Here is a 71,764-nt window from a genome sequence, read left to right as displayed (position 1 = left end):
AAGGAACGGGCGGCGGCTATTAATAAACGGCCGCCTCGTAAAAAACCTATTACCCGGCCGAGAATAATTGCCACAATAAAGATTGTCGTTTCAATTATAACGCGGGACCATTAACGGCGGCGTTAATACCCGCCTTTTTTCCTCTCTTTTCAATTGATTGACCTCTGAACCGATGTGAACGTCCAAGATAGCGCGGCCCGTTCTCTCTCTCTCTCTCTCCCCCCCGCCTCTCTTTCTCTCTTCGGCGGCGCATCTCGCCGCGATGTGTCATGCACCTTATTGAATATCTCTCGTGTTTGTCCGAGATGGCCACCGGATACTTTTACACACGAATATGTGTACCACATAACTGTAACGACGATGTTAACAACTTCGCATAGGGCACGGGGGTAAAGGTTCCGCTGAGTATAGGGTAATAATGATTAGAGTCTAGCCTGCAGTGTAATATTCCGAATATTTAGTTGAGGGAAAGTCGTTCGATTAGCTCGGAATGCAGAGTTAATATCTTCCATCTAATTAGCCTTTGATTTCATTTTTCTTCTAATATCGTTCGCCTCTGTTCTCCCTTTTAAGAAAAGTTCTCTTTCCGTTGTCTTTGAAGAAACTTGGACAAAATGTCATGTTCAGACATGACCATGATTATAAATCTTCAGAATAGAAACTAGACAATAAACTAAATATTAGGAATGAAAGAATGAAAGCTATTACTTCCTTGCATTAGGTGCTCCGTCGAATCGCACAGATTTCAGTAGCAACCGATGTACAATCGAGAATCTCGGACTCGCAGTCGAATATGCGCAATGAAATCACAATCGTCGACGTATAATCGAGTGAAATTTTCGGTGAAATCTGTCGTGGCCGATATTCGTCGATCTCTATCGTCGTGTTTTCCACGAGGCGCGTTTACTGCACGCAGAACGCGCATGTTCCGGGGAGCAACGTTCAGGGTGTGTTGTCCATGAACAGTTACAGCAATTGTGTAACCGGTTGTTTGCCGCCACGGCCCCGTGTTTGGGTTCACCAACGACTGTTTACAATGATACCGTGAGCGAATCCCCGGGTCGTCCTTCCTTTCGCGGCATTGAATTCCGCGGGAAACGTGCTCCCGGCTCGTGACTTACTCCCCGAATCTAGCGTTTGATACATTATCGCTCCCTATTGAAATAGCGGCAAGGTTAACGGTATTTTAAAGTTAAACGGACGATACTCGAGAGAGATAACCGAGCGACACGTTCCTCGTTACTGGTCTGATGACCTGTAGGTACGGAATCTTCAAGAAGATGACCTCCTCGGCCCTTTCTGTGTAATGTCCCACGTTATTATTCATTTGATCCTCTAAGATATACATTAATTACAAGATAAATGCAAAACAAATTTAGGTCTAATCGAATCTTCCGATACTAGAGTAGATCTAAAGATCTACGAAGACTCAATCGGACCGCAATCAGATTCTATATACTCACACTATGTTGAGATTTATACATTTTAGCTACAGATTGAAGCGTACGTTCTGATTACACTATATCAAGCTCCATACTATAGCTACATTATAATTATACATTTCAGCTATATTTACACATTACTGGATTCTATTGAAATTTACCTATCGCTGAATACTGAATGTACACGTTCTGATTACACTATATCAAAGTTCCATGCTATAGCTACATTATAATTATACATTGCAGCTATATTTACACATTAATAGATTCTATCGGAATTTATTTATTCCAGTCACGCTTAATACTGAATGTACACGTTACGCGTACACTGTTACACACACTGCAATCACATACGAAATTTCGTGCAAATTGCGCGGTCTATTTCTACAGAGGAAGAAGCGCATTAACATCGGCGGAAAGTAAAAATAACATTTCAGTTACCCCGCAGGGGTGACGTAACTGAAACGCAGTTGAAGCATAATTGAATTCGAGATAGCAGAAGCCAGTCAACACGCGTCCAGTGCAGTGGCACGGACAGGGACTCGGCTGAGGAATCGATGTAAGGTCGTTTTCCCCGTGCGCCTCGTATCGGCTCGTTCGAGGCTCCGGTTGATTGATCCACGCAACAAAATGCAACGGTTTACTTACCTAGAGGAGTCATCGTCTGCGCAACGCTGTCAACAACAGGCCGGCAAACTGCAACGTGGATGTTTGCTGACCGGTATTAACGATAAGGGAGTCGTCGACACCACTGTCTCAGTCCATTCCACCGACACAGGCAGGTCGATCGTGGCGTCTGAACTTGGACCTCGCCGGCATTAAATCAGCAAAACAACCGTCTCCAGAGATTGCAACTATAATTGGATTTTTATACTCGCGGCGTGGCGCGCGTTCCCCTAGGCAATTTGTATCGGGCCCCTATCAAGAAATTCCGCTGCCCTAGGACTCGCTGCGCATCGGAAAAAGGAAGACAACAGACGTGAACGCCGATCGATGTATAATCAATCTTTCATACGAGCTGGTCACCTTCCGCTTACCATACTGGAATATTTTTCCTCGGTTCTTTGAACTTGAAATTTTCTTCCTTCGAGAGTTGCTCAATGTTACACGCGTCGTTGATTAATCATTTGCAAGGTGACCAGTTGGTTTGACGCGGTGAAAGTATAGAATCTGATATTTAATGTTGATCGGGTAACGCGTCGATATGAAATATTGGAATATTTTATATTTTCTATAAAGAAAATTAAATTAACTCTTTGCAATTGGAAGGTGAAAAACACATGAAAACTATAAAATTTGATATTTAATATTGAACTTCGGATAATGCGTCGATATGAAATATTGGAAAACAGCCTTGTTCCTCAATGTACTTGCGATTTCTGTTCGAGTTGGTTTCAAAGAAATCGTCTTTGTCTCGTCAAAAAATGTTCGATATTTCTAGTGAGAAACTTCCGAGTGTAAAGGGTTAACACGTTCCGTGCCACGGAAACTTCGGTTATATTTTGCTTATGAACTGTATTGAGGTTTTCAATGAAATAATAAGTTATATTCAAGTTTCTGGTCATTTTTATATTTTGATATTGTTTCTTTATGCTTTCACTGTTTTGTAACGTATACCTCCGACCGTGACCATTAAAAATATTTTCTTACAAACATTGGCGTGTATCACATGTGGTACACGTGACAAGGAACGTGTTAATGTTTCAGATACTGGATACGATTATTTTCTATTTAATAATATTTTCTCTGCATCGACTCGTTATCGCTAAACATTCCTCTCAACATCGAATTCTGCAAAATCTAGAATACTTGTTGATTCAGTGTATATGGTTCAAGGACTAGTTCTTATAAACACATTGCGTACCAGCTAATTTTCAGAAAACTGAATTGTGCGGATGACAATTTTCACTGAGGTCAATATCACTATATATAGAAAAACTCAGATATCGTATTGTTATGTAATATATTTTAAATAGATAATCAATTCAAATTAAATTTTATATTTTCTTCAATGCTGCGGTAATTAGGGAAGTTGGAAGTGTCTTTATATAAAACCGAGATTTCTCGTTACCGGTACGCAATGTGTTAAGATTGGTGGTAGGGGAATTATACAGTGGTTTGTAGTCTCGAAACTTAGGTTTCTTGGCTGAGGAATTTTGGACGGAGGATTTTTCTAGGGAATTTAGAGATAAAGAAAGGGATTGTAAAGGGTTTTGTTCTTGATACTTGTTACGGTCTCGTTTAGATATTCTTAGATACTAGTTTTAGTTTACAACCTACAGGGTTTCGAAATGTTTCTAGCTGAAGGGATGTTCGGCTTCAAGTCACAAGAGACTGATTCGTTAAATTACGAAGAAATAATATTCGCGTCTTTATAAATTATGAATAATAAGTGTCTTCATATAAAACCGAGATTCCTCGTTACCGGTACGCAATGCGTTAATATGGCGTGTATACTCGTGGAACACAGTTAACCAGTTAAAAACCGAACCCATCTAATTAGTCTCCAATTCAGTCCGCGACGGTCGGGCTGCGACAGGGTGCAGCCAGAGGTATTGACCCCGGCCAGGATAATGTGTCCGACCGTTCAAGGCCCGGCCTACAATCGTGTGCCGCACAAATGTATAATTTATAGCGGCCGGCCACTGCCCAAAAAGGAGTTAACAGGTCAGTGACGGTCCGTCTTCCCGCTGGGTTTGCGTGTCTGGCAATTATTGCCGGTAATCACGGCGATGTCGTGTGTGTCAATCGGCCAGAGGAGCACACCGTGAGGCCGCGACGGCCGATCCGATGCAAAGCAGAGGTCAGTCGGCGTGCGTTAACGCGTTAACGCCGCGCTGCCGAGAAGAGGTGGGCGATGTTGGCTGGCGGGGAAATAGGGGGGGGGGAGGAGGACGGGCAGGCCGATGTGCATGAGCAAGGTGCATGATCAGTCAACGACAATGAGGTAAGTACGGGTAACATAGATTAGGATGATCCTCGACGGACGCTGCGAGACCTAGTTCTTCTACACGTGTTGCGGCCGATCTTGTCGCCGCGCATCCCGGGCATCACGGCCTCCGTACCCCTTCCCCACGCGCCGCTCTCTTCAATTCAGGAAGTCGAGGCAATTCCGTCGCGTGCACTTGCACCCGGGTTCACCAATCGGCTTTCTAAAAACGGATCGCCGAGCGACGCTGCGAGCTACTCCGGAGGAGGTTTAACCCTTTGCACTCGAAAGTTTTTCAATGGAAATGTAAGACACTTTTTGACGAGATATAGGTGATACTGTTTGAAACTGATTTAACGGTGATTCGTAGATGAATTAAGCGATAAAGGTGTTTTATATCAATGTTTCACGTAACTATGCGAAGTTTAATTTGAAATATTAACCCTTTGCACTCCGTAGGCGCCTCTCAGTTGCCAGTTAATATCACAGCGGAATTATAAAGTTTGATATTCAATATTAATCTTTGCGCAACGTATCCATATGTGGCGTATTGAAAGAAATCAGTTTCGTTCAATTTACGTGTGATTTCTCCGTCAAGTCAGTTTGACAGAATGTCGTTGGTATCTTCTTAGAAAATGTTGAGCAGTTCTAATGAGGAAATTGTGGAGTGCAAAGGGTTAAATATTCAACTTTGTAGTTTTGTTGCATCGAATCAAGTGGTGACTGAGAGTCACCTCAAAGTGCAAAGGGTTAACCCTTCGCGGACGAAGATTCTTTGATATATACGAAACTTTTGGCAGACGAAGCAAAATTATATACCAACTGTTTAACACTAAACCTACCAGACGGGTCAAAACGACCCATTCTTGATTTCTTCTTTTTGCAATTATTAAAAGGATAACAGATGCTTCTCTGAGAAATTATTCAAGAAATTGACTTAACCCTTTGCTCGAAAGTTTTTTGCTAGAAATATTCAATATTCTTCAACGATATACAGACGATGTTCTTTGAAACTAATTAACGAGGAAACATATATAAATTAAGAAGGAAAGTTATTTTATTTCAATATCGCATATATTGATGCATCATACAAAGCTTAATATTATATATAAGACTTTATTATTTTGCGAATCAAATCAAGGGGTGACTGAGAGTCACCTCTCGAGTGTAAAGGGTTAAAAATATGCAAACTGAATTGTAAATCGATTAAAGTCTCGATAGATCCACTCGTGAAGTTGCTATAGAGGAATTTCGAAAAGTCAATTTAACTGCTCGGTAGGTTTAGTGTTAAATAATAGAAAAACCAGAAAGTACGTGCTGATCTCTTACTGTTTGAATAATTGAATCATTTGTTGGCGACTTAGTCTTTGAAACATCATTTCATTTCGCCGGAATGTCGATATTCATCCGCGAAAGATTAACCCTTTGCAATTGAATATATTCTTTGTGATAGATATTCATTACTTTTCGAATGAAATTGAGTGTTGCAACTAACGCGAAGAGATATTTTGTGTAAATGAACTCTGTAATATGAGTCGTTTATTTTGAAAGTGGATTAAGTCGATTTCTTGAGAAAAGGTAATCGTTATAATGGTTAGAATTCTGAATAAGATTTTTTTGAATGGTTTTGTAATCTTTTTTAAGTGGACTTGAGCCACTTTCGAAAGAAACGGTTCGTATGTTCAACCGTGAACGATAGGATTAGTTTGTTGTTAATTGTTTATTGATCAGAGGGAGGTATTCTACGGATATTCTATGTCCCTGTTTAGTTTAAGGAATGATCATTGATAACAGACGAATGATACTTCATTTGACTTTATCGAGTAATATTCATGCTTGTCGAGTTCTATTCGAAATCTTCACGAGTCTGACACGTTGTTACAGGATTTAAGGAACAAAGCTATTTTATATTTCATATGTCGTTATATTAGACGAAGTTATATATAAATTTTATAATCTCACTGCGTCGAATCGAACGGCGACTGCCCGGATCGTGCGGAGTTCTTTTCTCCCTCGAAATCTTGAAATGACGCTGCGGTTTCATTAAAATTCCGTCAGCTTCGGTTCAATCATCGCCTGCCGGGGGAGTCCCCTCTAATAAATTCGAACAGCCCGCCCCGAATGGTTTCCAATTAGAGACGTTAATGGCCGTGCAATGACCGGGGCCCGGTCATCCCGGAGCTGTCCATTGGACGCCGCTTATGACCGCCAATTGTGATTCGACCTGGTGTCAGAGAAGCGTCGCTTCATCGCCTACATTAAGACTAATGATCCCGCTGAATTAGATAGAGCTACATTGTGATCGCCGGGAATTATGTTAACGGAGACTGAACCCGGCGAAATGTCGCGGGTCAATGAAGTAACGAGAACCAAGGATTTTCGTTTAAGCCACAGACAACAAAGGTTTCACATTTTTATCTTCGGCCTGGTACACGCGGGGATCGCAGCGGGTTCAATTGTATCGTTGATAGATGATATATTCATTTAACGCGGAGGTGGCCAAACCGTGGCGCATGCGCCAAACGTAGCACATTGGATGATTACGAATATCCACAATTCAAGATTTACCAAATAATCAAAGAGAAAACTGAACAAAATAAACGACACTGCGTTGATAAAGGAAAAGTGTTGAAAGAAACGAAGTGTACTTCAGTTGACAATGTTAAACACTTCGTTAATCAGGTGTATTCGTGATTAGCAAAGAATGGGTTAACCCAGAGGCGGCCAAACCGTGGCGCATTGCATCCTTGCGCCTACTTATTCTTTTCAAGTGCTTCGATAAACGTGTGCCTTTTGAATTCGCGTAAATTAATTTAATTGCAAGATTGAATTATTTCTTTTCCTCCCCGAAGCGGAACCTACTTCTATTCCTATTTTTCTACCACAGTGGACGTAAGAAGATTGAAGGTGTTCGAGTTGTATGGCGCATTTGAACTCGTCTGTGAACAAAATTTCCGTGTCCTATGCAAAGGTTGGCCAACTCTGATTTAACGTATACAATTAACCAGTTAACGGTGTTTGACGAGTATACGCGTCATCGTAAAGCTTGACATGATACCAATTCTTTCAGCGATGAATTCTTTATTTTTTCACATGAACATGTAGTTCTCCTTTGTTTCCCTTTGATCTTTCATTAGAATATATTCTACGCGCATTCGTCTTGTGTTCGACGAGTACACGCTCCATTTTTCGATTTTGCGCGCAGAACGAGAGGTTTTTCCAACTGAATTCCACAGTTAACCGGTTAATGTAATTAACAGAATTCGACACAGCCGTGGAACAATTATGTGCGGCCGTGTTAGCCTGAACCGCAGCTCTCAATCGTGTCTGATCATTTAACCGGGACCGAACGAGGCAATAGGTGAATTAGATCACTAAGCAGAATTATTTTCGCCAATCATCCCTCTCGGCCCACTCGAGGTGCCGTCCCATTCGATTAGTGTAAACTCCACTATTAACCTGTTGAGTCTGGCCTGCGGTGAATACCGTGTTGCTACACTCGCCCCGGTTCACCGTGATTGCGGCACCGAATGCAGAAGCGACATACGGTGTAGCGGAGCCTCTGACTGTCTTAGACGAACGCAGCGTGTTGGTAGATCATTCTTGAATATTGTAGATTTCATGTCGACTAACGTTCGTTCAATCTTTCACGAGTGAAAGTAATTAACTCTTTACCATACAATGACGAACGAGACTCGTGATGAAGATTTCTCGACTAGTTTAACACTAGGTTTACGGAACGCGTCAAATTGACGCATATTGAATTTTAGAGATATTATTTTGTAAATGTTTACGCCGATTTTGATTGACGCGATCACACTGACATGTACCCCAATTACCTACTATCAAATCTCCAGTTTCCACAATCTAAATAAACGAGCATCAATTCTTTTAGGAATAATAGAGTGAAGTGTACAATAAATGCCCGTAAACCTAGTGTTAATAAACATCAGTGTTGTTCTGTTGAATATTTATTTGTAGAAATAAACAACACAGTTTGAAGAGCTAAGTGTATATTTATTAAAGTACGTAGTACGGTGCTTTACAAAACCTGTAAAACGGAACGCCGTTCAACGATTGAGCGTTTGCAACAAAAAGATGGCTGTCCTCGGGAAAAACAACTGATCGCGAAACAGGGGACTGCACCAGTGGATACCTTGCAGTCTTTAAAAATATACTTCATGCTCATTCTCAACATGTTCAATGCGCATGGATCCAAGAAAACTATTTTGCTATTACCAATATACTGAAAGTAAATTTGTGCTTAAGTGGAATGGACAATTTCTTTGCGATTCTTCTAAACTGATAGAAACATTTGCCGCGAGCTTAGTAGCAGAAATAAATAGTATAACAAGGTTAACTCTTACTTTTGAGCGTTCCAAATTGAAGGTCGAAACGTTCGATTGCTTCGTTATTTGTGTAATTTCATTGAATTCTTTTAGCTTTCTTTTTGTTGGTTACTTTGACGAAGGAATCATTCGTTTGAAACATCAGTGTTAAGTGATTAGCAGTATAAAGAAATATAAATTAAAGACAGAATTGTGGAATCGAGATCTTTAACGCGTTTACTTTATTTATTTACTTCGCACAGTTATTATTGCAATTTTAACCAGTTAACTGTGTTCGACGAGTATAGTCATTGTAAAGCTTGACATGATACCAATTCCTTCAGCGATGAATTCTTTATTTTTTCACATAAGCATGTAATTCTTTGTTTCGCTTTGATCTTTGATTAACCCTTTGCACTCCAAAGGTGAAATTTCGTATTTAACATTAAAATGGAAATAAAATACCATTGTTCCCCTTATTTTTTGAATAGATTGCTCGTTAAGTTACTTTAAAAGAATGTCATTTATATTTCATAAAAATAAATTGGATGTTTCTAGTGACAAATTTTTGGAGTGCAAAGGGTTAAAATATACTCTACGCGCATTCGTCCTGCGTTCGACGAGTACGCTCTATTTTTCGATTTTGCGCGCAGAACGAGAGGTTTTTCCAACTAAATTCCATAGTTAACTGGTTAATGTATTGCTGGCTATAATATGAAAGGAATCATGTTCTTGCTGTTAGAGATGTTTGAGTCGTGATTCTCGTGCGTCGAAATTTACTCGAATAATTCGCAGACTTAATTGCACCGGCAGACAACGAGACCTCTCGCTCCCCCACGAACGCGGCGTTGCAATAAAATCGTAGCGCATGCAATAACCGTGCACGACGTGTTCCTCCAGCGACAACTAACCGTCTAAATTGAATATGTAGGGTAAACTTCGAATAAACGTTCCGGCGATTGCCTTTGTTAACTGCGGGACACGGATTGGTGGCGGCTGGATCTCTGGCGCGCCGTCTTTGCGCTGCAACAATGGCGAACTGGAATTTTGGTAGCGTCGTACCAATACGACCGGACATTCTCCTCCGATTATCTTCGGAATTTCCGTAATAACTTAGAATTTAGTCTATTTCTTCAAAACGTTAAAGAAGCATTGTTGAACATGCCAATAATTGAAGAATTCAAACATCTTAACACTAGAACTACCGAGCATTTAATACGATTAATATGCAATTCCTATAAAAATTATAACAATAGATTATTTCCAGGTTCTTCAGGCATTCATTATAGTACTCAAATGAAACTATTCGTTTTCAAAATCATTTCGAACATTCAATGTTTCGAAGATATCAATAATTGCTAAACAAGAAAGTCGAAACCAGTCATTTTGACTGATACGGTAGTTCTAGTGTTAAATTAAATTACGACAGAACTATTTGAAGTTATTTTAAAGATTATTACTTTAAAAATTGTTCTATATCTTTGAACTTCTGCTCCTGGGGACCGTGTTCGAAAAAAATTGCCGTCTCGAATGGGCTAACTGGTTAAGAATCCCTTTTTCCGGTTGGATTTCGAAGTGCAAGATGACGGAATGCTACTACAGATTAATTATTACGGCGTCAGAGTGAAATGTTTTTATTAGGGAAGGACACGGCTCGGCTCGTGCCGTGGTAAATGTATTGGCCGCCTCCGCGGTATTGCTTCCCGATAGAGAATGAGCGATCGTGACGCGGGAAACGACGCGTGGCTCGTTGCCGCTCGACGCGTCTGTTTTTGTCATAGGATTCAGACGTGTGATATCATTCGACGACGATGCCGAGGTAGTACGTCAGTGAACGCTCCACGTGCCACGATCAGTGACGTTCATCGATGCCGTATCATGGCACGTGTACAGAAAATCTATAAGTGTCTGCCTACGCGAATTATTCGAACATTTTTCCAGAAATTACTCTGCGAACAGAAATGTTTTAGAAATCACGCACCGGCGTGTATGGTAAAAAGATATTCAACTACTTGTCCTACAATGTGTTAGACTCGTGGAGATTTCAAATGGGATTTAACACTATTCCTACCACGAGCTGTCAAATGACTGTTTTTAAAATTTCAATTAGAATTTCCTGTAGACAACACAATTGAATCGCCTTTATACTTCACGACTTTTCCTAAAATATATGTATAAAACATTTTTCTATATTCACGCCTTTTTTTATTGTTTATTTTCTGAGAAAAATTTGTAGTCTGTCTTACCTACCAGGACCGATCGTTTGACCGGTAGAACGATTTATATCTTTTTGTAATAGTATTCTCTCAAAGACTCAATTCCGAAGCTATAAAGTCGTTAGAAATGAAAGGTAATGCAGTTGTGGCTCGATTTTAGCCAAAAAGTGCCTTTCAGGGACTGTTTTACGGTACTTCCAAGTGTTTACAGTTCTCGCTCGCCTATCGGCCTCGGTAAAATCGGTAAAATCTAAATGTCGGAGATGGCCTTTACAGGTATTTTTCAATGTCCTAGATTTAGCCGGGATGAATGCATAGATTTTATATAAAGAATCCACGGGAGAAGAAATTTCGAGGCAAGAATTTTTCCTTCAATTGGCAGAAGAACTTGCCGTTGAATATCAAAAAGGACTAGAGTTAGGCAAAGAAAATGAAGCAACACCCGTCACAAATACAAGTACAGGTTCACGCGAACGGAAACCATGCGAAATAAGATATTGCACAAACAATAAGACTACCAAAATCTGTCTAAAATGTAAAAAGTACTCGTGTGGGAAATGTACAATCGACAAACCTATTTGTAAAACATGCGGTGAAAACGAATAAAATGTAAATTATATACTTCTAAATAAAAGAAACTATATTTGTATACTGTCACATTGGCTATTATCTTCATTCTATATTAAAAAATATAAGTTGTGCTAAAGACCAGTCATTTGACTGGTCGCGGTAGGAATAGTGTTAATAAACACAAATATTATTCAGTCATTAAATCGTCGTGTTATCGTTACGTAAATACTTTCCTTTACTAATCGTGTGCAACACGAAAATGACGAACATTTCTCCACGATATTGTTGTGACGTTTACAAAAACTGCTCCACGTGTCTTTAGATACGCAAAGTTTATCTAAATTTTCGCATCGAGGAATGGAAAATTTTTAGTACAGATCCTTTTCTCCGAATTACACACGCGCTACTTTAAATTCTTCGTTACATGACTCCGTCGTATCATTTTAAGAGATATTTTAAGTATTTATTAATTATCGACGAAAGAAATATTTCAAAGTCATTTGAAGAATCACTTTATTAATGAAACCTCGAATAATTCTCAATTGACGCTCTCCTCCATTATATTTCCTTCAGTCCAATAAATGATAATTATATGTAACGTAACCGATGTCGAATGAATGTGTTTAACACTAGGCTTACGGAACCCGTCAATTTGACGGATATTGAATTTTTTAAACATTATTTAGTAATAGTTTAAGTCGATCTTGATTAAAATCAAGTTAAAATTTAAGATAAAATTTTCGCGATTTATATAAACGAACACGTAGTTCTCTAGGAACAATAGAATAAAGTATAGAATAAATGTCCGTAAATCTAGTGTTAATAACGTAAGCTGACAACAGTGTAATGTAAGAATTATGATGCCGAACAATTAACCCTCTATGCGATTATAACAAAATCTACGCAATACGAAATTAATAAATACCCACATATGAATACGAGTTAACAATGTGTTCAATAGCTTCAATAATTTTATCACACGAATATATTTTGTAACTTTCAAGTTACAATGACAATGACGGTCTCCTCAAATATGTTTCCTTCGATCCAATAAATTTAAAGAAAATAGAGGAAAGAAACTGAAACAAGTCACTGAACCAAATATAATGTAGTTTATAATTTCTAATAATAATATCCAGGATTAATTTCATTTTTATTACGTAAAACATAGGATTACAAGCTAGAAACATATGACGCTGGTAGCGAACGTGTTAATCTATTATTATCGAATTATTTCTATGAAATCTTCAATTTCAACCACGAAGTAATTATAAAAAAATCTATGTAATACGAAATTAATGAATACTCACATATGAATACGAGTTAACAGTGTGTTGAATAGCTTCAATAATTTCATCAAACATCGGTGGAGGCAATAAATCATCGTTGATTGAGATATTCGAAAAATCCGCGCGGTTCATTATTCTGAAGTCGACGCCATTTTCCTATCTTACCGTTACGGGTGCGAGTGTTCCTCGCGTCTGGCTGCGAATGGGCGTATATAAACTCGAATGCCTACAGCGTTCGCCGATGATAAACGATAATCCCTTGCACCGTGTGGTTATGGACCTTTTCGAGTTATTTATATCAAAGTTACGCGCGTATATTGTATCTTTAACTGCATCGCGATAATTGCCTTGCGCGGGCGCGCCATTGAATATCAGCGCGCCTTTCACACACCGGGCGTTCGGCGCGGTCGGATCCGTCCGTGCGGCGGACAAAAGCGCATCGCGGGACGGTGAATAGCTTCCTTAACCCTTTGCACTCGAGAGATGACTCAGTCATCACTTGATTTGATGCAGTAAGACTGTAAAATTTGATATTTAATATTGAACTATGTATAATGCATCGGTGTGCGAAATATTGGGATAAAAAGGCTTTGTTTCTCGATTCACTTGTGATTTCTCTTCGAGTTTATTTGAAAAACATCGTCTTTGCCTAGTTAGAAAATGTTAAGTATTTCGCTAGATATATTTAACATTTTCTAACTCGACAAAGACGACGTTTTTGGGGATAAAAAAGCTCTGTTTCTCGATTTACCTGAGGTTTCTCTTTGAGTTCATTTAAAAAAATATTGTCTTTGCCTAGTTAAAAAATGTTAAGTATTTAACTAGATATATTTAACATTTTTTAACTGGGCAAAGACGATGGTTAAGTATTTCGCTAGATGTATTTAACATTTTTTAACTAGGCAAAGACGATGGTTTTTCTTAAATGAATTCAATGGGAAATCTCAGGTAAATTGAGAAACAAAGCTTTTATATCCTAATATTTCACGCACCGATGCATTATACATAGTTCAATATTAAATATTAAATTTTCTAATTTTACTCAAATCAAATGGTGACTGAGAGTCACCTCTCGAGTGCAAAGGGTTAACCCTTAGCAGTCCTATGTCGAGTCAGACTCGACATTCTATTCTATTGCGACTTCTACCTGTTTCAATAATTTTTTCTATATTTATTTGTGATATCACTACTGTCCCATTTAAAGGTAACATTTCAGTGACTTCCAAATATTCTTGAATGAATAAATAGAACGTCGTATTAAGCTGTAATTTAATGAACTAACGTGAACCTCAAAGTGAGAAACCAAGAGCACTTCGGACCGCAAAGGGTTAACTCTGACCGCCACGGTCACCGATGGGAGCTTCCAAATTACAAGAAAATGATTATGATTTGGAAGATCATTGATTTCGAATACAAATTTTCCGTAATGTAAATACCTAGACAATAGGACAATACAAGAATTTTCATATCAGAGAATTAATAATTCTTGCTTTGCATCTTTGCCATAGAAAGGATAAATGACACATAAAACGCTGATGCTTTTCACGGCAGTCAACGTAAATCGCGATTCTTCGAAATCAGCGAAACTTCTGCCGCGCGTAGGACGTGCTGAGACTCAAAATGGCGACCTGCGTTGAAATACGGAAAAAGCAACTCCTCGTGTTGCTGTACGAAAATTGAATTGATTGATTTTTAACACGTTGAGTGCTGCGCAATTTCACCAAGTGAAATACGCGAACTGGAAAAAGATATTGAATTATTGAATTGAATTGTGTCATTGTTATTGCACGTTTAATTGAGAATACACAAAAGTTTTCAAATAGTCACCGTTTAATTTAGTGAATCATAATAATTCGATTTGATTGGTCACCGGTGACCACCGTGGCATTCGTGTTAAGAATGTGAAGATTGTTTGATAGAAATGAAAGAAGTTGTCACGAGGAATTGAGCGTATTGAGAATGCTTAAAAATGATCATTTGGAATCATGTGAAATAAGAGAAATCGATGTCGTGGCGGATTGATCAGTAAAATTGACGATGTTTGAACGATATCGTCGAACAGTTTCGTTCTCCTTGTACCACCCGGTAGATACCAGATACCATGAACTTTCCGACTCTTCTGCGAAGCAGAAGTTCCATTCTAATAAACTTTAAAGGTTAAATCTGGCTATGTAAATTAATGAAGCGTGTCATCGTTATGGACGTTTGTATGGGTAGCTGCAATTCCGAATGTCAAATGATTCACGACGGCAAATTTGAATGATGTTTCTGGAAAAAAGAGTTGCTCAAAGCTGCATGATCGTTCCTGTCTCGGAACAATACGAAACCATTAATAATGTAGATGATCAAGTCATCCCATGTACGGTATTCCTTATTTTAACTCGCAAGGTATTTTTCAATGCCACTTTATAAATGGCATGAGATGACGGATTGTGAAATCAAAATGGCCGACATCTCTCACAGACGTTTCCAAGCGATAAAGTTGATCTCAGAGATCTGAATATTGCAAAGGTTCAAAACAAAACAAACTAGATTCCTTTCAGTTGTTCTCTGAAGAACTTCGAAAATCCCATTAGAAAATTAATCGAAAAATAGGAAAATCTTACGACCTTTGACGATGGTCAATACCTCGATGATTAATCAATCATCTTTCCATTGTACTTTCTATTTCTATTTCTACTTTCAATATAAGCTTATTTATTTGGCCATAAAAATGTAATATCGTAAAGTAAGATGAATACAATGATATTTTGCTCGAAACGTCAGAATGTTTGCTGTCAACCGAATAAATTATATTCTGGAACACCCTGTGGATACAGAAGTGTGTCCAGTCGTCCTCTGGGAGCGCGTTATTGAATGCGGCGTGATCGTTTCATCCGAAAAAAGAGGACGCGACGCGCACAAAGGTTTCTGTAATAGGATTGCTCCAATATTTTCGGGCAGAGGAAACGACAGGATCTTAATTATCAGGGGAATCGCCGAAGGCTGCGACGGCCTTTTCGATTCGCGCTCTCGGCCGGCTTCGATAATTGCCCCCTTTGATCGAATTCCGCGTTTTTATCTACCTTTTTCTTACATAACGACGATAAAGCAGTTGAACGCAGGGTGTGCGGTCGTTAAAAATTACGACGGCGAATCCACGGCCGCTCGAGGGCCCGGTTATATTGTCCGGCGAACCTTGTACTTGTTTACAGGTCTTATAATCGTGGTGCGCTCCATTTTCCGACGATATTTCCCGCATCCTCTGGATCGAGGTCTCGGATCGGAAAGAGAGAAGACAAAGATTCACGTACGACGGAATGGATAAATGACAAAAGATCGTGACGAATGTCTTTAATCATTTTTATTTTCTTTTAATACCTATTACTTGAATATTCGCATTGTTTAGCTCGAAACGACGAGCAAGACAGAAGCGGTAGAATTGAATGGATAGACAAGATGGCGGACTAGGTGATCAAAATGGCCGACATCTTTCATAGATGTTTCTAAGTGATAAAGTTGGTCTTAGAGATTTGAATGTTTGAATTATTCGAAAAATGATTTCTTGAATCGGTTCTATGATTAATTAGATTTCGGTTAATTGTATTTGGTGCATTTGAAGTGGAAATTTTGTAAGGATGTTTCATTAATAAGAAAATATCATTAGTATTTTTATCATGTTTATACGTTAATTCAAAGAACAATGGAGTAGATGGAATATTTATTTAATGTACAGTAAGTTTAAGCTTCGAAATTGTTAAAGTGTATTCATTGATGAAGGGTTAAATCCTTATCAAGCATAATAGAAATGGAGTAGAATGAGGTGATAATAGTGTGAGTATTAATGTAACCGCACGATCAACCGAGGAATCTAAACGAGTCAAATTATCTCTATCCTCCTTCCGGGAATCGGAAATGCAACAAACAGAAGTGTAATCTCGTATCATAGGTGTGTTCTTTGTTCACGTGTCCTAGTCCTATATTTCACGTAAACAATGTCCGCGATGCGGACTAATCTGGGTTAGGATTGTCGAAGAATCGCCTCACTGAAAAATAGGATTTCCAGAATGAGGCTCGGATGAAACACGACCTCTGGCCGGCTATTAATAGACAATAAATAAACAGCCGGCGAGATTATAAATCATCACCAAACCGTCATTTTTCCGGAACGCGTAAAATGCTTATGTTACACATGTCTGTCAATTTAAACTCAGATAAGCGAATCTGTGGCATCGAACTCGATCATCCTTGTAACGAAATCCACGAAATTGTAACAATTGGCTATTTAACCCTTTGAAATGTTCATATTTGGAAGACTAAGTTGCGGACAAATGATTTAATTACTCGAACAGCAAGAGATCAGCACGTGGTAACCTTTTTTCCTGTTAATTAAGCAATTGATATATAATTTATCTTTATATCTTGAAGGTTTTGTACATTTCAAAGAATCTTCGTCCGCAAAGGGTTGATACCTTTCAGATCGCATACAATGCAACCTGATTCATTTAATAATGGAAACATCATCACGACAGATATACTTCGGATAAATTAGTTACGTCAGATAAACTAATTCGATTAATTGTTTACTCACGTTTATTTTATAATCATAGAAACTTCTTGAATTCTTCAAAATATTCTTTGTTTTTAAGAAAACCGTCGATACGGTCGCGGTATATTTACTCGCGAGACATGAAATGAGTCGTGTCGCAATTTCAGTGAGCAGTAGTATAGCCCCGTCCCCGGTCAGACCGAAATTCTGAGGACACACGGTGCGTCGAATAAAGATAGACGAACAGAAATGAAATGTTAACGTCCTGGTGATCTATACACGTTTATTTCAACAGACTGTGACTTAAATACGAAGGTGCTTTTTTAAAATTCACTGTTATTATTGTTACAGTAACAATTATAATGTGTTTTTCCCAATTCAAGAACAACTATGTACAAGCACAAAAATGATGGTTACATAGAAAGCGCCTCGTGAGATTCATAAATTCCAAACATCTCATCTCCACAGATGAATTAGTATGATAATTACAACACTTATATAATAATTGCTCTGATAATAATCATATTATCTTTTTTCCAATTCAAGAACAACTATCTACAAGCACAAATATGATGGTTACATAGAAAGCGTCTCGTGAGATTCATAAATTCCAAGCTTCTCATCTCCACAGATGAATTAGTATAATAATTACAATACTTTTATAATAATTATTCTGATAACAATTATATTATTTTTTTCCCAATTCAAGAACAACTACCTGTGTTACTGAGCGTTTTATATATATGCAATTTTTGGCCACGCGGTACGTACGCCCGTCGTCTACCAGAGATCCCGAGTGCACTGATGACTTTACTTACCGAAGTGCTCCTCGGTGAATATTTGCCTCTCATTTGCGATGATTGTAGCTCGTCTGAGCGCAGGGGATTATTTCCGATGGTGAAAGACACGAGACGCGCACAGCCGGTATAACGTGAGTAAGTAAATAAACGAGGTTAAAGTATGAATGAAGATGTATTATAGGATATGTAATAGAACGTGACAATTTATAATATATATTTACAAATTTATTACGAAATTGTAATATATAATATTACAATGTCAGCCGCCTGGCTCTCATTTTCGCCTTTATCAAAGAAGAATTGTAAAATGTACCGAATTTTCTCTTCGTTGACTTCCAGTTTTGACACTCTGTAACTCACAACTGAATGGACCGAACAGAAAACAGCAAAAGAATTTTTTTAGTGCGAAATGTCACCTTTCCAACCAGCATAAACCTGAAATTGTGGATGGATACTTTACGAGATATCGATCACTACAACCATCTACCGAAAAAATAATGGATTTCTTTTTCCCCAACCTAATAGTTAACTTAAAAATAGTAAAATACAAGGGCGAGGGGATCGAACCCTGCGACTAGTAGTGACGCGTGAAAAGAGTGAGACGGAAGGAGACGTATGAGCCGACTGGGCACGGAATGAGACTAAGCTCGGAATGAGTCTAAGCGCGGATTGAGTTCTGGGTAGTTGGTGCGAGAGATTTTTATACTGATGGAGTTGTGGGAATTGTGATTGGTATTTGGCGGATGTTTGGGTGATGGCGATAGGATGATCAGGAGACTGATCGAGATACGAAGAGTCATCATATGAAAAGCATCAGCGTTTTATGCGTCATTTATCCTTTCTATGGCAAAGGTACAAAGCAAGAATTATTAATTCTCTGATATGAAAATTCATATATTTTCCTATTATCTAGTTATTTACGCTACGGAAAATTTGTATTCGAAATCAATTATCTTCCAAGTTATAATTATTTTCTTGTAACTCGGAAGCTCCGGTCATCGGTGACCGTGGCAGTCAGAGTTAACCCTTTGCGGTCCGAAGTGCTCTTGGTTTCTCACTTTGAGGTTCACGTCGACGTTAGTTCATTCAATTACAGCTTAATCTGACGCTCTATATATTTCTTATGTTTTCCAAGAAATAAATCAGAGTAAATTTATTTGAGTAAATGTTATTTTTTGATTTTTTTTTGTAATAACACAATATTTGTGATCTCATTAGATAACTACTCTTATAAACGCCTCGTGAGATTTATAAATTCCAAGCTTCTCATCTCTACAGATGAATTATTATATAATTACAAAATTTATATACTAATTATTCTAATCAAAATTATAATATGTTTCTCCCAATTCAAGAACAACTACCTGCAAGCACAAAAATGTTGGTTACATAGAAAACGCCTTTTCAGATTCACAGACTCCGAGCTTCTCATGTTGTCGGGCGTAATCAATGGGGATTCCCGATTAGCCTAAAGGTCCCTGTATCGACTGGCTCCGCTCCATCTTCTACTCGGCCTGTCAAACTTATGCAGATATCGCCCCCCGCAGATATATCGCTCCCAATTTCAAAGTGCAATCAACATAGCGGCGCGTGATATCCTGGACGCCTAGATTCGGCCAGCTGCACGACCGCGTTTCCGTTGCGTTGCTTTCGGCTCGCCGACCGAAAAATCCGCCGGCGGAAAACTCGCCGAGATAGAGGATGATCGACAGCAGACGATACCGAGCCCGCTCGAACTTAACCCCGTTTGCGCGGCTCCCGGGGGGCGCTCGACACTTTTTTTTGGGTCGAAGTCTAATTCCTTTCAGATCTCGCCGTGATGTACAGGGTGAGTCGTTTCGTTCTCAGTTTTCGTCAATGCTATTGGAACTTTGGATTATTTAAATTTATAATAATAATATAATCATAATGTAATTATAATAAAATAGTAATAACAACAATAATAATAATAGTAATAGTAATAGTAATAATATAATCATAATGTAATTATAATAAAATAGTAATAACAACAATAATAATAATAGTAATAGTAATAGTAATAATATAATCATAATGCAATTATAATAAAATAACAACGACAATAATAATAACAATAGTAATAATAATAATATAATCATAATATAGTCATCATATAATAATGTAGTGCAATGTTCTAATCCAAATCGTGACATTTCATTTTATAAATTGTAACATTTAAGATTTTATTGTTATAGCAGTGTTCTGAATAGCTGAAAATGGTGACCTTTGCCACCGGTTTCACCTAGCCATCATCGACTTCAATATCACATTCAACATTAACAGTTAGATTAATTTTATCCTTATTTTATTCTGATTATCTAGATGCCTATTATTGCTGAAATATCATTATCTCCGAAAATACGACCGTTCAGCGTTCATCTCGTCTAACAGAAGATGCTCGGACGACACATTCGACCCGCGGCGACACGCGATCTCAGATATTTCGAGCGGAGCAATTAGCCTGACACCGGGATCCGAAATTACGGTGCCCAGCTGCGTTGATGGGTAAGCGTAAGCGAGATTTTCTGCGACACCAGCAATTATTCTGCTCCTACCCCTGTCAGCAGCCTCTTGCAATAGTCTCACGTAGCACGCGGTCAGCGAATTCCAGTTTAATCGTATTATTAACCCATATCTTCGAGATTTCTTTGGAAACGAAGCTCATCAGAATGATTTATCTGGCTCGGATATTCCCAACACGAATCACAATAATGAAAATAATATCCAATAAATTACTCTGATAGTTCGCATCCATTTGCACTTATCTGCATCCATTCATCTCAAAGATTCAAGCAGAGATATTTCAAACTGAATATAATAAACACAACATCACAAACATTATTAATTCACGAATCAATCATGAAGCATAAAAAGCTTTGCAGAAATCGAAATTTCCAGTTATCCTTAACAAAAATGATGATTACATAGAAAACACCTCGTGAGATTCATAAATTCCAAGCTTCTCATCTCTACAGATGAATTAGTATAATAATTATCCTAATTATCCTTAGTTATCCTAATCGTACCATGTGTTTTCATAACGAATCATACCACATCTCTCAGTCACTTATGAGAACAAAATGAACGATTAAAATGTTGTTGTTTTTGTCGCAATACGAAACAACGAAAGAATTTAAATAAAAAGTTCAAACGTGAATCAAAGTCGCATCATGATCCGATTAGGGTTAATGAAACATTCAATTCCATTGAATCGCGAGCTGAGCGAAGACTCTAATTTCCTATCTCACAATTCCTTTGATAAATCATTCAGTTAATTACGTATCAACGGGTATAAACGGGAATGTACGCAAACGGCCGCCATTTTACCTGGCGCAACGTGACCAGCGTACCATCAATGGCTACACGTGGAGCTGGTGCAGCGTTCTTCGCGAAGTTCCGCGAAAAATCCGTGGAATTTCCCCCTCTAGATCGCGATCACGTGCCGCCGGATTTACTATCGATCCACACGTGGCGGTGATCCCTGACGGCCGAACGTGATGCTCGGCCGCGAATCGTCGGCCCGACGCACGACGCGTCGCGACGGTAGCACGTGGCCAGCCCGATGTCTGCGTGTCGCGCATGTCCGACGACGATAACACCGCCAGCCCCATGCATGGAGTGCTGGCTATCGAAATTTCGCACATTCTCTGGAAGCCTCTTTCCTTGCTTCGCGTGCGTGCGTGCGCGTCTCACGCTTGTAACGGATCGCGAACACGGCTGACGTTCTTAACGCATTGCGTGCCGGTAACGAGAAATCTCGTTCTTCTATAAAGACACTTAGCTATGCAACTTCGCTAATTACCGCGGCATTAAAAAAATATAAAATTTAATTCGAATCGATTATCTATTTAAAATATATTACATAACAGTATGATATCTGAGTTTTTTTAGCTATGCAACTTTGCCAATTACCATTGCAGCATTGGAAAAAATATAAAATTTAATTCTCTGTTAAGAGAACGTTAATAAGACTCTGTTTTCATTAGAAGCCATTCTATATCCTTACAATTATGAAACTAAGTCACATATTCGTTTTGTTTCAATATAGTTTAAAATATACGAAACAACTCATGTCTCTCAATTTTGGCTTCCACCACGTTCATAATATAGTGTTACTACAGTATAGATAATGAAAAGGTGGATCTTGAGTAATCGAGAACTAGGAATAAATATACGTATTTAATAAAATATGGAAACTCGTTGATCTTCGAATATTTTGTTGCATTAACTTCGACGTTAAGTCTCTAATTCGCTATTGTTAATAGATACTCGTCTTTCGTTCGAATATATCGAATCGTTATTTTTCTAAAATGACTAACTCCTCGACAGCCCGGGGATCGAAACCAGTAAAAAAATCCGTTTCTTCGTTCGAACCACTCAATTACTGTCCCGAGCCACCCAGGCGTTCAGAGGTTCCACCGGTTCGGTTTAAAAGCCGGGGTGAAAATAAAAATTCCAGCGGGGCAATCGCAATCAACGAAAAGAGACCATCAGCGGAACGATCGCCCCCGGGCCGCATTAAAGCCAGCCAAGTGGGAATTGGCCGCTGACGACTCGCGAGCCGATCCGGCCTCGGAAACGGCGGCAATCTCGGCGGGATCTTAACCCCCGCGGAGGCAGCTCGAAACCGCGATCGCCGCGCGATGATATTCAAGATCAAAGCTCGGTGAAAATGCATCGGCCTGAAAACGGCGTCGTAAACAGAATTTATCGGGGTCGTTTAACTGGCGCGCGCGGTGCGGTGCCAATCGCGAGATAGGGGTGGCGGGAACGGATAATCGAGCATTACCTGCGAACCATTCCGCGTTTCAGTGAAAGAGAAACAGGGAAAGATAGATAGAAAAAGAGAGAGAGAGGCAGAGAGAGAGAGAGAGAGAGAGAGAGAGTGAGAGAGAAAGAGAAAGAGTAGTGGAAAACTCGCTAATCTAATCGCGTCGTGTAAAATGCGGTAATCGGTTGCGGCGCGTCACCCGACGATGAACTCTAGGAGGGAACGCGAAAGGACGAGCTCTGCGGGACACGTGGGTGGGGGACCTGGGACAGAGGAGCAAAACAGAGGAGAAAGGAAACACGGCTCGTCCGTCTTGTCGGGTTTAACGATATCGTCGTGGAATTGGTACGATCGGCGGAAAGAAACGAGGGTAGGAGGTCGAACGAACGTCTCCCGGACGGTATCTGTTCAAAAATACGCGGAATTTATCGGGCCGCGGCCAAACGGCTATGATCAATCGCTGATCCCCATTAGCGGCTGTCCTTTCCGCTGGGGATCCGATCATCTTCCCAGTCTCGAGTGTTTTCTCACTAGGCTCGGCGATCGGAGGATGATCGGATGATAGGACGATAGGTTCCAGCGGAAGGAAGTGGTTTCAAGGAATAGGGGATAGCTTCGATAGAATTAGGGTATCCAGCGATGATCGATCGGAGAGTGAACTCTGCGAGAGTGAAGTAAAATGATAAAATCGATGATGTTCGAAGTAGATACTCCTGTTCGAAATAGAGGACAGTCCATCGAACAGACGTAATTTTGATACTGCGTACTCTGCAGGATACGCAGTGTCCATAAAACAGGGCGCACGTGTGAAAACCGAATTGCGAGTTGCCTCTTTTCAGATTCGAACGGGACGAGGTTTTCGAATAGGAAGCTCTCAGAGCAACACGGTCACTGTTTCTAATAAACTGAGTAATGTCACGCAGATGTACTGTCGGGCGACCATCCTGACCTCCGCGACCTCCCTTACACGCAGGATCGGTTGAACGGCGAACACACAAGGGTGCACTGGTGAAGAGGATCGCGAGGAATTCCGTTTCGCCTTCAACTTCGTTGTACGGGCTGAACGCGCGGTCGGATTCGGTTCCTCCGCACCGAGGGAATGAGAAAGAGACCGAGCGATCTCGCTCCCGTCGACCCCTACTCCCGGTGCCGTCTGGTGTGCCGCCGCCGCCGCCGCCGCTGGCCGACACACGAGATCGGCCGTCTAGTACCACCAGCAGTCAGCTCGGCTGGGGCTGACCCCTCTCTTTCTCTCTCTCTCTCCCTCACGCTCTGTTCTTCGTTCGCTCCCCCTCGACTTCGCGTCTTCCCCGTCCGGCCAATCTCTGCTCCGGGCGGTCGCGTCTTTCCCTCTCCTCGATCTGTCGTCTTATCGTTGCCTCTCCTCTTAATCCGTGAAATCTGGAACAAGAACCGCGTGGCGAAGCAAGCCGGTACCAGTGGCACCGAGGAACTCGGTACCAGCGGAGGTCTCTTCGAGGAACAAAATTCGCTCTTACCGGCGTGCCAGATCGTTCCGTCGATTCTTCCCTGCCGCGACAACCACCTGTCGACCGAGTTTTCAACGCTGCTGAGTCGGGATCAACCGCGCGAGAACACGGGAACCTCAAGTGACTCTACAGCTTTAGAGGATCATCCGAGAGACACCAGGATTCTCGAAGTAATCTGAACCGAGGAGAGACAACAACGAAAAGACTGTTTCCGAGGGAACCCGAAGGGACTCCCTAGACTGCTGAGACGTCAGAAGCACCGTGGACCTGTCTACAGTGAAAACACGGGCAACAAGAGGCGGTCAGCCAGAGAATGCTACAAGACTGACCGCGAACGGTTCAAGGAGGCAAAGAGACACAGGCCTGATCGCAGTGTGCAGAATTGAACGGACAGTAGCCGGACCAAGGCGGAAGGTATCGAAGTGTCTGTTGTGCCGGTTAGAGATAGCCAGTTGAACATGTCGAGAAGTTGCGCGAGCGCGTCCTCCGGGCGAGGCGGCGCGAAGAGGATGGTCATGCTGGGCCTGGTGCTGCTCATACTTTTGGACAGCGTGATCGCCATCCCCTACAAGCGGTCGTTGCTCAGGCTGTGCTCGAGGAGTCTGAGCGACGCGCTTTATCTGGCGTGCAAGGGCCGCGGATACAACGAGCCGTTCTCGTACAGCAGCGAGGACGACCCGCAGGAGTCAGTCGGGCCGGGCTTAGCGGAGGAGTGCTGCTATCGACAGTGTACCCTCGCGCAGCTGGAACAGTACTGCAAGCCGAAGAACAACAGTACCACGGACGCCGTGTGAGTGGATGTTAGTTCCTCCTTTTTTTTTCTTTTGTCTCCTCCATCTGACCCCCGCAACCGGCCCTCTGGTCGCGGCTAACCGGCTAGCGGTCCGCGTTGGCTCCCAATTAGACACGGATCCGTGGCTTACAGGATCCTCGGCTTCGCCTCGAATTCCATCGTAGCATGCTCCTCGATCAGTGGATTTCTGTTTCTCGCGTTCGACGCGTTAGGATCGTGCCGCGGGATGGTGATTATCGGAAGGTCAACGGTACCCCGATTATGGTCGCTTACCTCTGACACTGTCAACCTCCCCAGTAACGCGGGCCTTGACCGGCAATTAGACCAGCTCGCCTTCTTCCCGTGTCCCCTTACGCTTCTTCTTCTTCTTCTTCTTCTTTTTCTTCTCTTTCTTCCTCTTTTACGTCTCGTTTTCTCTCGTTTCCGACCTGATCCCTTCGTTTACGAGCGGACGGGTTCCGGGTCGCTAGCATCGGACGGCCGGTTCATCGAGATTCTTCCATCGCGCGCGAAATTCGCGGAGCCGATTGTTCCGCGGTTTTTTCCATCGTTCGCTGCCTGCAATTACCGGCGCCGCGAGACTAATTCGGGGATTGCATAACGGGAGTCGGAGTGAGCCAACCGACCGTCGGATGATATCGTGATTGATCGTAGTTGCTGTTATTTCGGATATTAGAGTTGTCTTCGTCGGGAGAGGAACTTCGCTCTTCGAGTCGAAATTCAGGGAGACTTATCTCGTTCTCTCTTGCGGATAGCCTAAAGACAGTTTGAAATTCTCTTTTCATGGAACAGGACGTTGTTAACTAACGCGTCTCTCGATGCATAGGATATTCCGACTTCCAACCGATACCCAAGTGAAACTATTTAGATCCCCTCGCAGACTCCTCGACGATCACTATTAGAAATTCGTATACATTCGTAACACTCGACGGGAATAGACCGATACTCTCTGCTACCCGCTACAGTGAAGTGAAAACGGATCACGCTCGCGTCTCGCCGAAACCACCCATTTACGCGCTGATTTCTCGAGCCAGCCGTGGCCGATGAGTTGATCCCTGCAATCAACACAGCTTGTTATTCTTTCGTTCTCCTCCACGATAGACGGAGGAATCGTGAACCGCGGAGTGGACTTTTACCTCTTCGATAGTAGGTGGTTTACACCAGAGAGCGTGTTATTAGCCGCCGCCACCGCCGCGACCGGCGGCCAGTTAATTGTGGCAATACCACAGGGCCGTCCATCGGAGGCGGCGGCGGCGGCGGCGAAGAGGCGCGTGAAAAACCGGAACGAAACACTTCGTGGCACTTTGCTTTTGCTTGTTGCTCGATCGTAGCTATTGAAGCGAGCGAACGAGAGGCCCCCGACCGGCCGGAGCCCGAGAGCCGGTCTTTATCGGCCGCGCGACGATAATCTTTGTCACTTTTCCTAAAGTTCACGGTTGCGCCGAGTGGCCTCAGCAGGAAGGTTAGTCCGAAGTACTAGGACGATCCCGTTCCACCGGCTTAATCTTCTCGCGCCTCGTTTTTTCTCCTTTCTATCCCCGATTCGTCTCGCTCGTCCGCCGAAACTGAACCGCGTCCGTGCGCGGCCATCTCTTTTTTTTTCTCTCTTCTCCGTTCTCGTGATTCCTTTCGACCCCGCTGTAAGTACTATCTGTTAACGGCCCGTTTCACGTTGTTTACTGGCGATATCGAGGAACTCGCCGCCGCGCCGCCCGCGCCGATACACGTGAACGTATCGAGAGGATTCCGAGAGGTTTCGGACGTTGAAATTCGAAAACATCAACAAACGCTACTTTTTCTTCTTCTTCTTCTTCATCTTCTTCTTCTTCTTCTTCTTCTTCTTCTTCTTCTTCTTCTTCATCTTCTTCTTCTTCTTCTTCTTCTTCTTCTTCTTCTTCTTCTTCTTCTTCTTCTTCTTCTTCTTCTTCTTCTTCTTCTTCTTCTTCTTCTACTTCTTCTTCTTCATCTTCTTCTTCTTCTTCTTCTTCTTCTTCCTATTCTTCCTATTCTTCTTCTTCTCCTTCTTCTCGCTGATAAATGGGTTGAGCCGCGGGAGACACGAGGATCGAGATTTCTTTTAGTTTGCTCTCATTTTGTATGTTTCTGGATGTTGGCAGGTTTTTAGGGTACCAACGATCGCGATGGGATCGTCGGTTTAGGTAGGAGAATCGTTAGGGATGAGGTGTTTGTGGGTTTTCGCGTGGAAGGGATTAGAGATTCCGAAGAGATTGGTTAATGCGGTGAATTAATCGAGAGGCTATTATCTAGGAGATTGGTCTTTAAATATTAAAACGTCTAGATCGATTCTTTCAATTTTCTCGTTTAGACGACTCGATTAGTGTGACATTTTTCTTGTAGTACTCGGTTGATTTCTTAGTTCGACGTAAGCGACGGATGTAGTGTTTTAGTTTTATTAATCCGTTGAAATGGATTTCTCTGTTGTCCTTGACTGGACAGCTGACATAACGTCTTCTGGCAGTGCAGCCAGCACTCGCAGTCATAACATAATTCAATAGCAAACGCTCGAGCCTCTTACAAAATGGACAATAGTCCCTGGCGTCCAGTGAATTCATTTCTGCGATTCAATCTGTCATTTTTAATCAACCTTGTCCAATCATATTCGCATTAAGGCGCCACTTTTGTAACCGACCGCGCGATTCGAGGAAAGATTGATGCCTTTTTGCACAATCGTCGAGTCGCGTTCCTTTATGCAATGGGATTACATAATCAATAACATTACGAGGCGTCCGCGAGTCGTTGCAGGATCGTTGTTATTTCAAGCCGTGATAGCCAACAATAACAAGTACCTACTCGGTAAATAGCTAAATCGCATAATTACCATAGACCGTGAGCTGTGCATGGTAATCGATGTGTTTCTTTATTCTCCCATTAGTTGATCACAAGCAAAGGTATTTTCAAGGTAGATTCCCTAATTAGACGCTTCAACGAAAACTCAGTTCTCAATTGCAATTAACGTAAAGTACCGATTACGAAAAATCGTACTTATTCGAAGCAATAGAGTTTCTGCAATTAACACAGACCACCGCGTAGGTTAAAAAATATCACCTCGAAGGGCAGTCGAATTTTTGCAATTAGTAAACTACCGATTACGAAAAGTCGTACTTATTCGAAGCAATAGAATTTCTGCAATTGACGTAGACCAGCGAGTAGGTTACAAAATGCTACTTCGAATAGAACTTTTGCAATTAACGTGAACTATCGATTACGTTGAAGAATCGTACTGTGTTTCCTTCGGTGCTCGACGTTTTCTCACGGTCGACATTATGCACGTGAACCAGAGTGCGCCGTTCAACCCGTGCCCACAGTGTCCTCAAAGCTAGGCATCGTACTTATGAATATGCCATTGTTCCGTTTTCAGAAAGAAGTCGGGCTGGATAGTGAATTCAGTGTATCCCTCCGTGAGGCCGGGAACATCGTCGGAGGAGAGATCGAGGTCCGATATCGACTACGTCGCCGGCCCGATTAAATGTAAGATCCACGGGCTGAAGGGGGCACGGAAAAAGGGAACTAACCCGGACCGCGACGATGTCGTCGGCTGCGATGGGAAGAGCTCCGTGAAGAGGCATCGCGGCGGCCATTGCGGCGGGTGCCGGCATCGACGACAGAGGCGTCGTCGTCTTGGCAAGGTGATTATCATGGCTGACAAACGTTTTCCCCTGGAATACCATCGTGAAATCACCTTTCAATGATCACTCCCATCTCGCGTTCTTACGTTAAACTGTTCTAAGTACCGGAAAAGTTCGTGTTACTAACCCCTTGCCCTATGGTTTCCTTTCCGGTTACAGAGATGTTCCGTTGTTCACGGTTCATTAGGAAAAGAATGAAATTCTACACTTATTTTATGTCTACGTTTATTCAGAAGCATTAAAAGTAAGTTACTTTTGTTAAATTCTATTTGAAACCTTCAACACGAGTGTGATATGGTGTGCGGAGGTTTTCGTAACATTTTAGTTCACTTTGTATCAAATGGGCATCATTAACATCAATTTTATTCGTTAAATTAATGAACTACCGATTGATGACCTTGATTCATTGCTAACAAGGAAGTCACACGAACTTTTTCCAGTACGGAATAGTTTCTCGATCGTTTACCGTTCGCATTCGATCTATTCGTTCATTTGTTCTGCAAACCTCTGAAGACGAAATATACCTTTTACGAAGCGGACAGATTCAAAGAATGTCTCCGAACCTAAAACCTGATGCGTTGGTCAGGATTTAAGTGGAAAAGGAGATATTCGTTAATCTGTGGACGAAGAATAGTTTGAAATATTTATCGAGCACTATTCTACGATCACGTGGCGGATACACGTTTACTCTCTGTTTTGAAGAGAGTACACACTATTGTTTAAATTTATTCGGTTCCTTCATTGTTTTACCGAATACAGTGATTGCATGATAAGAATCGTTATCGTTCGTGATAACTCGGTTCCCAATTCCGCCAATATGGCGTGTGCAAGCATCATGGGAAACATTTCGATGGATGCAACGAAATTGACAGCCGAATTATGCATCGTAGAAAGTCATGAGGATGACGCCCATTAGAATGGATTTATGATAGAGGCGTCGAACTGTTAGTGACTTGTAATCAACAGTTTGCTAGTATATCTTTTCTGGCAGTCGCCTGAGACTGTATGCGAGCAACTCTATGCAGTGTTCAGTACAAACAGGTGAAAGCAGGTATGGAAAGTCATTATGAGCTCGCTAACACCTAGTTGCACTTTTCTGATTTATGGAATCGCATCGATTATGAAGATCCAGCCACGATAGATCAAAGAACTTGAAAGGTTTTATCAATGATCGCCTGAACGTGAAAACACACTGACATGTCCACTTCAAGGACACTTTAAAGGCCAAGGATGTATACAAGAAATTAATCAAGACATATGAGGATCGTCGATTTCCTACTCTGGCATTGATGAGAGCTCTGTTTAAGCTTGCTTTTAAAGACTTTGGAAATATGAAGAAGCGTGTTTCAGAGAGTTTATCACTTTCATAGAAACTTACAGACATTGGGAGTAGAGGGCAAATTGTTAGCTAAATTGTTAGCCTCTTACAAACATATTGCCATGGTATTTGATAGCTTCGATGCGGAGATTACTAGGATTTGCAACAAGAAGAGACGAAAATGGGCTAGTAACAGGAAGTTTTGGAAAACGATGTCACCTGTTAAATACGTCGAAAGATCTGAGAACATCAAGAGTATATTGCTTCTGGCGTTATTAACTGCATGGCACCTAACAAAAATCGGTTACAAAATTGTATAAAATTACCACAGCGAAAGATCACTGGCAAACAATGGAACACTCGAAGCGATAGGATCTGGAGATCTCAGGAACTTTGATACAAAGGATGGGACATTTAAATGAAGCAGTACGAGTTTGCTACGTAAATGATTGTCGACAGGTGTTGAATTTAATAAGTTGAATAAAACATGCGAGCAAACGAGATTACCATTTAACCGAGATGGGAGACAAAGGAGAAATGATATTTTTCGCATAATACACGCAGATTTTTTGGAAGACAACAGAATTCGACATCGAACGACAATTTCATATGCACAGGAACAAAATAGTGTGGTTGTGTGACTTTAATATAATATTTTGCGAAGCAGCTGTCGAAACGACTGTTCAAAGAATTGATTCAAAGAATCATCACCTCAAGTCACCTGGTACAATTGAAGAGGAAAACACCATCGTGACGGAAGGGGAAGAGTACTAATGCTCAAGGTGTGAACTGCATTTCCGGCGAAAACTACCTTGGACTAGGAAGTGAACATACTGGAGAGCTTGAACCAGAAGGAGAATCATTCTATTGAAGAAGACACCTGCGGAATAGGAAGACAAAGAAATTTCTAGGAATGGTCAGGCATCGTCAATAGATGTAAAGTGAATTTTATAAATGTGTAAAAGAAATGTTGAGTAAATTGGATACGTCCGACAGTCCGACAGATTGTCTGATATATACTTCTCTATACGAAGCTAAGAGAAATACCATAAATAAATTCAAAGAATACCTGTTAAAACCCAACAGTCTTCCCACTTCCTACGATCTCCATTTTCTAAGTTTACGAAACATCGCGCGTTGACATTTTTGACTCGTCATTGATCCATGTTAACACTTTCCATCAGTTTAATTAGCGAAGAACATTGTTCGATCCTATTTTCTTATTAGCAGTATTTCAATTGTATTCGATTCTAATGGTGGTTATGGAATCTTGTATCGTTGATCTTTTAGATGATTATATCTGTATAACAATGGATCAGTGTAAGAGCTACACCGTCAACGTGGTACAGATGAAAGTTACTGACGATCATCCATACGTGTCACATTTGAATAGTAACCTCATTCGAAGCAGACGTCTAGTTGAGAAATTCGCTCGTTTCGCTCGGTGAAATCATCGCGTTGCATTCGGGAACTTAAACTTGAAATTCTGTATCATTATGTAGAGGTTTGAGGTCACCCGGGGGGCTGAGGTCACCATAAGAACAGCCGCGATAGAAAACATCGGCTGTTAATCTGACATCGGTGATCTAACTGGTATCTCTGCTTCGAATGATCCGCCGCGCGATCCCTGACTCGGCATCTAACGCTGCCCGACATAATCACCTACATAAATACCTGACGTCATCGAAAGTCAGACCGATATTGAACTCGACCTCTTTTCTATCGTTTCCAGATATCAGAAACAACGTTGCCCGATAAATCTTCGAGGAGCTACGCGTTGAGCGGTGGAGCGTCGGCGAGCAAGGGTTCGCCTTACCCTTAAGGTTCCCGTGTCGTCACGGAGTCATCATCACTTTCGATCGTTCCGTCGCCTTTCTTCTTCGCTCTTCTGCGTCACGGAAACGGGGAACAGAGGAGAAGGCTCGGGTTGACGGGAGGAAGAGGGAAACGTCGGAGGAACGACGGTCAAGACCGAACGGAGTCGGAAGTGGACGCGAGCGATCAATCAATCAATCAGCCGATCAATCAATCAATCAAGAAGACGTCTAGTCCCATGAAACAGTGATAATTGGTCATCGTATTAACGGTTAGACGAGGCAGCTTCGAGCTGCAGTCGTCCCCTCGTCGAGTCCACGGGACACGAGACTCGGGATCGAAGAAGTAGAAGAAGAAGAAGAAGAAGAAGAAGTAGTAGTAGTAGTAGTAGTAGTAAAAGGAGAAGAAGAAGAAGAAAAAAGAAGATGAAGAAGAAGAAGAAACAGAAGAAGAAGTAGAAAAAGATTTAGAACGATGAAAATTTAGGACAATTTTTTCTTTAGACTCGTTAGGGACGCGGTCAGCTCGGCAAAGCTTTTCTCTTCGCGGTACGAAAGGCGAGAACGGGGGATCGGTCTTTTAACCAATTTACGTTTCCGTTCTTCAATTTTATTTTTATCGGAACGAACCGCACGAGCGCGTTGCGCGTCGTGCTCTCTTTCGCGACAGGATCACGATCACGAGAACGAGATTCGAACGGTCTGAGCCGGATATTAGTCGCGCGATCTCTTAGAGAAAGACTTAAAACAAGTGTTATATATATATTTTTTTTTTGTTTCTTTTACTAATTTTTTATTTGTACATATGTATATCTGTGTATAGATGAGTAGAAAGAGAGAAAGAGAGAGAGAGAGGAAGGACGAGAACTCGAGCTCTCTCTTCCTGTTGCCGATGACTTTTAGCTTCTTTGTCGAACAATGATCTCACTAGTATTAAATCGAATGGATTATATATATTTATATACATATATATTGATTTATATATGTATATGTTATATATATATATACATATATTTTGTAATGTAATCGCTGAACGAACTAGTCATTAAAGACGATGGTCGAGAGGCGTCGAGCGAAATATTACGTAAAATCGTGGCAACGTCCAGCGGCGTAATGGCGTTTCCTCGCATCCGCCATTTTGTCGCGCCGGGTGCGCCAAATTTGAAAGTCGTTTTGTACATAGACGCGCGTTGTATAATTTTGTACAGATTGTATATCGTTTTTACTCGTTTCCCCAGCAACGGGAGCTTCCGAACATTCGCTGTAGCCTGTATTCCACGTCTATTAAGAATAAATGAGTATTTATACCGATCGAAACCGTTGCCTTTTGGTCTTCGCCTTTGTTTCCCTCTTTCCTGCCCTGCCGTACTGATTCGGGGAGGGAGGATGACGGCGATTTGCACCGGACACGTGGCGGTTCTTGCGTAACTGCCGTGCTGGTAGCGATGGGATCAACAATTCCGATTGCTTCTACTTTCGTCGAGGATTTTATGCGGATTTGATACAATGATTACACATTTTACAACGCTTTAACTGGCTAAATGGAATTCTTCATCATTCTTGGAAGGATGTGGAAACAGATATTTTTAATAGAATACTTTTTAATGACATCTGTTAAAGAAGTTTCAGTGTCTATGGAAGTTTCTGGTATTTTCTGATAGTAGCTGTTAAGTAAAAGAGCTTGTAATCGTAATTAGCGATGGATTAATAAGAAATGATCCAGTATTTGTGTTCGAATGTAAATGTCATTGATAATGGTTTCAGTAGAAGTACATTATCAGACACAGCAATAAAGAATATTAAAGTAGGTGGAATGTCGATAGCTGACAGTTCCTTTGATTAATGGCTGCGCCTGTTTCTGTCTAAGTTGTAACGAATTTGACAGTTTTTTGATAATGCGTAATCAATGCTACGATTTGCCCATTATCTCATGGAACAAAAATAAATTTGGCCGGACAAAGAATATTTTTATATTTGTTTACGTAATCAGTCACCAATTTATAAACGATAAAACTGGCCAATCGGGCTGGTATAATTAAACTATTTATCAGGATTGTACATTGAAATGCATAAAAATATGTACGTTTTAGAAGCTCGAGATATGTGAATTATAATATCGAATTTAATGTGATACACCACTGATGCGATTCGTGAATTTTTGCGTGCTCGTAATCTCCCTCGCTTGCACGCCTATCGATAAGCTGTGGTGCTTATTCCCCGTTAACTTTTTAGCCTTTTTAATTATTGTTTCCTACTTGGAAATTTTATTTGTGCATTTTATGTTGGAAATCTTGTTTATACATTTCAAAGAAAATAACGTGGTGATAAAATATTTCAAACAACTGAATGTAAGATCAGCATTACTCATTGATATTTATAGAGTTAACATTCCCAGTACACATATCCTACGTACAAAAACGAACGAAGTACACTGTACTTCAATGCATTTTGCAACATTAGCAGTCGTTGATATACTTTTCTTTCTCTGCAAATCGACGAGCCGTTTCATTCAGTGAGCATCGGAGTTTGACTTGAGTTTTTTGTTCTCTAATTTATCAGTCTTCTCCTAATACTATATAGATATAAATATAAATATAAATGTAGATATAATTATAGATATAGATATGGATATAGATATAGATATAGATATAGATATAGATATAGATATAGATATAGATATAGATATGGATATAGATATAGATATAGATATAGATATAGATATAGATATAGATATAGATATGGATATAGATATAGATATAGATATAGATATAGATATAGATATAGATATAGATATAGATATAGATATAGATATAGATATAGATATAGATATAGATATAGATATAGATATAGATATTGATATAGATATAGATATAGATATAAATATAATATAAAATATATAAATATAGATATAATTGTAGATATAGATATAGATATAGATGTAGATGTAGATGTAGATATAGATATAGATATAGATATAGATATAGATATAGATATAGATATAGATATAGATATAGATATAGATATAAATACTATATATATTGCATATATTTAACAATCGTGAATCGATCTTCTTGTTTATATTCTCGTTACGGAGAACCATTTTTTCAAGTTCCGCTGGGCGATGCCGATTCCTGAACGGTGCATCTTCTGGCAGATTGAATTATTAACCGGTCACGTTGGCACGAACGTGTCGGGACGATAGCCGTACACGAGGGACAATGATAGAATCTTCGCCTTTTCAGCCGGCAATCAGTAGAAAGACACGTTAGATCTAGGAGAATTCAGTCTTTATTAAAGGATTCCGTGACCAGTGTTCCGAAATTATTTCTGTCACTACCGATCTTAGCCAAGTACTCGGCAAATATATTTACCATTAACTGTTTTACTTCTTACACATTCGACCTTCCGTCAAAATGCAGTCCCAATTTCTTTTTCTCGATTCACTTCAGATAAACATTCCATTCTCAAACACTCCTTTCCTAAAAACAAAATCCCAGATTTGCAGTCAATCTCGCGAGTAAAATTAGAAATAATTATTCATAAAGAATAAACATTAATATATAACGTCACGAATCAATTTTAATACAAACATTAACATTTATTCATACGAATCAAAATTTAAGAAACAAAAAATGGAGTTCCACCTTTCATCCTCCAAAATACCCACCGAAATCTAAAACAAAATGGCACCTAAACCACGAAGCTACGACGCAACAAACACCTGCAATCAGATTCTCAATCACAGTGTCTATTATTAAATGAATCGCACCTTACGCAATCCTAAACAAACAATCACAATCGAATGCTGATCTCAGTTACCATTTCCAAACATAATCGTCAGCTTACGCAAGCGTCAGAAACGCCTGTTGGCCGCAGGATCAACGCAGGATCATTAAGCATCGCAAAAACCAAATTCCCAGATTTATACAATTTGTTTACTTGAATCTTCCTGTCAAATGAAACAAACCAAATCACAGTCTCGCGACGAACTCAATCGAAGTTTCAACAGACGCACTGTTGGACTTTCTACAGAGGAATTTAAGAAAAAAGTCAACGTAACTGCCCTGTAATTTTAGCGTTGAGCGCGAGAATAAATGTTATGTGTGTTAATGGCGGCTCCGGCAGGCGCCGGGGAGTTCGGAAAAGAAAAGCTTTCGTAATTGGCACGGTCTCTTTTCTCTGGGACAAACGTTTCGTCAGAGGCCTGACCCGGCTCGTTTCGATCCCATCACTCCCTTGCGAGCCATTAACCGCTGCACACGGTCCGCTTGTAAATTGGATGATAGTAGCAAACCCACTACGGGACATCGTCTCTCGCGATTCTTCGTGCGAGTGCAAGTTTCAGCTTAAGATAATGCTGCTGGATTAGCGGATGATTCAAGGCTCGCCGGGCCGGCCGAGCCGAGCCGAGCAGGCCGTGCGCGTCTCCTTTAAACCGGAAGCGCGATCATTCCCTCGGCTTCCTTGCTCCCCGCGCCGCGTCGCCGCCCGCTCACGCGAACTCGTCGCCGCAAATTCGTTCGCGCGCCTGGAAATTCGTACGAATTCGTTAGGACTTCTGCAGCTGGGTAATGAAAATTTGTCGTTTAGCAGACGCAGAGTTGAACGACGAAAGTTCGTTGGTTTGATCTTTGAAATAAGATCACTGATTTGGTCGTTGCAGAAAAATGATTCTTGATTTTTGTAATGTAAATAGATTCTCCCTTTGAGTTCGTTGGTTTGGTCTTTGAAATCAGATCATTGATTTAGTGGTTGCAGAAAGATGATTTGTGCTTTTTCCAATATAAATAGATTATTCCTTTGAGTTCGTTGGGTTGGTCTTTGAAATAAGATCATCGATTTGGTCGTTACAGATAGATGATTCGTGCTTTTTTCAATGTAAATAAATTCTCCTTTTGAGTTCGTTGGTTTGGTCTTTGAAATCAGATCATTGGTTTAGTGGTTGCAGAAAGACGATTCGTGCTTTTTCCAATATAAACAGATTATTCCTTTGAGTTCATTAGGACTTGTGCAGTTGAATAATGAGAATTTGTTTAGTAAACGCTAGGAGCTAAATGACGAAAGTTCGTTGGTTTGCTCTTGTAGAATAATAGTAAATGCGAATTAAAACTGAATTGTTGGTAGACCATATATAATTATAGTTTGTTACTTTTTGTATTAAATTTTTGAACGTGTAGTGATTTATTTTGTTTATGTCAGTTTTTCTGAAATGACTGTAACTGTCTGAACTACATGATGATCTTGTATTGAGGAGCGACACGATTGAAAATGAATGCAACTTGAAGTTGAACTCAAAAATGATTGCTCCTCAATGCAAGAATTAATTGTTTTCATTTGAGTTTGTGCCTGGATTCAATTCCGACTCACAACGATATTAACACTAGAACTACCGAGCATTTAATACGATTAATATGTAATCCGTATAAAAATTGTAACAATAGATTATTGTCAGTTTTTTAAACATTAATGATAGTATTCAAATGAAACTATTTATTTTCAAGATCATTTCAATTATTGAACGCTTTTAAGATATTAATAATTGCAAAACAAAGATCAAAACCAGTCATTTTGACTGGTACGGTAGTTCTAGTGTTAATTGGCCCTATGTCTGGACATTACTTCAAAGAAGAAAATAAACGTTTCCGTTTTTTTATTTTCATAAACAACACAGTAAATAATTTAATACAATATAAGTACATCCTGTGTATTGCACTGATTCATTCTAACGATAAGTACTTGCACTAACGTATTAGGATACGATTGAATATCCTCCGCACGGAACGACGCTCGGATTTTCGTAGCACACCTTAGCGTCTGGACAGCATTTCGCTGCTACGTTCAGGAAAATCTTCTTGTTCACCTCCTTCGAGTTCCTCGGCATTCGTTCGCCAATCTCCACGTGCAGTTCCTCGAGTTCCTCTGGAGTCAACTGGTATCCCAACAGTTTATTAGAATTCAGCTGAAAAGAATGAATTCAATTAATCTTAATCCAATTAACCCTTAACACTAACTTAACCCTTTGCACTCGAGAGGTGACTCTCAGTTGCCACTTGATTTGATTTGCAAAATTATAAAGTCTTATATATAATATTAAGCTTTGCATGATGCATCAATATATGAATATTGAAATTTCTTAATTTACGTATGTTTTCTCATTAATTAGTTTCAAAGGATATCTTCCGTATCTCATCGGAGAATATTGAATATTTCTAGTGAAAAACTTTCGAGTGCAAAAGGTTAAATGCTAAATTCAAGGCTCAAGGTTCAAATTACTTTATTTTATTAATATTTCTTTTTACTTATACAATATAATATTTAATTTCATCGAATGAACAGATTTAATAATAACCATACGGGATCACTTACAGAAGACCTCGCCATGCGGTACGGTCCCAATGATCCATAAGGCCTTTGCAAGAAACCGCCAGGCCCAAATTCTGGCCCAAACTGCTCCTGGATAAAGTCGGAGCCCTGATTATCTTGGAAATCAAGCAACGGGGTGTGCAACTCCGTGTCATGATAGTTGTTCGCCATTTCCATGCCCATGCCAGGCAACAATTGTCCCAGACCCCATTGTCGCTTTTTCTGCGTCGCGTGCGGCTCGTCCTGCGGCAACTCTGACGCATCTGCAATCGAAATCAATCACCGTTCACTAACCTCCGACCGTATTATTTCGCGGACGGTGCGAACGCGTGCATTGTAAAATCTGATTCCCTGCGTAAGATGATCCTGAAACGTTGCTGACGATCCAGAATCAGCGATCGAATTACATCGCCGATGAACGTTGAACAGTCGCGTGATTGTACGAAAGATAAGCTTGAAGAACATTTGTTCACTTTTGAAATGTATGAGTAATTGACACTAATTACTATAGTTTCTTAATTACTCAATTAAACGACGATTATAAATAATGCTACCTAGTGCGCGACATTGAGATGAACGTGCAATAATAATAATGCAGTCGAATAGTTCAATATCATATTTTTTCTCATGTATTTTGCTATAAGAAATCATGCGGCATTTATGTTAAGAATATTTAACTTTCAAAATTCCAGAATTCTCGTGAAAACATTGACATAATATCTATGAGTGTTGATAGCACCTTGACAAATGTCACTGTGAAGTAACAATGATAAAAATAATTTTTCAGTTTTTTTCCTGGTTAGGATATCCTAGCAAAAATGCAGCTTTGTCCAATCACGATGCTTATTGAAATGTCTATAACGAAACTCCGGATTTTTTTAAAAACCTGTGCTACTCAAACGGTTAACAAGTTGACTGCCGCGATGGTCACCGATGATCGGAGCTTCCAAATGACTGAAGAACAATTACAATAGAAAACTTGATTTTAAATAAGGATATTTATCATAGCGTAATATGACTACTGTTATACTAAATCATTAACAATTACCTTCAATATCATTTGCCTTTGTTATTAAAGAATAAGCATTACTAATCAAAACGCTAGAAATTCTCGTGGCAGTCAACGTGTTAAGACAAACGCTGTCGTTCTGCTTGGCTTTTCTCGACATGAAACAAATGCAGCACTATCGCGCTACTTGGTTTTCCTCGACACAGAATAAAAACAGCGTTGTTCGGCTTCTTTCGATCGTGTTTTCTTAAAAACCTGTGCTACTCGAACGGTTAAAATCCATCGGAATGAACGCGATACTTACCGATCGGCAGTGGTTTCTCCATGTCATTAAGATCCAGCGATCGCCTGGTCTTCGATCCTCCCTTGCAGCTATTCATGATCACGTCCCTGGCGATGTTCTTGCACGTCAAGGGTATCCGCGGGTCCGCGATGGACGCCTCGAGCGCGGTGAGCAACGTCGCGGCGAAAAGCGCGACGCGGATTATTTGCTGGACGCGACGCATGGCCAACGAGCTAGTTAACTAAAGGAGGTTACTTGCTGTTTACACGAACTGCCAACGAGATCGCCGATCCGCTGGTCCTTGCACAACTCGAGACGCAGCCCGGTCCTTCGGACTTTTTTATCCGCCGGGACGTGTCGCGGACTCGTTTCTGTAATCGGATTTGTTTACACGGACGCCACGTTCCACGCGTGTTTCGTTATCGTTTTCGTTATCCTTGTCGCGGATGCATCGGGGACCGTGGCCGCTGAACGGTGTCGCGAACAGGTGAAACGGACGTTCGAACGTATTAATGTTGATTAATGACGCGAGAGGATGGCTTGGTCACGTATCGGACGGAATTTGATTTCGTAGGAAGAAGTATGGACGTCATGAGTTAGATAAGTTAGGAATGTCTTTGATATACTTGGGTGGGTTAATATGCAATGCTTGAGTTAGATAACAGTCTGGATTTGATGATGTTTAGGTATATTGGGTTCAGTATGCTACAGTTTAGATAGGTAGTAGCCTAGATCTGATGATGTCCAGGTGTATGCTAAGTTAGGCATGTCTTGGTATACTTCGGTGGGGTCGGTATGCAATGCTTGAGTTAGATAATAGTCTGGATTTGATGATATTTAGGTACATTGGGTCTGGTATGCTATGGTTTAATTAGATACTAGCTTAGATCTGAAGATGTTCAGGTGTATTGAGTTCAGTATCCTATGGTTTAGTTAGATAGTAGTCTAAATCTGATGATGTCTAGCTGTATTGAGTTTAGCATGCTATGTCAGAGTCAGATACTATCCTGGATCCAACGATGCTTAAGTGTACTAAGTTCAGCAAAAAAAAGAAAGAAAAGAGGAACGTGTTAACTGCGTCAGGATCATCTTCGCACTTCTACAGTTAGGGTACGCTAACTTTGAGTTAGATACCAGGCTAGATTTCAATTCTAGCCTAGGTTTATTAAGCCTACAAAAGTGGAGCGTACTAGAAACGTTGCTAGAAACATCCGAAGCGCCGGTCAAGCGTGCTAGGTCTGGGTTAACTACCACAGATCAATCCCATCAAAAACCTATTCTCCAGCAAAGTTGAAGCATCTCCCCGACTCATTAACTCATAGGTGTCGTCAAGTCCTCCAAGACACATCCGCATTTCCGAAGAATTGCGAAATTCCAAGTTCAATAGAATCTAACGCAGTCCTCGGATACATTCTACCCAGCGGAGCCGCTGTCGTTGCAGATAAAATCCCGCCATATCCGCGAGACTTTCGTAGAAGCAAGATTCTACGCGATCATTCGCCAAAAATATTTGTCGATCGCAACACTAGGGAGCGGATCGGTGTAACACCGGCATCGATATCCCCGTGGAAGCCGTGCGAATGTGCGAGCGCGGGAACCCGGCGCGCGGGGACGGAGACTGAGACGAGGACGAGCGTAATTGGACCGACAGTACGATTACACGGCAACCGTCGTAAACCCCGAATGAAATTATGGGCGTGAAATCAAAACCCGGACGGTTCATCAAAATTTCATTTGCGATTCAATGGCCCATTAAGCGCGACGACGACGGCGGACTCTCTACAAGGAGCCGCCGGCGAATGTGACAAGCGCGAAACACTTTGGGTCAATAACGATGATTCCGATCATTATCTTAACTCCAAGAAACTCTGTACGTGGCCGGAGGCGAGACAGAGATGGAAGGCCGCGACGAGAGGGGCCACGGGGCTGGCCGGCAGGGGGGGCGGCGGGAGGGGAGGGCACGGTAGGTGGCGGAGGAGGCGGCGGAGGACGGGGACCGGCGAGTTGAGAACGCGTGTGTGACCCCCTTTGTGTGCAGACGATGCAATGGCCGGTGCAATAGAAGTTAATCGAAAAAAGTAGGCAAGAGAGAGACGGGAAACAATTGAAGATTGGCTCCGGCGTCGCGTCGAGACGCTTGCAATTAGCCGGCGCACATGAGGGCACCGATGGTCTAGCCGCTAATTTCATCTGACGCAATGAAAATGGCCCGACGCCGTGCAGGAATCCGAAAAATGTCCAGGGTGCGCCGCGCCGCGTATTCCAGCGGGAATAGGGGCATTTTTATAGAAACGGAAATTTCAGACAAAGTAGAGGTGATTCGAGTGGATAGTTGACGACATTTGCATGTTCGATGATATTTTTGACCTTTATTTCGAGCTGAGTCAGTTTTTAAGAGATACGGTAGGAAAGGCCACGAGGGGAAAAATGGTTTGCCAACAGTCATTAGAAATTTGCTTGATATTTTATTATATTTACTGTGACTATAATTTCTAATCTTGAGGTAACTTGAGTGAGATTATACACGACTGATCTGGTCAATAGCAGCATCGTCTTACTGTTTGATACGTTGACTGCCGCGAGAATTTTTAGTATTTTATGTAATATTACTTGTTCTTTCGTATTGAAGGCAAATTGATGAATTAGTTATTGCTGAGTACGGTACGGTTATTGCAAACTTACGTTTGAGTGCTGAGCAGCGCTATAGCGCTCTTGTGTCGCGCCAAAATTGCGGATTTATCAGTATCAATTATAATTTTCTTACTATGTTTTCCAAGAAAAAAATCAAAGTAAATTTGAATAAATGTTATTTTTTGATATTTTTTTGTAATACAATATTTGTGATCTCATTAGATACTCTTATTAATTTTTTGCATAATCACACCCAATCACTTCCGCATTTTTGGTAGATATCCACAAAGTTATTTAGCATCCAAACGGTTAATGGTGATTTAACCCTTTGCACTCGGAATATTTTCACTAGAAATATTTTAACATTTTCTGATGAGATAGAAAAGATATTTTGTGAAACTAACTCGAAGAAAAATTACACGTACATTGAGGAACAAAGCTATTTTACTTCAATATTTCTCAAATTGATGCGTTATATGAGGTATAATATTAAATATCAAATTTTATAGTTTTACTGTGTGAAATCAGGTGGTGAGTGAAAGTCACCTCTCTAGAGCAAAGGGTTAAGGGATGATTTGCTTCAATCTTGAGTGTTGGTAGCTATTCGGATCATCGATTCAATAGCTTGATTAAGCTTCAAGGTCAACCGAGGATGATCGAGCTTGTAGTATTTATCTTTCCAATAACTTTTGAAACACGTGTCGGTTGATTTTGAAAAAACGCAGAAGTCTTTAAATCGAATTTATTAGACACTAATTTATCTATATTGTTCATAGAAGATACTCTAGGTTTAACATACCTGGCGCTTAGAAGATAAAATAAAGTAAATTTTTTAAACTATATTCCAATGTTCATGAATGCATTTGTTTATTATATACTGGGCAACAGTTAGGGCACCGAGATACACTTTAATTTGCTCGGATATTGCATGAATGGAGCTGAGATCAGCGATCGTACTCGATGCACAGATCACAGAACGGGTCATCGCTGACCCGGACGAGAGTTTTTCTACTGGGTCAAAAGTCGGACGTAAACAAACAACGTTGTTTATTGAACGGACCGAAAAAATTCACGTGCCGGCTACAAGTGGTCTTCATAGTTTATTCGAGTGGATCAGAGTTTATCGCCGCGCAGATAGTTGGAGCGCGCGCAAAAATCGTGAATTTGCATGGTAACGAGGAAAGGTTCCCGCGTGATCGTTCAGCAGGATAATTGTTCAGAATATTCTAATGGGATAATGGAATAATGCGTGCCGGCGTGTCCGGTTCCGTTGGATAATCCCGATTCCCGCGTAACGAGGTGTTAACACGTGCGCGGATGACGCGTAAAATATTCATCGGACGTGCCCGGCCGGGCGATATACGCAGATACATGTAATGACCGATTAGACAATAATTTCCAATTGCGATCCGACCGCGGTACTCTCCGGCAGAAATTCGCGAACGAAACTTGTTCTCAGCTTCTGCAAAGTCGCTGCCAGTTAAGGTCTATTCCGTTCAGTTTGTTATCTGGGTCAGTAGCTCTTCGGTTAAAGTATTCCATTAATAATCGTCTTATTGTTTGTTCGAAGCCATTTTTACCATTTACGGAGCAATCCGGTTTTCCGGTTCACCGTATTGTCGATTGTACAGAATTGAGATATTTCAGGTAATTATACGATCGAACAAATAGAGAAACTTTGAAGGTTTCCTGCGAGTTTCGGTTTAACAGGATAAATGTTACTCGAAATTTTGTGATCTTGGATGTTTGTCATGTAGAGTGTAAGATTTTATTAGATTGTGTTCGTTGAATAATGATTAATTTTTTGTTTCAGTAGATTTAACCAGTAGACAGACCATGGAACACTATAACCACCTAGCAGCAGAAGATGGAAGCTAAATGGCCCCTTCGAATATGCAATCCGTCCTATATTGTACATGCATATTTTTTGTTGATTATTCAGTGACGAATAATGTTGAATCATAACAGCTCTAATTTGTGATGATTAATATGTATTCTTTTATAATAGCATTATTATTGTAGTGTTTTGTATTTTCATTTAAAGTAACATGAAATTTATAGTGAAATCGTAATCATAGCGTTAATTAAAATTGTAGTATTGTGATATGAATATAAAGAGGAGGATGGGAATTATTAGTTAGACTAATTAATATCGTTCAATTGAGATTTTATAGAATGAACGATGCGAGAAATTCAAAATGTCTACGTGGAAGGCGTGGATCGTGGCGCTACCTACACGTGCTTCAGTAGTCCCCTGATGTAGGGGTTTGACACGTATGCTGTTTCCCTTGTTTCCGGATTTGTATAAATGACAGTTGACTATTGGAGCAATATCGTTGTCTTTCGTTTTTATGCGACTTTATTGTGATCAGGTACGCCAGATACAATCAATATCTGTAAGAATCTCACCGTCGCAAACGATACATTGAACATACTTGAGGCGAACATAACCTCACGTTTCATTCATTTTATAAACAACACTGCTAAATCAATTCAATTCTCATTGTTTAATGGATGATTGTATGTTACGTAATTTTAATCTGCAGATCCCTAATAGGAAATATTCCTGACAGAGTATAAAACGGCAGCAAAATGAGTACCGTTGCTGAACAACCTTGTTACACCTTGATTAACATTCCAACCGACACAGAGCCATTAAACGAGCTCCAGCTAAAGCGGGATCTCGAGAAAGGCAATGTTCAGACAAAAATTGAAGCTCTTAAAAAGACCATCCATATGATCCTGAGTGGAGAACGCTTGCCGGGACTTCTGATGACTATCATCAGGTTTGTCCTGCCATTGCAGGATCACACGATCAAAAAGCTTCTTTTAATATTCTGGGAAATAGTTCCGAAAACTTCTCCTGATGGCAAACTGCTCCAAGAAATGATCTTAGTTTGCGATGCATATAGGAAGGACTTACAGCACCCAAATGAATTTGTCAGAGGTTCAACTCTGAGGTATTAATCCAACTGATGGATTTTTCTCTCAGGTGAAGTATCAGTAAGTGCAAGATTATTTTGTGCTTTCCAGATTCTTATGTAAATTGAAGGAGCCAGAACTTCTGGAGCCACTTATGCCCGCAATAACTGCGTGTTTAGAGCACAGACATTCATATGTTAGACGTAATGCTGTGTTGGCCATTTTTACAATTTATAGGAACTTTGAGTTCCTAATCCCTGATGCTCCAGAATTAATAGCCAAATACTTGGAAGGAGAGCAGGATATGTCTTGCAGGAGAAATGCGTTTTTGATGTTGCTACATGCTGATCAAAGTAGAGCTTTGGCTTATTTAGCTGCTTGTTTGGACCAAGTACCCAACTTTGGTGATATATTGCAACTGGTTATTGTTGAATTAATTTACAAGGTATATAATTTTTTAATACTTATATGTGTTAGTTGGTCTCAAGTCTCAGTGAAGATGTTTATTCGTAGGTTTGTCTTGCCAATCCATCTGAAAGAGCACGTTTTATTAGATGCATTTACAGTTTATTGAACTCTCCAAGTGCTGCTGTGCGTTATGAAGCAGCTGGTACTTTAGTGACACTTTCTAATGCTCCTACAGCAATTAAAGCTGCAGCCTCCTGTTATATAGAGTTAGTTGTCAAAGAAAGTGACAACAATGTCAAACTGATCGTGCTAGACCGTTTAATTGCAATGAAGGACAGTCCTGTTTATGAAAGAGTCCTCCAAGATCTGGTTATGGATGTACTTAGAGTTCTAGGTGTGTATCTAAATAGGAATAAAGAGAAAGTGTTGCAACAATTAGAATATCCCTACAAATGTTGTCACTAATATTTCAGGTTCACCAGCATTAGAAGTCAGAACTAAAACACTAGCTTTGGCTATGGACTTGGTAACCACTCGTACGATAGAAGAAATGGTTCAGCTCTTAAAAAAGGAAGTACTGAGAACCGCTGGCGGGGAACACGAAGATGCTGGCAGATACAGGCAGCTTCTTGTACGAACGTTGCATGCCTGTTCCATTAAATTCGCAGATGTAGCGGCTACAGTAATTCCTGTGCTGACAGATTTTCTATCCGAAAATAATGAAGCCGCGGCGACCGATGTTCTGGTGTTTGTTCGTGAAGCTATTCAACGATTTGAAAATCTTAGACCGCTCATTGTCGAAAAGCTTCTTGAAGTAAATACTTACAATTTAACATTTTAAATAATTTTCGTCTTGATATTTTAATAGTTCAGATAAATACTAGTTTCCGTCCGTAGGTATTTCCACATATCAGATCAGTAAAGGTACATAGAGCTGCACTATGGATTTTGGGTGAATATGCTACATCAAAGGAAGACATTGAAACTGTTATGAGTCGCATAAGATCTGCCTTAGGAGAATTGCCATTATTAGAGGCAGAGAATAAGCGTCAAGCTGGGGAAAAATCCGAAGATGGAACCACTCCAGCTGCTCCAGCACAGTTAGTCACATCGGATGGAACCTATGCTACGCAGAGTATATTTAGTGCCGCGTCTACCCGTAATTGTCTCTTCTAATATCATTCGCACGATAAATGGTTAGGTTTACATTTTAATATTACTTGATTGTCACAGGTAAGAAAGAAGAGAAACGTCCGGTGTTGGTACAGTACATGATGGAGGGCCATTTCTTTGTCGGTGCCTCGTTAGCCACAACCTTAGCCAAGTTAGCACTTCGTTACAAAGGCCTTGAAAGTGACATCCAAAAGAGCAATCGGATGCAGGCAGAAGCGATGATGGTGATGACAAGTGTGCTGCAGTTGGGTCGTTCAGGTCTACCTACGAAAGCAATGACACACGACGATGCCGAACGGTTGACTCTCTGTTTAAGATCTTTAGCTTGCCCAACGCCACTCGTACAGCAAGTGTTCACCGAAGGTTGCCGCGATGCTCTTGGCAGAATGTTAACAGCAAAGGCGGAGGAAGATTCGCAAACTCAGAAGGTACTGTACAAAGTCGATTTAATTGATTCAATCAATAAAGTAATTTATCTCATGTAGGCCAAAGAAAAGCCAGGTAGTATCGTCCAAGTGGATGATGCCATCCAGTTCTTGCAATTGAGCCGTGGATCAGATCTAACGGGTGGAGCCGGCGACATGTTTGAACAGAGCCTTAGCGCTGCTGTTGCTGGAAGACCAGGTTCCGGCAGCGACATACCAGCTCCTAGCGCTTTAAGCAAGGTTACCCAATTAACCGGCTTCTCGGATCCCGTTTACGCAGAAGCTCTGGTCCACGTCAATCAATACGACATTGTGCTTGATGTATTAATCGTTAATCAAACGGAAGATACCCTGCAGAATTGCACTCTAGAGCTAGCGACGATGGGCGATTTGAAGCTTGTAGAAAGACCGCAACCCATCGTGCTTGCTCCGAGAGATTTCGCGAGTATCAAGGCAAACGTGAAAGTAGCCTCCACGGAGAACGGAATCATATTTGGGAACATAGGTAAAAATCTACAATTACAGCTGTTTGACACGTTGAGCAGCTTCGCGTTACTAACATTCATCAATTCGTTCCAGTTTACGACGTGTCCGGTGCTGGATCCGACAGGAGTGTCGTAGTATTGAATGACATACACATTGACATCATGGATTACATAGTTCCGGCAACTTGCACCGATACGGAGTTCCGGCAAATGTGGGCAGAATTCGAGTGGGAGAACAAGGTGTCTGTAAATACCACGTTGTCGGATCTGAGGGAGTATCTTGCCCATTTACTGAAGTCGACGAATATGCGTTGCCTGACTCCAGAAAAGGTATGTCGGTTTTGTTTAGGTTAAGTCAAATGCACTAAATGCGGGACTGCAACAACATTTCCATATTGTTCCAGGCACTGTCGGGTCAATGTGGTTTCATGGCGGCAAACATGTACGCGAAATCGATATTCGGCGAGGACGCATTAGCGAACATGTCCATTGAGAAACCATTGAACAAACCGGACGCCCCAGTGGTCGGCCACATCCGCATCAGAGCGAAGAGCCAAGGAATGGCGTTGTCGTTAGGGGACAAAATTAATTCCACGCAGAAAGGCCCGCAGAGCAAGGTCGTGCAAGCCGCTTAAAAGCATAGTAGTTTTTAATCTGATTCATGAAACCTCAGTATTCGAGTTATTACGGGAAAACCTAATTGGACTTGGCAGTACATCACAAATGGCGGCCACCATTTGTCTTCATCAATTCCACGACCTCGGTTCGTTTCAATTAGATATTGATTTTACATAAATGTAAGCCCGTAATTAAGTTATGTGTCACTTTATACACCGTTCGTTTCTCTTTCTGTACAACACTGTTTAACGACGATACCTATTGTATCCACGAATGGAGAAATATATATATATACATATATATATACATACGATACTTTAGCTATAAGTATGAGTTTCGTTTCATTGAAACTTGATTCATTTGGTACGTATTTTTTATGAAATAAAGAACAAACGCACTCTATTGCCCTTTATGAGACAGTTTATTAGTGTATGACAAAAAATATTATTTCCGGATACAATGACCATCGTTCAGATTGGGGTCATTCAACCAGTTATATACAATCAATGGCACTTTCAACAGGCAAGCAATATGATCGAGACATATTTACCTTTTTATCATCGAAAATGGATTACGTTATTTCATATTTCATAACCAGCCTCCTTTTCGAGGCGATCTACCAATCGGATGCCGTGGCGATTTCGGTTTAGCATCGACGAGTCTTTCCTTATCTTCCGACGCGAATTTCTTCGGGCTCATAGCTGGCTTTAGTCGCGACTTGTTTATTTTATTATCTGTAGGCGCCGATAGCGTAGAATCTTGGGATTTTTCGCCTGATCTCGATGAAGGTAGAGCTTGACGCACGTTAATTGAATGAGTGGACGTAGTCGATGGATCTATGTAGAATGAATTTAATTAGTTTAGTTTTCAAGTCTTTTTTTTTTTTTAGTATAATGATCAATCTTTTTAGATGTTACGTCTGACCCGTTATTATCAAAGTATCTTCATTAATTTCTTATATTCAAATAAGAAAAGAATGAAACAAAGGTCGACATCTTTTCATGGAAATAAAGTTCCATTTAGCATTTTTGTCTCCCTAGAAAATGGAACACATGAAATTTTTACCTGTCGATTGTTGGCTGCTGGTCGTCTGAGAGTTCACGGACTTCCTTTTGACGGCGCGCGCCGGCGAATGTTGTGGCGCAGACGACGCAAATTTAATGGGTTTCTCGTCGACATAGTCCATCGACGTTGTGGGCTTCGGCTGTGAAAGAGAGCTCGTTCGAAAAAATTCATACGGAAATATTTCTCTCGGTTAAACCGTTCAGCTAATATTCTTTCGCATTTTTCCTCGACGATTACTAAAAAAGATTTTCAGGAAGACCTTCTATTAACAGGAAAAACAGAATTCTATTCCATCTCTCAAAATTCATATTGAATTTTGCGAACTCTATTTGATAAACGTTTAATTGTCAATTTTTAACCGTCTAATTTCCAAGATCTCAACGCATATCAATTTTTCTAGAAACAATAGAATGCTCTATACAATAAATGCCTGTAAACCCAATGTTAACCACTTCTATAACGTCGAGTCAGACTCGAGATGAAAATTGTCGGCCTAATTCGGAAAATTTAAATATTCATTAATTTTTCATAGAAACGACACATTACTTCTATACTGTCAATCTTTAACCTTTACTATGAAATTCTTCTCATTTTCTATTAAATTACGAACGATAAACTGATTTATCAAACAGAATTGTGAAAGAAATCATAACAATTGACATTAAATTAAATTGATTGACGTTACTTCAAGTATTATATTTTTTAGCCCCTTGCCTTACAATAACGTGCGAGACTCGTGAACAATTTAAATAGGATCTAACAAACATAAACATTTCTCGATTCTTTTGAGTTAAAATGAAATATTATTCTTCCGTTATTAATCACTATATTGTAGAGAGAGATATAGAAAACCCATAGAATGGTCCTCTGTTTCTAATAAATTATTACTGACAAAGTTGTATCTATCACAGGTGAAAAATAAATCATAGGACAAGGGGTGAATCTTACCTTAATACTGTGTGTAACAGGATCCGACGATATTGTGACCTTAGGTAGTTCAGGGTGCCTGACCTTCGGCGTTTCATCGGTCTCTGCGATGTCCTGGAGGACATGTAGGATCGTCGAAGCAGGTAGGTAGGTTTCTGGTAGGTCAATAGGCACCGCAGGTGGCACAGGACTCGTGTTAGCCAGCCTTTGCGCCTCCTCCATGGCAATCTTCAAATTCTGTTGACTTTGCATCGACGCTTTGCTGTTGCTCTTGCCGATCTGCGAGCTCCTGATAGCGCAGTTCACCACCTAAAATTGTGTTATTCGTATAACAACAGAAATTACACAATTTTCTCATGTTTACTACGTTTAACCTGTGTCCAGCGATGATCGGGCGATTTCTGTATGGCCAATTTCGCGATTCTCTTCCATCTGGCGACGTTGTCCTCGCCTTCTACAGGCTGCTCTAATTTCCCATCTTCTTCAATGTCAAGGGAACACGTCACGTGCGTCGCCACATGGAAGTCCTTCATCAACCTTCTTTCCCAGACCTTCATCTTCTTGCCTAAGACAGCTGATTACCAATCGTGATCATCGGTAAATTGATGATTGTTATAGACAGACATGGATTTGAAAGTTTAGGACAATCTGTAATGTTTCTATACTTCGTTCTTTGGTATCAGCGCCAGCAATGTCCATTCCATTCCTCCTTAGCACTTCCAGCAGCTCGCACCTCCAAGAGGACAAGTCCGATTTCAGCTCGTGGATGTCATCTTCGGTGACAGGATCCATTTCGTGCTCGGAGTGAGCGTTCACCACGTACCGCCATATTAACGCTCTCATCACTGCTGCGTACCTGTTTAGAAGAACGGATGAACGAGGATTAACCTCTTGCTTAACACGTTCGCTATCAGTGTTACATATTTGTGACGGCCGAAATTTTACATTTTCTATAAAGAAAATGAAATTAACCCTTTACACTCGAAAGTTTTTCACTAGAAATATGCAACACTTTCTGATAGGATACAGATGATCTTTTTTGAAACTAATTAATAAGAAAACATATATGAATTAAGAAGGAAAGTTATTTTATTTCAATGTTCCACGTATTGATGCATCATACAAAGCTTAATATTATATATAATACTTTATAATTTTGCTGTATCAAATCAAGTGGTGACTGAGACGCATGAAAACTATAAAATTTGATATTTAACCCTTTGCGGACGAATGTTGACATTTAGAGATGAAATTTTCGTATTTCGAGAACTAAGTTTCAAACAGTCGATTCAATTATTTGAACAGCAAGAGATCAGCACATACTTTCTCCATTTTCTATTGTTTAAGCAATTGATATATAATTTAACTTCATCTGATGAAGGTTTCGTATGTTTCTAAGAACCTTCGTCCGCAAAGGGTTAATGCTGAATGTATAATGCCACGTTACGTGAAATATTGGAATAAAATAGCTTTGTTCTTCAATGCTTGTGATTTCCCTTCGAGTCGGTTTCAAAGAATATCGTCTTCGCCTGGTGAAGAAATGTTAAATATTTCTAGCGAGAGACTTAATCCTATACATAATTACATTTACGGATTCAACGACTTTTAGCCTCATTTTTTTTAATAGTTTGTCGAGAAGATTTATCGAATCGAATAAAATATTAGAATTGGGAGGATCAGTGAAACAAACGCTGGTAGCGAACATGTTAATTGATGAAGGTTCCTATTAAAGTTAGCAGCGGAATAATAATTATTTATTACTTAGCGGAGTCGTGTGTTCCAATGCGTTGGCTGTTATTCCTATTGAGATCCTTTTTCTGAATACCGCACAGCCTCAGCAACAACTTTGGCGCTGGGAAGATGTTGAAAGGTGGCGGGAGAGTTCCTCCTTCCTCGAAGTAGCTCATCCATAGCTTCGTCCTCGCGAATTTCCACTCCGTGTCTGCTCGTTCCTGCGAAGTTCATGGAATATTTGTTGTTCCAATGTTTCCTGTCTTACTTATGTCATTTCTATTACTACATTTTAACCAGTTAACTGTGTTTGACGAGTACACACGTCATCGTAAAGTTTGACACGATACTAATTCTTTCAGCGATGAATTCTTTATTTTTTCACGTAAAACTGTAATTCTTGTTTGTCTCGCTTTGATCACTCATTAAAATATACTCTACGTGCATTCGTCCTGCGTTCGACGAGTACACGTTCCATTTTTTGATTTTATTGTGCGCAGAACCAGAGGTTTTTCCAACTAAATTCCACAGTTAACTGGTTAATACGACAACGGCTGAAACAATAGTTACAGGGATTCACCTCTATCATGGCGTAGCTGTTGCTCATCATTGCTATCAGCAGATTCAGTAGGACGATAACATTGATCACGGAGTAGGATCCGAACATCAGCAAACCCCAAAACCGAGTGTAAGTCTTGATTCCTGTAAGCAAATGTCGAGAACAACCCTTACTAAGTGCTTTACATCTAACCTTAACCCTTTGAACTCTATAGGCTCCAATACTGTACCAGTTATAGTATTAAATATTCGAATGAATCTTAAAACTACCGTAAAATTATTAAATTTTCTATTGAGAAGGAAAATAAAAAATCGAAAAAATGTCATAGCATTTTTCATTTTCGCTAGGGATACTATAAAAATTCGTTGCAGTTGCTGATAGATTACAAAATCATCTGGAGTGCTAAGGGTTAATTTCGTCATTAATTTTCTTCGATCCGATAAATCTAAACAAAACATTAGAAAAATGAAACTGAGACGAGTCATCGAGTTCCTAAATCTAATGTCGTAGTTTGTAATTTCTAATAACGATATGTATAGTACTAATTTCATTGTAATTATGTAAAATATAGGATTCTGAAAGTGTTAAGTCAGAGAAACGTCGACGTACCCGTGAGTTCGAAGCTTTCTATTCCAATACCACCGAAACTGGCCCAGAAGAGACTCTGACAGGACTCGAATAGGTTGCTGAACCTTTAGAGGACAAAAATCGAGTGTCAAGAGGAAGCGTTTTTGGTAGAGGTTTCCTAATGAAACCGCTCTACCTTCTCCATCTTAGACAAGATTCACTGGCAGCGTCCCAAGAAGGATCAGCGAAGCCAACGTAGCATTTCTTTCTCTCCAACTCGGCGAAGTACCAGAGCAGCTGATTCAAGCCGCAGGCAAAGGCGAATAGCACGAGCGTGTAGATGAAGAAGAACTTGACGATGTCTATCACCATTCTTCCAAGGGATATCTGCAGGAAGATATTTTAATTCGAATTTATAATTAATAAAAATGCAAATCTATGTATAAAATAAAATTGTCTATGATTTACAAAGATTGGAGTTAAACCTAAGTTTTTCTTTTGTTTATTTTACATTTGAAGAATTTAATGTCTATCACCATTCTTTCAAGGGATATCTGCAGGAAGATATTTTAATTCGAATTTATAATTAACAAAAATGCAAATCTATGTATAAAATAAAATTCTCTATAGTTTACAAAGATTGGAGTTAAACCTAAGTTTTTCTTTTGTTTCATTTTCAACTCTGTCAACCATTTTAATGCAGTAGCACTGAAGTGTAACAATACTGATTGTTTAAACTTCTTGAAGATTTTAATGAAGTATCACTGAACGTTCTCCACTCAAAAGGAATTAAAGAATTATCGGTAAATATTTGTGTACGTGAAATTAATGAAGATACCTGAAGAGGACCTAGATGAGGATTAATGCTGAACAAATGGATCAATTTCAGAGCGCTGAAGATGTTAGCCCCCGCGAACAAGCCTTCAGCGATCAGCTGTGGATCAAAGTCACTCCAGTTCTCCCTGGGCACCAGGGCTGCCATAGAATCATTCGTTATTTCAGCTTTCTGCTGCAGATACGCAGCTACCCTTAACACCGCGGTCGCAATGTAGAGAAAGTTTCTGGTGAAGTCGATGAAGTTCCACATGTCGCGCAAGTACGCTTTCAGCCCGTCCACGTAAGCCTTGAAAATGTAACACGACGGAACACATACTTTTCAAACAAATGAAACAATTAACACAAGGAAAGAATATTAAATAAATATTCATGAAAGTTCACACACTGTCGTCCCGAAGGTGAACTTTTCTTCTAGAAAACATTTCTTTCGAGTACTTTCTGAAGATAGATTAGGATTTGTTTAAATTTCTATGATTCTTTCAAGCATTTCAGGAATTACTCTTCTTAACCCTCTATGGGCCGAATTTTGTTTCGTGATTATAACAAAATTTATGCAGTATGAAATTAATAAATATCAACATATGAACACAAATTAACAATGTATTCAATAGTTTCAACAATTTTATTGAAACGAATATATTTTGTAACTTTGAAATTACAATGACGTTGAACGTAAACGCCTGTATGTACAAAAATATAAGTTGTTTAATTATTTAATTATTTAATTTAAAATAATGTCGTTTATCATATTGCAATAAAAAAGTAAATACGTCAATTTAACTCGGAATATTGATGTGTGACTTCAAAGTGACACGAGCTTATAGAGGGTTAACTAAAATACTAAAAATATAATTGCCAGTCGTCGCCAGTACCTCTCTCATCTCCTGCCAAATAAATCCAAGAACGTACAAGATAACGATACCCTCTAAAATCGTCGGGGCAGCGCCTCTTTGCTTGGCCAGCTCTGCTTCGAGGCTCCTCTTCGTGTCCTCGCTGCCGAACAATCGAACTACCCCGACTTCCGCGCGTTGCGAAACCAACATGAGAATGACTGCAACGATCATTCGCCTTGAAATTACTTCGGAACATTTATTACACCATAACGAAGTACAATAGTAATCAAGGAATTATCAACGACGAACGGTTCCATCGAGCTGAACATCGAAAGAAATCATTGTACAAGTGAAAGGTCCGGTTGAGTTCGACGTCATCAAACTTTCAAGCATAAGGAACTTGTCAATCTAATGTCACACATAATTTACATTATCATTCTATAAGAAATGCGATAAATCTGGTGACTCACACAGGAAGAACAAGTAAGACGAAGCGTGAGTAAGAAACTTTACGAAAGGCTTCCGGACCAGCCGGCCAATTTTCGATTCAGGCGCCAGTAGATACATCATGCAGTAGAACGGAAACATCATGGCTGTTTTCACGAGGATCCCGCACCTTTGACCCGTGGTCATCCGACGGAAGCCAGGAAGGCCGTCGTACCTTCGATCGGAGAACAGAATCTACGTGAGTACTGTAGTTCTATAGCCACATTTGTATATACAACTAATTGTCCCAGCATACTAAATTAAGTATGTACAGAATATATTTAATTATTATAATTATGCCTTCGTCACAGAGGCGCTATTTTATACCTACCTCTGGCCGAACATTGTAAGGCCGGGGGAACATTTTTTGAAAATAAAGCGCTTTTTATTTAGAATTCTTAGCGATGATATAGAAGCCAGCTATTTAATATTATATATAGAGTCCAAATTTTGAAAGCCCAAAAAGGCAATATAAAATAATAAAAAAATTTAAGTAAAAACATAAAATGTCACTGAAAGTCACATAGTGGCCGGATTATAAATACTCTTTTCCCTTCGACAGACGACAATAACATTATAGCATTGTTTGTAATCGTTATCCTATCTCTCTCGTTATTGTCCACGGATAATGGACTCTAATTTATACGAAACAATTTCGATGATTCCGTTGAATAGAGCAGAGGTGGCAAGTTGGAACGACTTTGCGACAGACTCACCAGATCGCAGCCAAAAGTTGTTGCACGTGGGAATGGGCAACGAAAGTTTTCTGTTTGTACTGTATGGCCAGCACCAATCTGGCCAGCTGCTTCGTGGACAGGTCGTTCTCGTCGTCGGGGTCATAGTTCAGTATCGTGTGCAGTTCGGTGGTGGTGCGCACTTGTTGCAGCAGGTCGACGGCGAATCTGGTTAGAAGACAGTTGATCTTGTTAAGGATTAAGTGACTGGAAGTGGACGTTTTACATGAGAATTTCTTTGGGAAAGTCTTCCTTAAGCTAGATATCCTCTTGAGGGTATACTTCTGGTTCTTATGTAACTAAACTGTAAAACTGTATGAGTAAAGAACTGTATGAAACCATATAAAATTGTATAAAACTATACAAAACTATATAGAACTGTATAAAACTATATACAACTATATAAAACTATATAAAACTGTATACAACAATATAAAGCTATATAAAACTATATAAAACTGTATATAACTATATAAAACTGCATAAAACTATATAAAACTATATATAGCTATATAAATTTGTATAAAACTATACAAAACTGTATAAAATTACAGAGAAAACTAAATTGTATAACATTTTGCTGAGTCAATGTACAGATTGAAATGAATAAATTTCCATCGAATTTCTTCTCCTGCGATGTTCGAGAATGTTAGTTCTGCATCGAACATTTCGCTACCTTTCCACCTGTCGACGGAGCTTTAAATATTCCCCCCTGCTCTCTGGCTCCGCGATGATCAGATCCCGAAGTTCCCAGCTCAGTTGGAAAGCAGTCAGCAAAGGGTCCGGTGAGCTTAAGGCTATGAGACTTGGGCTGGCCAGGGCTTTGTACTCCGAAATTCTGGTAGAAGACAGTCTCAGTGGGTCACCTAACATTGGAATACTCATCAGCAAAATGGAGGAGGAGTTGAAGAAGAATAGTTTAACACGTTGCCGCACGATTTCGCCGAGAAAAATATACAAAATGAAAATGATGTAGCATCAACTGATGTAATTGAATTACGTTATTATTATTGCAGGTTTATCTTGTCGAAAACCACTGCATTAGGTGGTATTACTTGTAATATAATTATTACTTGTAATTTTGAATGAAAGTTTTCAAATAATCGTTGTTTATTTTCGAATGGATTATATTTCTAAATTAATTCTAATTAATATTATAATTAATACTTCTTAATCAATTAATTTCGAATGAAAGTTTTCAAATAATCGTTGTTTATTTTCAAATGAATTATATTTCGAAATTAATTCTAACCAATATTATAATTAATAATTCTTAATCAATTTCGAATGAATTATAGTAATTCCATTTGTTTGAGGTCACCGGTGACCCCCACGGGGTGACCCTTCGGTGTTGCTGATTACAGGAGTCAGTGAATCCTACCTGTAGTCGATTTAAGACAATCAGCGCACCCGCATCTGATGTCGTGCGGCATCGGCAAAGTAGCCCCGCGGTCCAGCAACAGCTTCAGGATCTCATAATTGTTCCGTTGTGCGGCCAAGATCAATGGCGTCAGTTCCGGCGGGTATCTCGCGGTCGCTGGATCGATCTTTTGCCAACTGTGCGTGATTTCGAGAGTACTTTCTGCAAAGAGCATCGGGATTTTCATGAACCACTGATATTCGAACCATTTCGATAGTGGACAATTGTCTAGAGACAAATGTCTCGGTTTCCAACCTTTATGCTACGCTTCTCTAAACGAATTTTTTCCCTGCGTCTCTTTGTCTGTTAATAGATATAATATAGACACGTTTTAAATAATGGTAACTTTATTATAGAATAAACATTACTTCACTGAATTTGTACTGTTACGATATGAAGCTTATTTGTAGATATTATAGTATGATTAATTTTGTATTAAAAATTTTGGCGTCTCCCTATCTTGTAATAGATATAATATAGACACGTCTTAACCCCTTGTCTAACAACGAGTGAAATTCGTGGTGAAGATTTTCAACATGATTCAACAAATATATATATTACTCAGTCCATTCGATTTTAAAGTAAACATTATTCCTCTGTAATCATTTATTATACTTAACAGGAAACATAGGCATAACATATGATTAGAATTTTTCTCTTTTTCTAAGAAATTATTAATGACAAAGTAGCCGTATCGATCAGAGCTGAGAAAGAAATCATAGGCCGAGGGGTTAAATAATAGTAACTTTATTACCAAATAAACATTACTTCACTGAATTTGTACTGTTACGATATAAAGCTTATTTGTAAATATTATGGTATGATTAATTTTTATTAAAAATTTTGACGCCTCCCTATATTGTAATAGATATAATATAAACACGTTTGAAATAACAATAATTTTATTATAAAATAAACATTACTTCGCTGAATTTGTACTATTACGATATGAAACTTATTTGTAAATATTATAGTATGATGAATGTTTTATTAAAAATTTTGACTTGCCCTAAGTTGAAAATCGCGGCAAAGACAACGAAGAGAGTTCACCGCCCCTTTCCGATGTTTCATCGACACCGGTTCAAAGTGGACCGGCTGAAGCACCGGAAAGCAGATCGCTCGATTCACAAGCAAACACTCATCACTCACTGTTGCCCACTGTTTCAGCAGTCAGAAGTTCCTCGTGTTCCAAGAGCAGCTCGACAGCTTCCACGAACTCCTGATCGATTGCGTGAAGAAGCGCGTCCTTCGTCTCGACGCCCATTACCACGAGTAGCTCGACCATTTCCAGGTTCTCCGCCTCGATCGCCAGCGACAAGGCGCCTCGGCCCAAGCTGTCCAGACAGTTTACGTCCAGCGTCTTGCCCTGGGAATTGAATCGCTCATTCTCTATTCAACGCTTGCGGTAACCGTATTATCTCGAGACCTTAACTAGCTTCGGTTCCATTAGAATCACAAGTGTAGACACAGTCACGAAGCTACCTGACTTGCCCACTTTCCAGCCAACTCGCCTTCTACTCGACAAACATTCATTCGCGTGACAACCGTCTACACAAACTCTAGGAAAATATTGTAGTATCTAGAATTCTTAGCGTGGGTGTTAACCCATTCGCTGTCAAGGACGAGTATGCTCGTCTTGGCGACGCAGAACACCCTGCCAAAGAAGCCACTCGAAGTTTGCTAATTCAAAAGCCTGTATGTTATAACATATTGAAAGTAGGACGAGTATACTCGTCTTTGGTGTTCTACATCGCCTAGATGAGTATACTCGTCCTACTTTCAATATGTTATAACATACAGGCTTTTGAATAAGCAAACTTCGAGTCGAGTCCTGTTGCCTTCCCATTGCCAACGACTAGTATACTCGTCTTTGATTTTGTGCATGTAAATGATTATATATAGGATGGAAATTATAGAGCGTTACAGTCGAATATCTCCGAAAATATTGATTACACGCAAAAATGTTTCAGACGAAAGTTGTTCAATACCGAGGGGGACATCATGTGGCCGAACTTTTATTTTTCCTGGTAGACACTCTAAGGTAAGGTGAAGGTCAACTTTCTTTTCTTAAATGGAATGTTTTTTTATCCACCATTAAATAGTGCGTTTTAAGACGAATTCAACGACAATATAACTCAAGGTCATTCAAGGTCAAACTTGCAGGGAAATGGAGAAAAGATGTGATAATTTTATTTGTACTTTTTACGTGTTGTCCGTGTTGTTTCCATATTTTATATTTCGACCATGGTTTTAGCTTTATTTTATTACCACTAGAACTACCGAGGATTTAATACGATTAACATACAATTCCTATAAAAATTGTAACAATAGATTATTTTCAGTTTCTTTAGACATTCAATAAAATACTCTAGTGAAAGTATTCATTTTCAAAATCATTTCGAAAATTCAGTGCTTCGAAGATATCAATAATTGCTAAACAAACAATTCCAAACCAGTCATTTTGACCGGTATGGTAGTTCTAGTGTTAAATGCATACATTTATTCCTAGCTCTCGATTACTCAAGACCCACCATTTCATTATTTATACTAACACTATAATACTCACATTGACGCCGCCTCGATTAGCCGACTGAATGAACCTCTTCACATTAACCAAATCCCCTCTCTCCACAGCGAGCAGATACTTCTTCTCCTCAAGATTCAAAGCTCTCGGTAGATTGATGGCGTACTGCTCACTCTGGTTACCACCAGCCTCCATCTCTTTCTCAGACTTCTCGCAGCCCATCTCTTTCGAACTCCTGTTTCCTATCCACAAAACCAAGACAACGCGTGAGTCTGTTGTGCTAAAGGAAGCTCCTTGAATCTATCCAAAACTTGATGCCAATGAATCATGGAAGACTGAATAGTGTCCAAGTCATCCTGCACTATACACTGGCACTCATCGGACAGTGAACCGATCGGTATCGACAGCTGAATCTTAACACAATTCCTACCGACACTCCACGTTTACCTATTCCTACCGCTACCAGTCAAATGACTGGTCTTTAGCACAACTATTTTTTAACCCTTTGCACTCAGGAGGAGACTCTGAGTCACCACTTGATTTCCTACAGTGAAGCTATAAAGTTTGATATTTAATATTATACTTCATACAATGCATCAGTCTGAGAAATGTTGACGTAAAATAGCTTTGTCCGTCAATTCGCGTGAATTTCTCGTCGAGTTGGTTTTACAAAATATCGTCTTTATCTCATCAGAAAATGTTGAAATATTTCTAGTGAAAAACTTCGGAGTGCAAGGGGTTAATGTAGAATGAAGATAATAAACAATAAAACAAGGTGTGAACATTGAAAAATGTTTTATACACATATTTCAGGAAAAGTGATAAAGGCGATTCAATTACATCGTCTATAGGAAGCTCTAATCGAAATTTTAAAAACTGTCATTTCACTGGTTGCTGTAGGAATAGTGTCAACACTTTAGCGGCCGCTGTCACGTACGAGTGATTATCATTCCGACGCTTGTACAGGAATACATATCGATGCTATTTTTAGAGAAACAATTGCTTCCACTGTTCTCCTTCCCAATTTACCAGATCCTCTTTAGTTACAATCTTTTAAGCAGATGCTTCTGTTAGTTTGAAACTCTTTTGCTGCCTTCCTGCGTCACTCGGCCGCGCCAACCTAACGGCGACACGATAAATGTGCGGCCGGCAAAGTGTTAAAGCTTCCACTGGAAGAATTACCGGTATGCCTCGTTCGCTCGAATTTACAGGTGAACCGACTCGGTACGTTCAGCGCGGTGAGATCGGGGAAAGCCGCGCGGGGTGAGTGGTCATCGATATCCGGTCGCGGTAGCCGCGCACGATGTAGACTTTACAGCTAAACGAGGGCCGGCCATCGGCTGCGCTTATATACCGGATGATGGAAATCGAATTACCAGCATTAACCGAGACCCTGTTTATTTGTCTGGTCGTTTAAGGCGCTGTACACACGCGGACTAATTTGCTTATCGATATCTCGTTAGCCACGCGAGGGACCTGGCCTAGCTAGCTAGCTGGCTAGCCAGAGGGAGAGAGAAACAGCTGTCAACGCGAATCACGGCGGCCCTGAGTGGTTCGCGTCGTTTCCGTCCTGTCCTCGCGGCTCCGCAACGCATATTCGGCATTTCAGTTGAAAGGGTTGAAAACTCGCGCCCCGCAAAGATGGCGCTGACCATTGGAACCTCTAGACCAATCGCCGGACAATCAACCCTAATGACCACGACGCGAGTCGCATTTGAACTTACTGAAATTTTTTGATTATTTCATGTTGCATTTCCAAAAGTTTGTTTCGGTTATTAACGCTATTCCTACCGCGACCAGTCAAATGACTGGTCTTTAGCACAACTTATATTTTTTAATATAGAATGAAGATAATAGCTAATTTGACAGTATACAAATATAGTTTTTTTTATTTAGAAGTATATAATTTACATTTTATTCGTTTTCACCGTATTTTTTACAAATAGGTTCGTCGATTGTACATTTCCCATACGCGTACTTTTTACATTTTAGACAGATTTTGTTAGTCTTATTGTTTGTGCAATATCTTACTTGGCATGGTTCCCGTTCGCGTGAACCTGCACTTGTATTTGTGACGGGTGTTGCTTGATTTTCTTTGCCTAACTCTAGTTCTTTTTGATATTCAATGGCAAGTTCGAAAGCAAGCCTCGAAATTTCTTCTCCCGTGGATTCTTTATATAAAATCTATGCATTTATCCCGGTTAAATCTAGGACATTGAAAAATACCTGTAAAGGCCATCTCCGACATTTAGATTTTACCGATTTTACCGAGGCCGATAGGCAAGCGAGAACTGTAAACGCTTGGAAGTACCGTAAAGCAGTCCCTGAAAGGCACTTTTCGGCTAAAATCATGCCACAACTCATTACCTTTCGTTTGTAACGACTTTATAGCTTCGGAATTGAGTCTTTGAGAGAATACTATTACAAAATATATAAATCGTTCTACCGGTCATTTGACTGGTCGCGGTAGGAATAGTGTTAGCCCTTTGCGGTCCGAAGTGCTCTTGCTTTCTTTGAGGTTTACGTCGACGTCAGTTCATTTAATTTCAGTTTAATATGACGCTCTATTTATTTATTCAAGAATATTTGGGAGTCATTGAAATGTTACCTTTAACCCTTCGCGGACGAAGATTCTGCAAAATGTACGAAACCTTCAACAGACGAAGCAAAATTATCTACTAATTGCGTAATCAATAGAAAAAAGAGAAACTTCGCACTGGCCTCTTGTTTGAGTAATTCAATCATTCGTTTGCCATTTACTCTTCTTAATATGAACATCTCGCCGAAATGTCAACATCCGTCCGCAAAGCGTTAAATGGTACAATTGTGATACAACAAATAAATATAGAAGAAATTGTTAAAACAGGTAGAGGTTGCAATAAAATGGAATGTCGAGTCTGACTTGACATAGGACTGCCAAGGGTTAAAATTTGGCTATAAACAAAAGCAATAACATTTTAACTGTTCCTTTTATTCTCGTAAGTGACTGGGAGTCTCATCGTTGTATGATTCGGTATAAAAACACGTGGTACGATTAGGGTTAAGGATCGTAACGATGCCATTGACCCTTTTCCCCGAGGTATGGATCATGTTCACGCGCCATTCCAGCCCCGTAAACTTTGGGAGCAGTATTTGTCGAGATTATTTTTCGAGACGAAACCTCAGACGTTTTAGCACGTTGTTATCGTTACAACTCTGCAGCGCGATCGTTTTCGATGTAGCCCCTCGCGATTCCGCTTTTTTACAAGGATCATCTTCTCGAATGGCTCCTAAACGTTACGATCCCCTATCTCAGGGGTCGATCGATCCCAAATCTTCATTGTCGCTGGACAAAAGCGGCCGTGTATTTGAAAATTCATTTGGATGAGGATCGTGTGATTCTACGTTTAGTGTGATTGGAAATGTTTAAACCTTGTCTGGTTAATGGCAAATTGTTTTCAAATTTTTCGAGGTGTAAGTTGGTAAGGTCTAATACAGAACGTTAGAGTGTATTTATGAAATAGCGTGTTTCAGATAAATTTCTTTCTGGGAAAGTTCATGTTTCACGTGAAGAGCGACTTAGCTGAATTAGCACGCTTTGAAGTCTAAAAATGAACATGCGTCAATTAAAATATATACATAGAAGTAAACAAAAACTTGAATATAACTTATTAGTTTATTGAAAATATTAATACAGTTCATAAGCAAAGTATAACCGAAATTTCCGTGGCACGGAACGTGTTAACCCTACAATATTGTGTGTTTCGTGGTGATGATTTCAAATGGAATTTAACCCTAGAACTACCGTAACAGTCAAAATGACTGGTTTCGATTTGTTTGTTTCGCAGTTATTAATACCTTAAAAGTATTGAATATTTGAAATGATCTTGGAAATATCATTTTGATGAATATCCAAAGAAACTGAAAATAATCTATTGTTACAATTTTTATAGAGATTACATATCAATCGTATTAAATGCTTGGTAGTGCTAGTGTTAACAAGCATAAACAATCTGTTCAATCTGAATGCAAATTATACATTATTCCTCTGTTACCAACGATTATACCTCAGAGCACATGTTATTAACAAAAAATTGTAAAGTTGTTATTAACAATTTATTAGAAGCAAGAGAAAATTCCAGTCTGATTCTATGTCAACAACAACGTAGATCGCTCACTCAGAAAGAAATCATAGGGCAAGGTGGTGAATGATAGCTCGAAGCTGTTGCATTTCGTTTTATAGAAGCAGATACGAGCTTCCAGTGAGCTCGTTCGCGATCTCCATCGTAGATGCGGCCGCTAAACAAACATCGAAGGGAACGACGGCAGAAGAGGGATGAAGCCGCGAAGCAAACAGCTGGCTGGCTGTTTTTTTCGTCCTACCTTCGCTCCCTTGGACCGTTCCCATCCCCTCCCGGCGAAACAGTTAAGCCGCACCAGGAACATTTTAATACGGGGTACAGTTTAATGAATTTCATGACTGTAGCTCCGCGGTCTCCGACGTTAATCGGCCTTAATACTGTTTGACCGCTTTGTGGTCTTTGCCGTGAAGACGTTGCGCGGTTTCTTCGACTAGTCTCGGCCGGGCATCATTACGCCGGAATTGCATGCTCGACTCTGTCGTTATTAGCGACGGAAGTTTGAAATTTTAAACAATCGCTGTGAAAAGTGACAGAGGAGTTTTACGAAAATAATCCCTTTGCACGTCACTGACTTAAGAAACTGCAGAATGTCCACGTGGAAACTTCTTGAGCGATCCTAGAAAAAACATGGATGATCCTGGAGATCCAAGGTAACGGAAAGTTTGAAAATTGCTGGGATAGACATGTTAAGACGGACAGACAATTAAAGTTACAGACGTTCGATTGAAAGAGGAAATATTAGCTTTCGTTCACGTGGAGTTGGGCATCGCTTCAAGCTTACAACTCGTTATTTCTTGCATTCAGTTTTATTACATTCTATTTATACATTATATCTGACATTTTTATATGGAATAATTACATGAATTGTCTCGATAATACATAAAAGGCAACATTACCATTGATATTCAGGAGAATCAAGATTCTACAAATACCGCCATTGAAGCTAACGTCCATTTTGTTCAGAAAACTGGCGGGAAAATTGAGCCATTTGAAAGTAAGTCCATTTTTCAAAGAAATCAAGTTAACCGTTATAACAATTACAATTCTACATAATCTTTTCATTCTTTAACAGTCTCCTAATCTTCTTTAAGTCGACTTAGGCTATTTTCAAACTGACGAATCCAAATTACAATGTTACAATAAAAACAAACAACCAATTCATTAATACTTTTAATACCTACAATCCATTATACATTCAAACGGCATTATTTTATCATTAAAAAGATAATTAATTTATTAATATTCTCCATATCTGTAACACCTAACCTAAAATTCGGATAGACGCCGGTAATCCATCATTCGAGCGACAGACCACGATTTACCGAGTTACGAATGCGTGTAAATACGATAATGGATGAAATGGATAGTTCCAAACTCGAAGACCTCACGTTTCCTCGTGTAAATATTAATATTGGCCGATCGAGGAGTCGCGAAGCGGATCGAGTGAAAGCGGACGCGGCCGTGACAGCTGGAACAGAGAGAAGCGTCTTTTTCCGCTCGTCTCTCGATCGAACGGAAGCGGAAAATTTCTTTAGATAGTCGATACAAAGGAAAAACGTGTTTATCGGACTCGGACCGGAAAGAATAGGAACCACGGAGCCAATAAATCTCCGCTGCGATTCCACGCAGTCTTCAGTGCGACATTTCGTTTCCCCCGTGAACTTCCTCGAAAACCTATTAATAAAATGCTGTTCGACGGAACTAGAAACTTCACCGTACTGTTTCTTCTCTTAATCATTTTGTTCGTTGATTATTCGACAACGGAGAGGATAAAGAGGAATCCTGATGACTTCCAGTCGAAGAAGGATAGCGAGGTTGCTGCCAGTGAACACGGAGGCATGTATTTATTTGTATTTTATTGTTCCTTTAATTGATATTAATTGTATATTTCGAATGCTGTATGCATGGGGTTTTTAAATGTAATTTGCGAATTTTTCTGTGTTTTTATTGAGAAAAATGTAATGCGAGAGTGATGAGAGATTATTAACGTAATTGAGGCCAATTTAAAGTGAAACGCATTACGAGTAGAGGAAGTGAGATTGGACAATTTGCGGAGTTTGATAGCTTTATTTATTGCTTTCCTCTTGTTTCAAGGATTCCTTACCAGGTCACTGCTGGGAATTCAGGGTTTCGTTTGTAATTAATTCTTACAGGTGGAAGCAAACACGAGGAAAAAGGCGGCGGCAAGGAGCTACACGAGGACCATCATGTCGTGGACGAAGAGAAAGGTGATAAGGTATAAATTTACGCTGACAATCATTATCATCCTTATGTGTTTATTTCTTTGAATTCCGAAAATTTTAATTGCCTTTCACATATTTCATATCAAGCCCATATTAACGACACCTGTATAATAGCCGCCATTTTCTTCACTGACACGTTACGAACCTTCCTCCTCATTAATTATGTTCCAACAAATTCTGCTTTTAGTGGACTCCAATAATTGTCTGAAACAACAAGCAAAAACTACAAAAAATAATATTTCATTCAATCTAAATATCAGCATCTCATTCCTAATTTTTCAAACCAACTAATGCAATCTATATTTCATACAAAAACTCACGCCCCATAACAATAAGCAACAAAGAAATTCATCGAAACGAAACAAGTAGCCCAATAAAACAACAAGGAATCCGTGAACACAGGTCCCAAGTTATTTTATTCAGCAGTATCCCTTAGCCGACGTAATCCTCAGAGCTTTCTTATTACGAACGACTATTAGCCTCGTTCCCGAAACATATAAGATTCCTGGATTCCACTCCCGTCGACGTCGCCCGCGTCCCCGTGGCTCGTCATTGTCGACGTCCTCGTCGTCGACCCCTTCCATTTTTATCGGCCGTAATATTAGTGTCCACGGCTGCCGGGCATTATTTATTATACGGTCGTTTTTGCGCGAACGACATGCTAGGGCAGCGAACGACGCTTCTTTCTTCAGCCTGCGACATATTCTTTATAACTACACGGTGTTTCGTCGTTCCCCTGCCCTCCCTCCCACTCTATCCTCTACACCGGACGTTCCACATATTGCTTTTCACCTTTATTCCGACGAACGGGGAACCCTCGGCTTTTGGCCAATTACAATTCGTCGGCGAACTCGTTACTCGGCCAACGCGGCTCTCAAATTGCGCGCGGCCTTTCGATATTTCCGTGCAGCTCTATGGAAATTCTCCATGCTTTTTACTCAACGATTTTTAGTTCGCCGTTCGTAACTTGTAATCTACCAGTAACTACAATTATTTTTATATCCCTAGGGAATATTGAAAAATATAACATTCCTTAGATTGTTTATTCTCGTTTTTAAAAGAAACTTTGCAAATTTTGTTTCCTTAATTTCGTTTGTTAAGATAGTACTATTAACCTTTTGTACTCGAGAATATTTTTCTCAATGAATATTCGTTATTTTCTGATGGAATATCAATGATATTTTTTGCAACTGACGCAAAGAAATACCTTGTAGAAATTAAGTGACAGAAGTATTTTATTTTGATGTTCCGTGTGTTGATATATTATAGAAAATTTAATGTTGAATTTTAAATTTTATCGTTTCGTTCGGCCATAATCGAAGGGTTAATGCTTCTATGGCGTAACATAGTACTATTAACCTTTTGCACTCGAGAGGTGACTCTCAGTCACCACTTGATTTGATCTGCAAAATTATAAAGTTTTATATATAATATTAAGCTTTATATGATGCATCAATATGTGGAATATTGAAATAGAATGACTATCCTCCTTAACTTATACATGTTACCTCATTAATTAATTTCAAAGAACATCGTCTGTTTCGCATCGGAGAATATCGAATATTTCTAGTGAAAAACTTTCGAGTGCAAAGGGTTAATGCTTTCATAATGGTTCTATAGAGTGCAAAGGGTTGAACATGGGAACGAGTTCATGCATTTTGAAAGTTAATTTTTCTGGCAATTTGGAACAGATTTCCGTTGGAACGTTTATTTATTCGATGTGTATCTGGAATTTGGGGAATTGTCAGATTTATTTTGTCAATATTTTGTAAAATTCTAATCTTTGGAGTTTCATGAATATTGTTTTGTACAGATTATACTTTAATTTTGAAGATCTATTTTTTAGAGACAATAGAGCAGTGTCAATGAATGCTTGTAAACGCACTGTTTAATTATCACGCAGCTTTCCCCTCTGTTTACTAATTGCACTTGTTTTGAAACAGGGTTACAAGGTTTTCCACGAGTTCGATAAGGGCGAGAAGGGTCACCACGACAAAGAGAATCATAAACAAGAGTACGACGAGAAGGACGGGGAGGAGGAGCAGAAACACGAGGAGATCGATCATTATGGCGAAAGTCACCGCGGCGAGGAGGGTGAGAAGACTGAGAAATTCGACGAAGAGGGGAAACACCAGAAAGGCTATAGCACTAAGGGAGAGCACAGTGTTTCGAAGAAGGTTTGTTTCATTCATTTATACACGATTCCTTGTATCGTTAACAGTAAACGTACTAGACGAGTCAAAACCTGTTCTTGATTTATCCTTTTTGCATTAAGAAGATAACAGATAATTCAATTGATTGATAACAGATAATTCAGATAATACAATTGAAGCCTCGATAGATGCACTTTTGAAGTTGCTAAAGACAAATCTCAAAAATTAAATTTAACTGCTTGGTAGGTTTGTTGTTAATAGATGTATATTACTCAGTTCAGTCGAATTCGAAGTGAATATTATTCTTCTGTACTCAATTGTTGTAATTAAAAATTTTTCTCTTTTTCTAGTAAACTATTAACCCTTTGTACTCGAGAGGTGACTCTCACTCACTGCTTGATTTTATATAGAAAAGTTATAAAATTTGATATTTAATATTATACTGTGTATAAGACATCAATTTGAGAAATATAGAAATAAAGTAGCTTTGTTCCTCGATGTACGTGTGATTTCTCTACGAGTTAATTTCACAAAATATCGTCTTTATCTCATCATCAAATGTTCAAATATTTCTAGTGAAAAACTGCCGAGTGCAAAGGGTTAACGACGAAGTAGTCGCGTTGATTAGAGTTGTCAATTGTTATAATTGAAAGGAAATGTAGGACAAAGTCTAGAATTTTTCTCTTTTTCTAGTAAACTATTAACTGTTAATTACAGTTGAGGAAAAGGACAAGGGGTTTCAAAATTTCAAAAAGTTCGTTTTCATAAATTAAAAATTGATCAGAAAAATATATAAATATATTTCACGAATTTCATAACAGAGAAACAATTTTTTACCTACGTAAATCACAAAGCATCTGAAACGAAGTTCGTAGACACGATCAAATTAATCAGTGAACTAATTAATTACGTTGTCCTTCGATTACCGCGAGCAGCGTTCGTTGCATTTTACCGTGACCTTATCGAACCTGTCAACGGGACACGAGTTTCTTGTTCGCGTGAAGCTAGCGAGAACCCGATGGCTCAATTTCCCGAGCATCAAGCGCAGAGATGCTGGATAATTAATATACCGACTAAAGATTACCCGGCTAATCTGTCAGAGCCGATTATCCGTTGTTATAGGACGAGTACGAGAAGAAGCACGACTTCTACGACGAGTACCACGAGGACGGCGAGACGGAGAAACATGGCGGCTACCATCACGAGCACGAGGGCAAGAAAGGTGGCCACGAGAAGATGGGCCACGTGGATTCTGCTCACAAACAGGTCGGCTACAACAGAATCTAATTAACCCTTTGCACTCGAAAGTTTTTCACTGGAAATATTTAACATTCTTCGACGAGATACAGACGACATTGTTTGAAACTAATTCAACACTAGAACTACAGAGCATTTAATACGATTAATATGTAATTCAAAATTTTTTTAATTTTTTTAATTTTAAAAATTATTTCCATAGTACTGTTGTATTATGGAATATGTTATAGTATTGTTTCCATATTTTATATTCTGGCCATGGTTTTAGCTTTATTTTATTAACAATAGAACTACCAAGCATTTAATACGATTAATATGCAATTCCCATAAAAATTGTAACAATAGATTATTTTCAGTTTCTTTAGACATTCAATATAGTACTCTAGTGAAACTATTTATTTTCAAAATCATTTCGAGTATTCAATACTTCGAAGATATTAATAATCGCTAAACAAAAAAATCGAAACCAGTCATTTTGACTGGTACGGTAGTTCTAGTGTTAACGAAAATTCACAGATAAATTAAGGGACGAAGCTATTTTATTTAAATACTTCCTATAACTATGCAAAGTTTAATTTAAAATACTAAATATTCAACTTCGTAGTTCCGCTGTATCGAATCAAGCGGTGACCTTTCGAGTGCAAAGGGTTAACCCCAATCGGACCATGATGTGACTTCGAGTCACATTTGAACTTTTTACTTAAATTTCTTGATTATTTCATGCTGCGTTTCCAAAAGTGTTTGGGAAAATTTTTTGTGAATTTTAACGGTTTTGTCAAGGTTATCGTATTTTTCACATTAACACTATTTATACCGAAGATGTCAACACTTTCGAATTTTTAACTTAAAATTATTTTAAGTTTAGTCGTATATTCTGAACCTTTTCGACTTTTTCAATAACGATTATAAAATTAATTATAGGAAATGTATAAAATTCAATCGAGGAGAAATTATTAAACTGAAAAAATAATTTTATGTTAAAATTTCAAAAAGTGTCTTTCGACACCTTCGGTAGAAATAGTGTTAACATGTACTGTCGAGTTAAAGTTAATATTTTGTATGTAGAAATAGTGAATTTTATAGTCATGTTGTTATTATTTTTAAAGTACACGAAGAAATAATGGTAGTGAAACGAATTTTCCAGCATCGCCATGGAAAGAAGAAGAAACACGAGGAGGGTCATCATCATCGCAAGCAGAAGGGCCGCAAACTCAGCGAGGGCCATGACGGTCATCAGCGACACGACAACAGATACGGTAGGAAAGGCGGTCACGAGTTGGGGAAAAAATGGTTTGCCAGCAACAGCCATTAGAAATTTGCTTGATATTTTATTATATTTGCCGTAACTATAATTTCTAATCTTAAGGTAACTTGAGTGAGATTATACACGACTGATCTTGTCAATAGTAGCATCATCTTACTGTTTGACACGTTGACTGCCACGAGAATTTTGAGTATTTCATGTAATACTACTTGTTCTTTCGTATTCAAGGCAAATTGATGAATTGGTTATTAACCGTTTGAGTGCTGAGGAGCTTCTGTTTATCAGTATCAATTATAATTTTCTTACTATGTTCTTCAAGAAATAAATCAAAGTAAATTTATTTGAATAAATGTTATTTTTTGATACTTTTTTGTAATACAATATTTGTGATCTCATTAGATAACTACTGTTATTAATTTTTTCGCTCACTTCCGCAATTTTGGTAAATATCCACAAAAGTGGTTTAGCATCCAAACGGTTAACACATTGCGTACTGGCAATTTTAAAAAAAACTGAATCGTGCGGATGGCGATTTTCAGTAAGATCAACTTATATCATTACATATATAAAAACACAGATATCATATTGTTATGTAATCTATTTTAAATAGATAATCAATTCGAATCAAATTTAATATTCTTTTAAATACTGTGATAATTAGCAAAGTTGCATAGCTAAGTATCTTTACATAAAAACGAGATTTCTCGTTGCCAGTGCGCAATGTGTTAATGGAACATTAGAAATCCCTTGTTCACGAATGTTCAGAAAACAAG

At 39.7% G+C, this 71,764-nt stretch overlaps 5 protein-coding genes across 7 annotated transcripts; 3 read left to right on the top strand and 2 right to left on the bottom strand.

Moving 5' to 3' along the window:
- Positions 1–24,122: 24,122 nt before the first annotated feature.
- LOC116429478 (uncharacterized) lies at positions 24,123–32,378 on the top strand. Its single transcript, XM_031982470.2, has 3 exons — positions 24,123–25,171; positions 28,554–28,821; positions 31,872–32,378. Exons 1-3 carry the CDS (start codon positions 24,840–24,842, stop codon positions 31,959–31,961), a joined length of 690 nt encoding a protein of 229 aa, XP_031838330.2. The 5' UTR covers positions 24,123–24,839; the 3' UTR covers positions 31,962–32,378.
- Positions 32,379–34,881: 2,503 nt separating this feature from the next.
- Positions 34,882–39,942, bottom strand: LOC116429480 (uncharacterized). Of its 2 annotated transcripts, XR_004235510.2 has the most exons (5): positions 39,630–39,942; positions 38,320–38,579; positions 37,700–37,912; positions 35,325–35,432; positions 34,882–35,224 (listed from the first exon to the last, which is right to left on the bottom strand). XR_004235510.2 is itself a non-coding variant. In XM_031982477.2 (3 exons), the coding sequence occupies exons 1-3, from the start codon at positions 39,829–39,831 to the stop codon at positions 37,703–37,705; spliced, it is 672 nt and encodes a 223-aa protein (XP_031838337.1). In that variant the 5' UTR covers positions 39,832–39,942; the 3' UTR covers positions 36,552–37,702. The 2 variants fall into 2 exon arrangements, 1 of the variants encoding a protein (XP_031838337.1); XM_031982477.2 differs by lacking the exons at positions 34,882–35,224; positions 35,325–35,432 and having other exon boundaries at positions 36,552–37,912.
- A 3,691-nt stretch (positions 39,943–43,633) lies between these two features.
- Positions 43,634–48,672, top strand: betaCOP (coatomer subunit beta). Its single transcript, XM_031982472.2, has 12 exons — positions 43,634–43,886; positions 44,056–44,151; positions 44,414–44,611; positions 44,786–45,199; positions 45,273–45,606; positions 45,675–45,963; positions 46,043–46,383; positions 46,467–46,728; positions 46,803–47,170; positions 47,228–47,672; positions 47,747–47,982; positions 48,057–48,672. The coding sequence occupies exons 4-12, from the start codon at positions 44,832–44,834 to the stop codon at positions 48,285–48,287; spliced, it is 2,874 nt and encodes a 957-aa protein (XP_031838332.1). The 5' UTR covers positions 43,634–43,886; positions 44,056–44,151; positions 44,414–44,611; positions 44,786–44,831; the 3' UTR covers positions 48,288–48,672.
- On the bottom strand, positions 48,673–61,358 carry trpl (transient receptor potential-like). 2 transcript variants are annotated; one of them, XM_076364412.1, is made up of 18 exons: positions 61,137–61,358; positions 59,996–60,200; positions 58,579–58,795; positions 57,391–57,591; positions 56,686–56,875; positions 55,992–56,177; positions 55,260–55,450; positions 54,829–55,007; positions 53,958–54,242; positions 53,316–53,506; positions 53,162–53,244; positions 52,574–52,695; positions 52,024–52,214; positions 50,928–51,118; positions 50,637–50,836; positions 50,284–50,571; positions 49,336–49,474; positions 48,673–49,106 (listed from the first exon to the last, which is right to left on the bottom strand). In XM_076364412.1, exons 2-18 carry the CDS (start codon positions 60,173–60,175, stop codon positions 48,859–48,861), a joined length of 3,282 nt encoding a protein of 1,093 aa, XP_076220527.1. In that variant the 5' UTR covers positions 60,176–60,200; positions 61,137–61,358; the 3' UTR covers positions 48,673–48,858. The 2 variants fall into 2 exon arrangements, with proteins under 2 accessions (XP_076220527.1, XP_076220525.1); XM_076364410.1 differs by having other exon boundaries at positions 59,996–60,195; positions 61,136–61,353.
- A 3,347-nt stretch (positions 61,359–64,705) lies between these two features.
- Positions 64,706–71,140, top strand: LOC116429503 (uncharacterized). The gene is made up of 6 exons (XM_031982508.2): positions 64,706–64,724; positions 64,961–65,068; positions 66,228–66,310; positions 68,261–68,494; positions 69,593–69,736; positions 70,872–71,140. Exons 1-6 carry the CDS (start codon positions 64,706–64,708, stop codon positions 71,037–71,039), a joined length of 756 nt encoding a protein of 251 aa, XP_031838368.2. The 3' UTR covers positions 71,040–71,140.
- The last annotated feature ends 624 nt before the right edge of the window (positions 71,141–71,764 follow it).

This window comes from Nomia melanderi, chromosome 1, assembly GCF_051020985.1.
Source record: "Nomia melanderi isolate GNS246 chromosome 1, iyNomMela1, whole genome shotgun sequence".
Taxonomy (NCBI): Eukaryota; Metazoa; Arthropoda; class Insecta; order Hymenoptera; family Halictidae; genus Nomia; species Nomia melanderi.
This window is presented reverse-complemented; position numbering and strand designations above follow the sequence as displayed.

Bases quoted from the DNA above. Each gene is read 5' to 3' on its own strand.
- LOC116429503 (XM_031982508.2), top strand. The intron at 65,069-66,227 runs GTAAGTCCATTT...TAATTCTTACAG, and splicing joins GAAAATTGAGCCATTTGAAA to GTGGAAGCAAACACGAGGAA. The intron at 66,311-68,260 runs GTATAAATTTAC...GTTTTGAAACAG, and splicing joins ACGAAGAGAAAGGTGATAAG to GGTTACAAGGTTTTCCACGA.
- LOC116429480 (XM_031982477.2), bottom strand. From the start codon at position 39,831: ATGCGTCGCGTCCAGCAAATAATCCGCGTCGCGCTTTTCGCCGCGACG. The intron at 38,580-39,629 runs GTAAGTATCGCG...TTTCGATTGCAG, and splicing joins GGAGAAACCACTGCCGATCG to ATGCGTCAGAGTTGCCGCAG. The intron at 37,913-38,319 runs GTAAGTGATCCC...CATTCTTTTCAG, and splicing joins ACCGCATGGCGAGGTCTTCT to CTGAATTCTAATAAACTGTT.
- trpl (XM_076364412.1), bottom strand. From the start codon at position 60,175: ATGGGCTGCGAGAAGTCTGAGAAAGAGATGGAGGCTGGTGGTAACCAG. The intron at 53,245-53,315 runs GTAGAGCGGTTT...TGTCCTCTAAAG, and splicing joins TCTTGTCTAAGATGGAGAAG to GTTCAGCAACCTATTCGAGT. The intron at 52,696-53,161 runs GTACGTCGACGT...ATTTGCTTACAG, and splicing joins AGAAAGCTTCGAACTCACGG to GAATCAAGACTTACACTCGG.
- betaCOP (XM_031982472.2), top strand. From the start codon at position 44,832: ATGAGTACCGTTGCTGAACAACCTTGTTACACCTTGATTAACATTCCA. The intron at 45,607-45,674 runs GTATATAATTTT...GTTTATTCGTAG, and splicing joins TTGTTGAATTAATTTACAAG to GTTTGTCTTGCCAATCCATC. The intron at 47,983-48,056 runs GTATGTCGGTTT...ATATTGTTCCAG, and splicing joins GTTGCCTGACTCCAGAAAAG to GCACTGTCGGGTCAATGTGG.
- LOC116429478 (XM_031982470.2), top strand. From the start codon at position 24,840: ATGTCGAGAAGTTGCGCGAGCGCGTCCTCCGGGCGAGGCGGCGCGAAG. The intron at 25,172-28,553 runs GTGAGTGGATGT...TTCCGTTTTCAG, and splicing joins AACAGTACCACGGACGCCGT to AAAGAAGTCGGGCTGGATAG. The intron at 28,822-31,871 runs GTGATTATCATG...TATCGTTTCCAG, and splicing joins GGCGTCGTCGTCTTGGCAAG to ATATCAGAAACAACGTTGCC.